Below are 63807 nucleotides of genomic sequence, written 5' to 3'. Positions count from 1 at the left end.
TATATTCCAGTCATGAAAGAGGAAAAGAAGAAGGTAGAAAGGAGTAGCTTCCAGCTTAATTAGATGTCTGTAGCCCCACCCACTAACTTCTGCTTACAAGTTACTGTCTACCCCTCATTGTAAAAGAGGATGGGAAAATTAATTTGTTTTTATCTCTACACTTTGCTGTGCCAAAATAAATTGAGGTTTTGTTAGCGAGGGTGAAAGAGGCTATGGGCAAGGATAGCACAGGCATCTAGCAATCTCTGCCACCCTGCTCTTAATCATTCTATCCTCTTGTTCCTATGAAATGCTTTTGGCCTTGAATTTGATATTAATATTGTCATTCCTGGTTTTGGATTTGCCTGACATATATCTACCCAATCATTTATTTTCAAACATTCCCTGTCACTTAATTTGAAGTGAATTTCTTTCTTTCTTTCTTTCTTTCTTTTTTTAAGATTTTGTTTATTTATTTGACATAGAGAGAGAGATCACAAGTAGGCAGAGAAGCAGGCAGAAGGAGAGGAGGAAGCAGGGTCCCCGCTGAGCAGAGCCCAATGCGGGACTCCATCCCAGGAGCCTGGGATCATGACCTGAGCCTAAGGCAGAGGCTTTAACCCACTGAGCCACCCAGGAGCCCCTTGAAGTGAATTTCGTATACAAGGCTTTGTTTTGTTTTTCAACCTATTCAGAAAATTTGTCTTTTGGAAGAGAAATTCAATTCTTAATTTTTATGGTAATGGATATATTTATTTTTATTCTTTTCTTTTTCTTATTATTCCTTATAATGTTTCATTGTTTTTTTTTTTCTCCCCCTTATCTCCCCTTTTTTTAGGTTTACTGGCTTGATTTTATTTTAAGAGTTATTTCCCTCCCCTCTGTTATGTTGAAAGTTTTCACATGAAGTGCTTAGTTCTCTTAAATAATTATTTTTTTTTTTCCTGACTGAATAACCATATCCCTGTATCTCAGAGATTCGTTGTGAACATACTAAGGAAGAAATGCAATTTATTTCTTCAAAAGTAGAGGAAGGTCATTGGCACCATGTAATAATTAAGGAAGTTTATGTTCCTCATTCCCTTCAATATCACACATAGACAGCAACGAACTCAAGCAGAGCTGGAAAGGAGCCCTGTTTCGACCAAACACCACTCCTGTGTGTAGCGCTTTCCAGATTCCTTTCAGAGTCTAATTATTGAAGGAAAAAGAAAAGCTATTATCCTGGATTTTGAAAGTCCACATGGGAACAAATTATAAGTATTCATCCTTACGTTTCTCTATGTCTTCACTGGATGCAAAACAAGTTCTCATGAGTGATAAAGCAAACAACAATAGTAAGACGGCAGTACAATCCGTGGCGGGAGATTCCCATCACACTGGTTTTAAAAGAAGTCTTAAAACCTTTTTCCATGGAAGGCTCGAGTTCTACAAAGTTTGTTATAGTTCTGTAAGGAACTTGCATACAAAATTTAGCTTTAGATTACTTGGCGAAATTATTAAGCCTTTTTTGATACTTTCACCTTTTCATGAATACATTACTTCTAAAAGGAGCTTTTTTCTCTAGTCTGGCTTCAAATTATACCTTCTGCTTCATGCCACAGCAGTATACTTTCTCCCAAGAGCAACTGAGCATGTTAAAATTAAGCAAATGGTGCAAGTATTACCATCTAGGTAGGAATTTTGCTGTTTTATCATGGGGAACAACGTAAAAGAAGAAACCAAAGTTTTGTTAAAGCCATATAACTTCTACCCAACTTCATCATTCCAACATATTTCTTTATTTTTTTATTATTTTTTAAAAAGGCTTTATTTATTTTTTTTTTTGAGAGAGAAAGAGTGAGCACAAGTAGACAGAGTAGTAGGCAAAGGGAAAGGGAGAAGCAGGCTCCCCACTGAGCAGAGAGCCCAATGTGGGGCTCAATTCCAGGACCTGGGATCATAACCTGAGTCAAAAGCAAATGCTTAACTGACTGAGCCACCCAATGCCCCTAACTTACTTCTTTAAAAAAATATATTATTATTTTAGATTGCCTAGGGGTATGATTTGGCCACAAATGGGTATGCATTTTGATGACTCTTAGCACATAATAATTCTATACAGCGAACTATTTGTACTCTGCAAAAATTTTTATATATATCTAATAAACAATGTATTACATACAAGAAATGCTCAGCCTTGAATGTGGTTTATAATATTTGTCTTGAGGCTCTCTCTCTCACTCTTTAGGATCAAGAATGGACTGACCCCTCATTCTGTCACTCACTATTATATCACTGGGGCAAAAGGACAAAGACTCAGTTCTGTTGCCAGAAGTGACTCCTTTCCCATTATCACTATTTTCCTGCAACACTTTAGTCAAAAGGGTCAAGGCACTATGTCACAGATAGAGAATAATTAATAAATTACTTATAAATTTATTTATTTAAATTTAAATTTAAATTTAGAATGTCCCACCTTCTCCTCTCGTTAAGTATTTTCCCTCTAGTATGGACTTTGTAAGGAACTAGCCCCCCTTCAGCCTCAAGAGAAGTGAGAGAGATACAAGAATAAGAAAGATGAGTGTCTGATGAAAATACAAGTATTTTAGGAAACTATAGATAAATAAACATGAGATTTGAATGTTAAAATGTATCTGCATGTAGTGTGAGTTTAATTTTATTGGCTACTAATATTGATTAAAAATGAGGATTTGCAAGATTGGCCTTATGTTGAAGCTGGATGACAGGTCCAATAAGGATAGGTTCCTTTTTACTACTCTTCTGCCTTTGGGTGTGCTTGAAACTTTCTGTAATGAGTTTTAAAAAGAAAAGAAATAAGGTTTCTGAAAACTGTTCTGGATCGATTAATTCTGAAACAGTTTCCTCTTTTTATGCCCCATAAAAAGGGCATCATAAATATGTTCATTAATGGAATTCACAATTGGCTTGGATTCAGTGTATTGACAAAATTCTTCAACCCCAAGTCTTAGGCCTGCAGTGGGTACTCTGTGATGGAATTTGGAAAACAGTGGGCTCATCCAACTTTCATGGGTTAAGTGGAAAAAAAAAATGTGACTAAATTTTATATCTTACAGAAGCATTTGAGGAATAACCATGTTTGAAAGGACAGTTTTCTCATGGACGGTATAGAATTCTGTCACTACAGAGAGACTGCCTTCTTTACTAAGAACAAGTAGAAAATAAAGACTATAAATAATGAACCATTCTGAGTCTGTTTCATAGTGTCATATCTTCGCAAAATTTCTCATATAAGGTGCTGCCTCTTCATTTTCTTCTTAGCTGACCTGGGCTTAGGGCAATGATCTGTCACTCTCATGCATCGAGGGAGAAACAAAACCCCTCAAGAACTAGATATAGGGAAGAAGGGGAGACAGTTTTTATCTTTACAAATTAATCAGATATTTACTAAATGCCTCTCCTGATGACTATTCTCACTTTAAAGCTAGCAAATCTTGGTTTACAAAATACCTTCACATGCATGGTCTTACCTAATCCTCCCAAAAAACAGTAAGGAAAGTAGGGGCACTCTTTAAGATCAAGAAATCGCATCTCAGAAACCTAAGTGCTTCCTGAAGGTCTTACACTATCTAGGTGGGGCAGGGGGCACAGAAACCACACAGGTCTCCAGACACCATCCTGTGGTCATTCCCTGTTGACCACCCAGTGTTATGCTTCTCTAGCCTGTGTGTTTGGTCCTGTGGGGGATTGAAAAGAAGTAAAGGCATGATCCCTGCCCTCAGCGAGTTTATGATCTAGATGGGAAAATATAAATTTTACATAAGAAAAGAAGCAAAGAATTATTAAGCATTAAACTATATGAAATGGGCTATACCTACAATAACATTTGGGTTGTTTTAAATGATAAAATCTACCCAAGCACCAAAACCTGCATTTGTAGGTGCCCAAGAACTCTGGTCAACCAAATGCTTCTCAAGTCTTCCAGCCAGGCAATACATGTTTTCCCGGAGAAGTCCCATGATTGATGCTGGACTGGGAGGAAAGCCTGTAGAAGAGAAAGAAGAAGAAAATATCTTCTCATACGCTATCCTGTACTTGCAGATACAATCTTGCCCAGCTCCCCAGTGACACATGGTTGCTCGTAAGAGCCAATTCTTAAATTGCTGAATTCCTATTAGCTTCTGTTGAGCCTCCAGTGAGAACCGGAAGCTTGTAGAAGCTTGGCCCAGGCACACCTTCATTAGATCCTCTAGGCCATCAACAGAGGCCACAAAGCAAAGTGCCTCTTTGCCTCCTCCTATTTACCTAACTGCAATGGGAAAAAAGTGGAAGAATTGAAATTTTTTAAGAAAACTGCCTAGAGGCAGGAGAATGGGCACATTTGTTCCACCTTCCGAGGAACCATTGACTTCAAAGATCTGCAGGGAATCTGTGAGCACTTTCATTTCCTGATGTTCTGATGCTCAAACCTAAAACTTTCCAAATGCATTTTTGCTTCAGAAGCAAAATTCTATGGGAAATATCTGTTCTTTCTTTTTCAGCAGAGTAAACCTGTCCTCAGGGACAGCTGTAGGCCAGTCATTGTCTGTGTCTCCCCCATTGAGTGGCGTATTCCCTGAGAGGCTCCTTGGGGACTTCCAAAACCAGCAATGAGTGTCTCATAGCCATCCTTTAAAAATAACGCTCATGGTTATCCAGATGGACTGGCATTATGGACTCTCCTGTGCAGTCTTCTTCAAAGTGCTAATTTGCTTAAGTGTCCTTTGGAGTCGGCCAGCATCGATGAATCTGGATGGCTCTCACATGGCACCGCAGTGCTGGGGTCACTCTTCAAGGCTTGATGCCTGCCCACCTGTAAGGAGGAGAGGGTGTGGGAGAGGGTGTGGGAGAGGGTGTGGGAGATACCAAATGCGAGTGAGAAATCAACCCTAATGTGCTTTGCGCAAATGTGAGGGTATGCATCGGAGCCACAGTCAACGCATCCAACCACACTGAGCACTGGAGAGCAAATGTGAACCCGTTCTGTCTGACTCTGAAGCCCAATCCCAGAGCAGCTAGTGCTGAACCACCCCTGCCCTTCACAGAAGCAGCCATTGAATTAGTTTTTCAGAAGTGGCATAGATTTTTGCTGAGTCATTCAGGCTTTCTTTTCACCCAGTGGTTATGAACATGGATTCTAGAACCAGCTCTGTCACATACTAGCTTTGTGACCTGATGGGCACATTAGTTAAAAACGCTGTGTGCCTTCAATCCCCCATGTTAGAACCTTGCCCAGCATATATCATGCCCTATATAAGCGTCTGCTGTTTTCATACATTTGGTCTTCTTCTTCTTTTTTTTTTTTAAGATTTTATTTATTTATGACAAAGAGAGATAGAGAGAGAGGGAACATAAGCAGGGGGAGCAGCAGGCAGAGGGAGAAGCAGCCTCCCTGCGGAAAGGGAGCCTGATGCGGGGCTTGATTCCAGGACGCTGGGATTATGACCTGAGCTGAAGGCAGACACTTAAAGACTGAGCCACCCAGGTGCCCCTGCATTCCGACTTCTAATTATTAACGTGAAACCTCTGCCCTAGACACGACTACATGTTGAGATGTAAAAACAAATACGATACGGTCTGTGCCCTCACTGGGCCTACACTCTCCATTAGAGCCTTGGGTTTTATTTCTCTTCTGCCCCTAGCATACAGAGGTACTCAATCAATGTGTTTGAATGTATGATTGGATCAGGAAAATGGGGAAGGATACCAATCATTTCAGTTACGTGACAATTTGACAGTCCCTGCCACAAAGGAAGCACCTGGCGTTATTAGCTATTTTCATTATTAATTTGGTAGAATAAATGCTGAGACTTTGCGCGTGGACTGGAGGTTGAGGGTGGCGCACTTAGGGAAGTCTTCCAAGAGGCAGTATCACTGAGATTCGTTTTGATCAGTGAGTGGGTGTTAGCCAGTAAGAGAAGAGGGCTAAGTGTGTTCTAGGCAGAAGGAACATTGTGTGCAGAACTAGAGAGCCGTGAAATAGCACAATACATTCAGGGAACTCCAAGTAGGCAAGTACGACCAGAGTCCCGTCCTTGTCGTATACAGCGTGCGTTTGTTAAATGAGTATTTGAGATTGGACGCTGGGAAATGAAACAAAACAAATGAGGCATGGCTTACGTCACCCTGGCCTTTAGCGTTGACTAGATAACCAGTCCCCGACTAAGTGGCTGGTGAATTTGACATTGTTCAGCATAGTGCTTGCCTTGGTACAAATGCTATTAGTCTCCATACAGCGGGCAGCTCCATAGTCAGCCCCTTCTTGTCTACCAGTGGAGGAAGGGAAGTGACTTCATTTTTCTGTTTTTCCAAAGTGATGGAGCTGAATTAACCACTAAGTTGTTGGGATCATTGTATAGATAAAACTGTTTTTGCAGAGTAACATAGATTCTCTAGATCAAGGGTTAGCAAACTATGGCCTGAGGGCCAAATCCTATTCACTGCTTGTTTTTGTAATTAAGTTTTTTTGGGAATACAACCATGCCCATTTGTTTACATGTTAGTCCACAGCCGCCTTAGCAGTATTTAACAGCAGCATTGTGACAGACACTGTACAGCCTGCACTGCGTAAAATATTTACTAGCTGGCTCTTTGCAAAAAACATTTGCTAATCTAGCTCTAGGGTCATCTCTTCTAATTGGATGTTAAGGAGAAATCAGCTGATATTTAAGACAGAAGATTGAGTTGGTTTAGAACCAACACAGCAAACAATAGGTTATTAAATTTTTAAAATTCTCTGCCAAGAAGAGAGAGCATTGCAAATATGTTAGCCATAAAGAGCTCCATAAATATGTGTACAAGAATAAACACAGATTCTGTGACTGGCCTTCAAGATTTGACTCTAAGCTCCTGGCAGTGAGGGGGTAAAAAAGAAGAAGAAGAAGAAGGGAATTGGACACCCTTATTGTTACCTGCTGTCTCTTCACAAACCACTTGAACATGTAGTGGCTTAAAACAGCTACAATGTACTATTTCTCGTGAGACTCTGAGTTGGTTGAGTGTTTTTGAGACTCTAGGCTGGGCCCAGCTGATCTTGGTGGGCTTCCTCATGCATTTGTGGTGAGTTGGTATGTTAGCTCTGGGCTGGCTGGGCTGGGATGGCCTCAGCTGGGATGGTTCATCTCTACTCCACATGATCTCTCATCCCCCAACAGGTTAGTGTAGGCTTAGAAGAGTAGCCATGGTGGGTTCCAAGAAGGAAAATGGAAGCTCACACTTGAGGCTTTAGCTCAGAAGAGGCACACTATTCCATCTGTTGCATTCTAGTGGCCGAAGCAAGTCAAACCCAGCCCAAATTTAAGGAGCCAGGGAATGGACTCTAACTCTTGGTGTAAATTGCAGAAAAGTCATGTTGTCAAGGGTAGAGAAACAGAAGGGAGATAACTGGGGCCATGATTGAAGTCAATCAAATAGCATCTAGACCAGCATATATTCCAACCATAATATATTTTTTTAAAGTCTTCTCTGTGGTCTAAAGTGGAAAAGAAAAGTCATCAGACAATAATTTAGCCCTTCCGACAGGTAGAAGTCATCAGTGTCTTCAACTAAGAGGACCAATATCTTCTAGTTAGTGACAAATGCGGAAGAGGAGTAGAAAGAAGTCTGTCAGAGCTATGGTACATATCATAGAAGACCCAGACCCATATTAAAATGCTACTTGACTGGGGGCGCCTGGGTGGCTCAGTTGGTTAAGCAACCGCCTTTGGCTCAGGTCACGGTCCCAGAGTCCCGGGATCGAGTCCCGGGATCGAGTCCCGCATCAGGCTTCCAGCTCCATGGGGAGTCTGCTTCTCCCTCTGACCTTCTTGCCTCTCATACTCTCTCTCACTGTATCACTCTCTAATAAATAAATAAAAATCTTTAAAATAAAATAAAATAAAATGCCACTTGACAAATTTCACCCAGGAATCAGACTCCATTTTAATGGATTAATGGAATAAGCAAAATCATTATTAGAGAAGTAACCAATGAGTAACCTAAATATTAGCTTTTAAACTAAAGCCTAAACAGACCTATAATATTGCCACTGACCATTCCCATTCCAGTCCACTTCTGATTTGGGTTGGCACTAAAATTGGTCACCGTATTCAAAGATGACATTGCTATCTATGGATACGGATGTGATAAAAAATACAGATAGGGAATAAATTTGTTTTTAACTCACTAGCCGTGTCACAACTTTTTTTTTTTTAATTGCTGGAATATCTACCTTACTACCAAACTTGCCTCAATAAATAATTAGCATAAATAGCAACAGTGGATGTCAGAAATCCTCCTTAACTCTTCTTTTCTTGGTACCATGGGTTGTAGGTAAGAAGAGCATAAACCTATGTAGCCCTTGGTCCTTACAGTCATTCAGAATCCCCTAAAAATCAAAAACAAATGACTAAAGACCAAAATCAAAATGGCCAACCCACCCAGAAAAGCCACACAACCTAGGTTTGAAAACGTCCTTTCTGACCTGGAGCCAGTCCTCAAGAAGCCAATGGCTTTACCCGTGGTCTTCCATGAAATTGCCACCATCAGACTTCTGTAGTAGCGGCAACAGGACATGGGGAGGAACAAAACAGGATTTAAGGAACTATGGGACGCCTGTTGACTGAGACTTCGGGATCAGCTGTGAATGGAAATACATGTCAATTTCAATAGAGTGAAAAGGAACTGGAGTGTTATTATTGAAGAGATGGAGAGGAGCCCGTCAGGATGCTTGTGGATGACTGGTTTCTGGGAGGGTTGGGGAGAGGTAGAGCTTCCCAAATGAAGCTTCCAAAATTTGGGTTCAGGAAATCAGAAGTTAACCTTCGGCAGATCACATAAAGGTTAAATGATATAACATATATAAAATAGTTGGCAGAGTGCTTAGGAGGGTAGACCTCCATAAATGTTGGTTTCTTTCCTCTCTTTGCATCTCCCACCCACCTTAGGATTTTCTTAAAAAACAAAAACAAAAACAAAAACAAAAAAAAGACCTTCCAGCCAGCTGCCATTGGAAAGTTGTCAAATATGATAAGCTGCTGATAGGTGGTAACGATCAACAAAATTCACACTCAGGTGGTTGGAGCAGGGCATGTCACCTCCCCCCGCTCCTTATTACAGCTTGGAGGCCACACAAAGACATTCCTTCCTTCCTGCAGAGGAAGTGTGTGTGTTCTCTCAAACCTACCTTGGCATTCCTTGATGTCTTAGAGAAGCAGATGACCCTGGCTGAGCAAGACAGTCAGCAGAACAGCAGCCCTTGATGCTGCAATTGGAAATTTCCATTCTTTGCTTGCAGCTCTGAAAAAAAAAAAAAAAAATCTAAAGAGCCCAGTAGCTGGGAAATTTCCACGATGGAAAATTTTAACATATTCTTTAGCTCTAAACTATGCAGGTTTATGGAGACTATTTTTTTTTCTTTTGGTAATTTCCTTCTTTAACAATAATTTATGAACATGGTAACACTCCAGCTGTGGGAATAAGGAGGGCAAGATGACTTGCAGGAGAATGGGTATAGTTGGCTAGTTGTAGGCTGGGCTGTATACACATTTGACCCGAACCATAGAAATGCAGATCAGTACAGTACCCACCGGGTGGGAACTCATCCAAAATAGAGATAGTTTGCTCTGGAGCACTGCAGAGAAGTCTGTGTAGAGACTGGAAGTGGAAAGTGTGGATGAATACAACTTTGGAACAGGAGATGGTGAGTTGTATTGCTGCAGAAAGAATCTCAGGCAGATTCCTCAGACCACTACTTCTTAAATGTAAACATGCATATAAATCACCTGGAAATCTTGTTAAGATGCAGATTCTGATTTGATAGCTCTGGGGTGGGGCCCAAGACTCCGTGTTTCTAACAGGCTCCCAGGTGGTGCTGATGCTGCCCTTCTGAGGACCACGCGGTGTATAGCCAGACCATAAACAAACCTCATTACAATGAGGTCAACTTGCCTTCCACAGCAAAACAGAATCAAAGGGCAGCCAGAGGTGAGCTCCCTTGGGGTCATTTTCTTAGGTTACAAAGCTAGGGTCTAAGAGTAGAACTGAATGCTTTCTGGAAAGATGCTTCATGCAAGTCAGAATAAAATGGATCTTTTGAAACGTTGGGATGCAAACAGTTACCAGAAGGCTGCCGACTCAGCAGGCTGGAGTTGGTGGTTTCTAGAATGCTACGCCTTTCCAGAGAAACCCCTATAACAAATAAGGTGGTGAGGACTCCTATGCTGGTCTGGTTTCCTCAGTGATTCCCTAGCATTGTGACATGTGGGGGTGAAACACCAGGGGACTAGCTCTAATTATTGAGGGAAGACTGTTGGCCACAGTGGTGTAAAGGGGAAAAGGAATCTGGGAAATAAATTACTTCCATCTCAGCCAGGTAATTGTTTCACGTTTACTGAAATAAAATAAAAAAGAAATAGGAAAAAATTTCCATTTCTTAACACCTAGCGCACCTCTGTGCTACCTATTTTACTGAGGGGGGGGGGGGGGGATTAAAAATCTGTGGCATCTCTATTCCCAGTGTTAACTCCAACTGATCTGCTGTATGTATCTTTAATGCTACATTTGTCCTATTTTTTGTTTTCCATTCAACTGAGCATTGAATGGGTTATTACTACGTTTCAAATTAAAGTATACAGAGGAACATACGGGAAAAAAGGAGCAGGGAGATTCCCAGCATGAAAATGTGATGTTGAAATAAGTATAAGAGTGAAATGAATTTGGTAATATAAGTATTAAAATATATATTAAAAGTAAATAATTATTCTAGTACCCTAGCATCTGCATAATATTTAGAAATGGCTTACATTTGGATTATTTAGGAACTTAGACTTCTAAAGGTTGGTTGACATCTTCTGTTTCAAAAATCTTCACTGTGGGGTTTAGGCGTGATTTGGCATTGAAATAAACTTCCTGATTCCTTAAACATAAGAGATCGGTTTGGGTTTTTTTTCCCCCCTATGTTTTAATGAGCAATTATTCACCGAAGAACCATCTTACAACCTATCGCCAACCAAATAGAATTTGATTGATTGACTTACAGTCACATCTATTTAGTAATAAACATAATACTTATAATAAAATTAAGCATAATTGAGTGCTTTCAACAGGTGAGGCATTTCACTTTTACAACAAGCTTATAGGATAGGTACCATTATTATAAACATGAGAAACTGGGATATAGAGAGCTTCAGTGAACTGCCTGGGATCCATATTTTATGGCCAAGCAGGGAAAGACGTCCTCTGGCCAGCCCCAGATATGCTAGTGCTTTCACCAAATATCACAGCCACATCTCAGCTTCATTCTCCTTATCACAGACAGATGGATAGAGGCTCCTTCTCAAGTTTAACAACTTCACAGAGCTTGATTCAAATACTGAATGTGTTGTTAGTTGCTTACAGCTGCTATTTCTCTAGCCGTGCAGTAAGTCCAAGCAAACTCTTTTGAAGAGCTCATTAAAACTGCTAAAATAAAGTCTTAGAAGCAGGTGCATTCATTAGCTGAAATGCAGACGATTATGTTAATATCGCCTTCAGGTGACAAATTTAAAGCCATCAAAATCATGGAGGATAAAAGGATTTTCAAAGCTAAAGTTAACTTCTTCCTTTGTAGGACTCTTTGCTCTGTTGAGCATGTGACTGCCTTTGCAGCTGCCAACATGGGGACCTCCAGTGTTACCTCACAAAAATAAAGCCATGTTTGCAGTATCATATTTCCCTTACAATGTCTTGGGTCTCTATTCAGGAAAATAAAGGTAAGGAATTGCCTACAGCCCTAGTGTTATTTTCTAAATAGGGAACTTGGCACCTTGTTTATAATCTATTGTCAGATTAGATCCAAGGGTAGGGACATGTTAAAGAAGATGGTTAAAAATACCTAGACACTGATTCCGGGCTTCGGTCAGATGGACCAACAGCTCTTCCACTTTGCCTTCTCTTTTTTTCTCAAAGAATATTGAACATGAAATACATATATGATGATACTTATGTATCATATATGTATACTTATGTAAACAATAGTTACCCCAGGATGATTTTTATTTTATCTGTGTGTGTATTTTTAATTCTCAAATTTTCTACAGTGAATATGTGTTATTGTATAAAGTTAAAAATTGTTTTAAAAAAACTCAGAGCAATTCAACACGTTCAGTTGTTTCACTTATAAAATTGGGTTATGATTTAATTACCCAGTATAAGGGAGCTGGAGGAGATGTTTCCTCAAAGTTCTTTCTTCTCAAATCTAGGATATCTGTGGAAACATTGATCCTTCCTTTTAGAAGAAAATATAAGGAAATAAGGGCTAGGTATCCAGCCACTTATTAAAAACAATTATATACATGCTTAAATATTTTTACATCATTCATCATCATCTCAATCAAGTGGACACACATCAAAGTGAATTCATCTGCTACTTAGAGAAAGACTGAGCAGCGTTTTAAGGAGGGATTAACTTTAATTTTGAATTTTCTTAGCTATAGATTCTATATAAATTCTAAGTTTCTTAGCTGTATATTCTGGAAAGCCTTTACAAGGTAATACTCACCACAAATTTTTTTTTTCAAATGGCGCGCTACAGTAACTGTATTACTGATTGCAAAATATAAATAATGAAGCTGCTATAGATCTGACCCCATCTACTGATAGAGCATGTTTACTGTGTGTGTGTGTGTGTGTGTGTGTGTATGTGTTTGGCTAAATAGTTCAAAATTAACAAACTGAAAGCCTGCTGGTACAATGTAATAGTCCTATGTTTGCCTTCTGTCCTCTTCAAATCTTCGACCTACCCCTTGTACTTTCTTCCCTACACAATTCAAAAGACTGTTGACCTTATTTTAAATCAAAAGCAATAGAGAAAACAGGAAAGATCTCCTTGGGATGAGGATGAATAAGCATATGCAATACTTCTGCTACAGGCATGCATGCATGTCCCTTTCGTGGTCAAAGGTGGCCTCGCCAAAGCCCTGCTCCAACCTGCCGTAAGTCTCATTGCTTGGTACCTAGAGTGTGGGCAATGCCTTCCACTGCTGGACAGCTCCAGCTCTCCTAGGACTGCTCTCCCACCCACTTCCTTTCCTTGAAGAAGCTTTGGTTGAAGGCAAAGTGAGGAAGGTAGTCAGAAAACACATATGTCCTTGATATGAAGCATCACCACAAGATCAGATCACTATAAGATCATCATCATAAGATCAGAAGGTAAACTTCAGAGCACAGTAGTTAAAGATGAAAGGAATTGAGAGGTCACATGAGTCAAGTTTTCTTTTAATGTCTTTTCTAAAGCATACCTGATAGTCATCCAGTCTGACCTTGAAACTTTGCAGTGACAAAAATGTCTGACTTTTTTACACTTCTGTACTGATCGATGGATAGCTAGAGCACAAACATTACACCACAATGCAAAATTTAAAAAGTTATTCTTCATCTGCTACCCTTTAAAAAATCCAACGATTTTCGAATTTCTGTTACTGATCCAGGACCCCCCAGTCTCAAGTAAAAATAACCCTTTAGAATCCATGAGAAATATGAAGAGGCTGAACCATTTGGCTTAAAGACATTTTGGAATTTTTATTAGTCCATGGTGTCCCATCACACCATGAGAATCAGACTCTAAAAAGGAAAATTGTATAAAGAATTTGTAAGCCTCGATTTCACAGTAGTTCCCAAGTCTCTCCCGAATCCATCCCCCCTCTTTGTCACTCTGACACGTGTACAACAAAGGAAAATTTCTGAGATTATTTTATCCGGGGATCTTTCCAACACTTACAAATACCATCTCCACTGAGCAATGTGTTCCCAAGTTACCTAAATTATACATATGGCAATACTCCTTTCAAAGGAAATTGAAGAGTTTAGCAGTATTATGAAACAACTAAATGTGACAACACAAAGAACAAAAATGACAAAAGAAAATCTCTCAAAGATAGTGTGTCCTCTGGAAACAGTTTGATATCCTGCCTTTTCACATTGGCTCTATGGGAGGTTATGAAAGTGGTATTTACCCAAATAATTCAAAGGGATACATGCCCTCCGTGCCACCTGTTTATAGCATCATTATTTACAATAGCCAAGATATGGAAGCAGTCCACTGTCCAACTGATGAATAGATAAAGAAGATGTGGCATATATATACATACACATACACAATGGAATATTATTCAGCCATAAAAAGAATGAAATCTTGCTATTTGTAACAACATGGATGTAGTTAGAGGATATTATGTTAATTAAGTACAATAAGTCAGAGGAAAACAAATACCATGTGATTTCATTCATGTATGGAATTTAAGAAACAAAACAAATGAGCAAAGGAAAAGGAGAGAGAGGGAGAGAGAAATCAAGAAACAGACTCCTAACTATAGAGAATATACTAAAGGCTACCAGAAGTGAAGGGTTGGATGAAATAGGTGCTGGGATTAAGAGGGGCACTTGTCATGATGAGCACCAGGTGATGTGTGGATGTGTTGAATCACTCTATTGCACACCTGAACTAATACAACACTATATGTTAACCAGCCAGAATTAAAATAAATCCATTAAAAATTTGGTCCTAAAAAAGTGAAAATCGTGTTGAGTTTGGGGAAGCAAATTCAGAAAATCAATTAGCTAATAGAATAGAAGACTCCAAACTATAATTTTGGCTAAATAAATAGAATAGAGAGACTTAAAATTGGTTATTTTTATTTATTCAATTATTTTAAAAAATCATTGAAAAAAATTTAAGCAACACAAAAGAAGGCAAGGAAGAAAAGAAAAAAATACTCTCCTCACATTTCTCGCAGATGCTAAAGGGTTCTATTTGTTTGAGAGTAGGGGATCCTGGATGAGTAACAGAGATTAAAAAATAGTTGATTTTGTAAAGGGTAGCAGATTAGGAATCACTTTTTCATCGTTGTGTAATCTGGGTTCCATCGACCCAACTATCACCCATTCACCATCTAAAAATAACCATCACAGATTTTATGGGAATATCATTCCAGACATGGAAATAAGAGATATTTTAGATTTTTTTTTTTTAGAATTTATTTGTTTATTTGACAGACAGAGATCACAGGTAGGCAGAGAGGCAGGCAGAGAGAGAGAGGAGGACTGAGGCTCCCCGCTCAGCAGAGAGCCCGATGCGGGATTCGATCCCAGGACCCTGGGATCATGACCTGAGCTGAAGGCAGTGGCTTAACCCACTGAGCCACCCAGGCGCCCCGAGATATTTTAGAATTTTTTTTTTAAAGATTTTATTTATTTATTTGACAGAGAGAAATCACAAGTAGGTGGAGAGGCAGGCAGAGAGAGAGAGAGGGAAGCAGGCTCCTTGCTGAGCAGAGAGCCCAATGCGGGACTCGATCCCAGGACCCTGAGATCATGACCTGAGCCAAAGGCAGCGGCTTAACCCACTGAGCCACCCAGGTGCCCTGAGATATTTTAGAATTTTAAAGATATTTGCATTCAGGCAATGAAGGGTGGTCTTACTGACGATGGTTAAAGAGACCCCAAACCTAATTTTTTATAGTGATGAAAAGAAGTGAAGGGAGTAAGACTTCTCAGTCCATAAGCAATTTTAAGAAGATGAGTTCAATAGAAATTAGCAGGTATTTAATCAACGTTCTACTGAGTTTCATGGCCATATAAAATACACAGGGTTGACATTTAGCTGGTACATACTAGTTTGGCCATTCCAGTCGTTTTTGACCAACTGTCCATTCTGCTTAATTGGACATCTATTTTGATTGGCCAGTGCCAGGGCTAGGTCGGTTGTTACATGTCACATCAAGATCTGTTTTCACTGGTGATGCCTTTTTCTGAGAATACTAAATATTCCCCTGAGCCAAAATTTATTCTTTAAATTTTCTAGCATTTGATGCTTTTAAAAAAATATGTCACTTTTAATTTTATTCATCCATTAGTTAATTTACCCCCATAAGATTCCTTCTCCTGCAGAGGTGAAATAATTTTTGTTTCTTTATGCAAAGTTGAGTTAAATTCCCCCTCCCTCACTCCTAAACATACCTCATTAAAGCCACTTTGGGAAAAAAGATTTAACTGGGAATTTTCAAACTTGAAGGAAATTTCGCTCCTTTTATGTTGCAAAAATCGAAGACATAGTGGCCTCCATTATCTCTGTTAAAGTCAGGGAACATTGATACTGATTATCCAAATGGCAGATTATCCCAGTTACGTCTATTTAAAATTTTAATGATAGCTCTTTCCTCCTACTTACATTTGACTAACGTTAAAACAAAATTAGATGCCATTTCCTGACTTACTCACCAATTTACGTTGAGAAGATACAGGTCGAATAGGTGGAAGAAGAAAGCCAATATTTCCTTGGTAACCCACATAATCACAATTGAAGATAATTAGTTAATCAAAAGTACAGATTTTCCGTGCAATAATGGCTCTGTTTATCTTATAAACACTAGAACATGAGACCACCTGATCATTTTTCTGTGAGGGGGGAAGTATAAACAAACTTAGAAAGTAAATCTTATATTTCTATGGACATATTCTAATTTAAAGATACAGCTTCATTTTTCTTGATCCTTCACTAAGAGAGGCACTTATCCATTCCCTTATTGTAGGCGTTTTATGCATATCAAGCAACAGTTGCAAAGTCCATGCCTCTGCTACTTGTTTTTACTTTTATTATATATAAGCAGCAGAACCCACATTCTATGTAAAGTTAAGGCCACACTTCAAAATACTTCTTCCATACTCTCGTTTCTCTTTAGATCATATCAATGTTTTGTCTCTTACAAAATACTTCCTCCTTCCCTACATTCAGTAAGTGACCACCTCAGTTATTTGATGTTTGACATGTCACACTTCCTTAACATTCACTAATTAGGTGCATTAGAGAAAGGACCAATTTGAATTAGTGACAATTTTGAATGCTATAATAGTATTAAAAATTCATAGTTTTATCCCTTTATGGTACAATATGCCACTCAAGTACTCTATAGTGAAGTATTTCCAGGAAGAAAGGCTACTGCCAAAACTGCTTTAAAGATAAGATCCTTCAATATTGTGCACCTTAAGCTTTAAGCAAATGAGTGTGGCAAGGTTATCTAAATATGTTCAGTTCACATTCACCGAGCAGTTACTATATGGTGGCATTATGCTAGAAAATTTTTGTCCTCTTGAGTTAACAATTCACTCTAAATTATCACTCATTTTGCCTACTGACACTTTGTCTCATGCTTTGTTTAATACCTGTCTAAATGTACTCATTTATTCAAAAGATTTCTAACAGTTATAATGGGGTAGGCACAGATGCAATTTTAAAATCACTGGCATGAAGGCCATTTACCAGGTGCACCAACACCAATTAATCCATCAACCAACAAGCCCTTTGTTCTAGGCACTGTCACTAGTTAAGGGTTTCTCAACCTTGGCACTAATGACATTTCAGACCAGGTAATTCTTTGTTGTGGGGGGCTGCCCTGTGCATTGTAGAATGTTGAGAATCATTTGCCTCTTTTCCTCAGATGCCAGTAGCACCACTACTTCTAGCTCTGATCACCAGAAATGTCTCCAGGTATTGCCAAAACTCCCTGAGGTGAGGGTGGTGGAGGGAAAATTGCCCCTATCTGAGAACCTCTGAGAGTGTGTATAACACACCTTCTTTACCAGAGTGTAAAGACTTTGAAGGAAGAGACCCAATCTGATCCATCACTGTATCGACCCCTCCCCACCAGCTAAATTTAGTTTCTGGCCCAGGAATGCTTCTTGATGAATGTTCTGGAAAGAACAAAATATCTCTGGAGTAAGTACCTATACCGCTGTCAGCCCCACATAGAGCATTTTGTAAACCCCAACGATGAGTCAGTTAACCAGAGTAAATTCTAACAAATTTTTATGATTTGAATAATCACTCCCTATTCGGATCGTATATCCCCCTTGGCCAAATGTATAGGGCTTTAATGTGTCTGAAGCGCATTTTACATAATGGCATTTTATCTAGGTACAGGGATAATCACTTTGGCCACTTCTGGTTATAATTTAAGCTCCCAAATCCCAGACTCCTATTCTCAGGCAGGAGTGGGAGGCATTTTGATGTCAGTGGCATTGCCTTTGGTCACTAAAAGGAACTCTTACGGTTGGTTTAATCATGTTAAATTTAAAGTTTGGGATTCTCTTTTGCGGTGTTAGAAGGAGAACCTCCAAAAGGCTCTCCAGTGATCTCAGAGATTCTGGTTTACTGGGATTCCTGGAAATTGCCAGAGGGTTCTAAGGGAGGAGGGAAATAAAGAGTGAGGAGATTTTCCCTGTGGGCAATTGGGGAAAACAAAAATATTTTTGTGCTGTGGAGGCTTCTCAGGAAAGGAGGGTTGGCCAGCAGACGCATCTGCACAAGGGGAATTTCCACATTTGGGAAAACAGGGTCATAATTAATGACTTAGGAAAGCCAAGGAAATGGACCATGTTGGAAAAATATGATTTTCAATGGCCAAGTTATTGTCAACTGATTGGGCCAGAAAATTGGATTGTTTTAGAAAGAGATTTTTATTTGTGAATATTTGCCTACAGGTCCTTCCTTCAGTAGATCTATTAAGTACCCAGCCCTTGCCTGAGGAACAAGCTTTCCATAGCCAGATCCACTCTCTCTGTCCCTCCCTCCCCTAAGGGAGTATTTGCGCTAGACTTCTGGCCTGGACATGGGGCCTTTTGCTTTGAATACGATGCCCTGGACCAGCCAGCGGGGCTATTAGCATCCATTAGAATAGCGATGATTATCCAGGATTCTTGGACAAGGACGGAAGGATGACATTGCATGATCCTGATGCGGCCATTGTTTATGGAGGACTCCATGTCCTAGGTCCTGTGCTAAGAACATTGAAAAACTATCTTTACTTAGACATGGGGAAACTGAGGCTCAGGAAATTTAAGTAGTTTGCCTACAATCGTATAGCTTTTAACTACCAAGTTCTATCTCTCACTCTGTATTTAAACTCTACTCCCTAAACTGGAATGTTCTCACCTTGTGTACAACCTCCCACTTACTTTACTTCCTTCCTCCCATTGTCCCCAGGTCACTCTGTTGAAGCCACATCTGGTCTTGGGCTTGTGCTCAACAGAGAGCTCCATGGTTACCCATCATTCTGAAGAGGAGAAATCTGGGTTAGCAGGCTTAGCACCATTCATATCTGTTTACCCAGGGAATTATTATGTGGTCAGAATGTTCTTGCCCCACTTTTTGGTTTTCTCTTATCTCAATGATCCATTTTATTAAAACAGGTACGATCGTCTTATGCTTTTTCTCTCATAATTTTCTCAATGTCAGAATACAGCTTGATGAATTTCAACAAATTTGCCGAGGTAAAGGTCAAGTTTTTCAGAGAGGGAAATACAGCTAAGAAAAAAAAAAAATTCCCCTAGTTGACCTGTAGATGTGGTATCCAGTAAAATATATATAAAATGCCAACATTGTTTTGTGAAATGAGGAAACTGCAGATTAAATCATGGCTCCCTGAAGCAAAAATTCCACACTCTAAACTCATCGGAGATGGCTTCTAAAGTTAGCCCTGTCCTGCCACTGCAATGAATATGAGAAACAGACCTAACTAGGATTAAGTCTAATTACCTGGCTTGAAACTCAATGCATGTTATAATTAATTTTAAAAATAATAGCATCTTGAAAATAATTTAACATATTTCTTTTCTGATTGAACTTAAATCATACCAATTAAATCTTACTAATATTTGTTTTCTGAGTGGTTCTAAGACATAGCCAGACATTATTACCTTTACTTAGAGATGTGAAAACCAAAGTGATTTATTAGTTTTCTCCTGCTGGGCAGCAAATTACCACCAACGTAGGGGGTTAGAACTACATCTCATTTATTAGCTGACACTTCTATAGTTCAGAGGTCTGGGTGGGTTTGGCTGGGTTCTCTGCGTAGGATGCCACAAGGCAGAAATCAAGGTATTAGTCAGGCTGACTCTTATCTGGAAGCTCTGGGGAAGAATCTGGTTCCAAGCTCGTTCAGATTGCTGGCAGAACCTAGTTCCTTGTGACCTGAGCACTGAAGTGCCTCTTCTCTTTCTGGCTGTCAGCCGAGAACCATTTTCTGTTCTTAGAGGCCACAAATATTCCATCTCACGTGGTCTTCTGTATCTTCAAAGCCAGCCATCACCCTCAAATCTTTCTCGGATTCAGAATCTCTTTGACTTCCTCTTCTGTAACCAACTGAGGAATCTATTCTTTGAAAGATCTCATCTGATTGACTCAGGCCAATCTGGATAATCCCTGTATCCTAAAGTAAACTCATTTGGGACTTCAATTGCATCAGCAAAATCCCTTCACCACAGTATTTAGATTAGTGACCGAAGCAGCACCTAGATTAGTATTTGAAATTCAGGAGATAGGATTCTTAGGGAGCTAGGTTTAGAATCCTGATAACCACGGGTGCCTGGTGGCTCAATCAGTTGAGCATCTGCCTTTGGCTCAGGTCATGATCTCAGGGTCCTGGGATGGAGTCCCCCATCAGGCTCCCTGCTCAGTGAAAATCTGTTTGTCTTTCTCACTCTCCCTCTGTGCTTGCTCTCTCTCAAATAAATAAATAAAATCTTAAAATTAAAAAAAAAAAGAATCCTGATAACCATAAGGAAAGAAAACTACCCAGTTAACTTGAGATATAATCTGGAAATAGACTCCCAACAGTATTGAATCAAATAATTTAGTTACTTATATTATTCCTGTTTTTTGTTTCTAAAAAAATATTGGTATATGGCTTATTTTTTTAATATATGTATTTTGGGGATATCCATACCCACATTTGTTTATGGATATGTGATCAGTAATGATGCCCTCGGCTATTTTGGGAAATGTTGTGTTTCAGGGGCCTATGAATGTCCAAGAGATAAGGTGTAGGCGGGAAGCTAGACACCAACCAGTTCACGGGGGCGGAGGGTGATGACAGGTGAAGACACGCGAGAGGCCGAGATCGTGTTAAGTGCAGAGGAACAGTTTTTCTTGCTTAGAATATATTCACGGAAGACCTCTGAGGGTGGGAATCCTTTTGCCATTTTCTATGGGCAAGTCCAGGGATTCTTTGCATGTAATTTATGAGCAGTATTTGGGGACGTTTCTAAACATAAGGACATATGGGAGTATGCTGGGTCACCATCACCAGAATACTGTGTCCCCAGTGTGGAGATGAACTTCTCAAAGCTTCTGTTGCACAATTTCAACGTGCCAATGCCTGCCAGATGCACGGGATGTCTACGATGCAGGCTGAACCCGTGGGCTGGCCAGCTGCTGATCCAGAAGCTGGTCCTTCAGAGGGTCGCCCTGGGTGGGACTGAGAAGGTATGGGAAGGACTTTAAGACTCATAGAAAGAGATGAATGAAGGCTGCATATTCTCCAATTTTAACATTTTACCTGAAGGACAGCCTGATGAAAAGTCTGGTTTTCTGGGGAAGGGAGTGCCAATGGTTTTAGCCTTTAGGAAGAACATACACAGAAAATGTGAAAACCTCACCAAAAGGCAGAAAATTTCAGATGCTAAGTATTTCTCTATTTTTCCAAGGACATTTTTGGTTTTCCCCTTCGTGAAATCCTGGACCTCCCCCCCCCCCCCCCCCAAAAAAAATGGAGGAAAGGAGGACATTGCCCAAATGTTTCTTTTAAATTGTCCCAGAACTTCAGAAAATGGTGAGAAAATGTAAACATATCATGAGGGCTAAAGGAGAGAAGGCAATCACTAATTACACTGATAGAGCACTAAGACTAAGAGTGCATGTGGTATGTTTAGCTTTGGAAAGTAGGACACAGGAGGAAAGAGGCTGTGTGGAAGAAATTAGTATTGCTTATTAATTGTGATGTCTTTAAAGCATAACGCATTTTATATCCTTTAACTAACAAAGTTATTTTGCTCGATGAAGGATAACACCAAGGATGCTGACAATAGGTTACAGATGTTCTTTTATTGCCAAAGTTTCCGCTTAAAATCTTTCCTCTCATGTACTCATTCCCTCAGAAATATTTGATGAGAACCTGCCACATGCCTTGATCTAGGTGCTAGGAAAACAGCAATGAACACAAGGTACAAGGTCTCTGCTGCCAAGGAGTTTATATTCTAGTGTGGAGGAGTTAGAAAATAAATAGTTACATTTCAGAACATGATACATAAAGAGATAAACAAGATAATGTGACCCAGTGATAGGTGCAATGCAGAGAAATAAATTGAAGTGTTGGATGACTGAACAAGTTGCCATTTTGGACTGGGTGGCCAGCAAAGACCTCTCTGAAGAGATGACATCTGAACAGTGATCTAAACAACAAGGAGGAGCTGGTCATGAAAAGATCAGAATGCGGGAAGCCTGGGTGGCTCAGTTGGTTAAGCAGCTGCCTTCGGCTCAGGTCATGATCCTGGCGTCCTGGGATCGAGTCCCATATCGGGCTCCTTGCTCCGCAGGGAGCCTGCGTCTCCGTCTGACTCTGCCTTCCACTCTGTCTGCCTGTGCTCGCTCTCACTCGCTCTCTCTAACAAATAAATAAAATCTTAAAAAAAAAAAAAAAAAAAGATCAGAATGCATAGCACTTTAAATGGAGAAAACAGGTGGTTTAAAGGACCCCAAGGTGGTAACAATTAGAGTCTGAGGACAAGAAAGAAGCTGGCAGGGCTGGAAGTCTGGAGCAAACAAGAAAGTGAAACAGGATAAAGTTGGAAAGAACCTAGATCTTTTAGGCATGGAAGGTCAAAGTTAGGAATTTAGATTTTACGTGAGGTGGAAAAACAATAGGAGGTCTGAAGCGAGGAAGTGATTTTTTCCTGTCTCTTTAGGAGGCAATTTTAGTAATTCAGGTGAACAATGGTGACTTGAATGAGGATAGCAATGGTGAAGACAGGGAGAATAGAGTGAATTAAGGGTATATGTGTGTGGGGTGGGGGAGCGCCCTGGTGGCTCAGTGGGTTAAAGCCTCTGCCTTCGGCTCAGGTAGTGATCCCAGGGTCCTGGGATGGAGCCTCGCATCAGCCTCTCTGCTCAGCAGGAAGCCCGCTTCCTCCTCTCTCTCTCTCTGCCTGCCTCTCTGACTACTTGTGATCTCTCTCTGTCAAAGAAATAAATAAAATCTTTTTAAAAATTAAAAAAATTTAGAAAAGGGTATATGTGGGAAGTAGAGTCAACAGAACTTTCTGGTCATCTATTATGGCAGACATAAGAGAAGTAAAGAGCCCAAAGTTCTCTCCTCTATTGTTGGCTTAGGCACTGGGCAGACAGTGATGCTATTTAGTGGGACAGGTAGGCTGGGAATAAGAAGTACAGCAGACTGTGTCAATTCCCTTTCCAACAGCTGTTCTTCTCTTCCTCCTTGCTAAAAGAGCCCCGACTTGGTTGAGGGTGACAGTATGTCCACTCTAAGTGATGAATTATGATTGCTATAAATTCAATCATAATAATCCCATTCTCTTTTGCTACTCTATATCCCCATCTCCTTTGCAGCCAAGAATGATTCATTTCTGGCTAATGAGACCTAAGTGAAAGCCTTCTTTGGATAGATATGGCTATCTTGAGCACCATTACAATGCCTGGAGTTATAGCAGCCATTTTATGACTACCAAACAAAAAACACCATAATTAAAAGCCAACGTGTTATGGATGGTAACATAAAAAAAGAGGGGAATACCATCAAAGGGCCCTTGATGGTATGTATAGTTGAGCGGCTGAACCAACACCAGAAATAATCTACTGACAGACATCTTGTTTATGAGAAAAGTAAAACTCTATTTAAGCCTCTTGATGTTGTTTGATACAAGAAGGTTAAAGGAAAGAATAAAACATTCTCTTTTGGTTGTATTCAGTTTGAAACGTCTATTAGATATCCATGTGGAAGTAACAGTCTAAATTATTCACTTCCACAATGGAAAAAACATTTCTAGATATTTTTATCTTTTAATATTACTATAATACAAGAAAATATGGGGGGGAAAAGTATAAAAGTGAATGAAGGTGCAATGACCACAAGTGAATGAAGGTACAATGGCCCAAATCAGAAGCTGATTATCAGTATATAAATAAAATCAACTCCCCTGGTATTGGCAGGTTAGCAAGGTTGAAGTAGTTAAAACGGGAAGGCTGGAACAATGAAGGGAGCTTAGTCTGAAGACAAGTTAGTTCCCTGCACTTCCAAGTACTTTCCATCACCTTGGTAGGGAAACATCCTAGACTAAAGAACTATTTCTATTAAGATAGCTTCTCACCTACATATCACAGTGTTTGTGTATTTCTTTATTTCCTCTTCTGACATATAACAGATAACCTAATGAAAACTCCCCCACTAACTTACCCAGGGAACCTAAAGTAGGCCAAATTGAGCTTTTAGCACAGTTTCTGGTTGCTGATAAAAATCAGCATCTACGAACGCAACTGCACCTATTTCCATTAGAGCTATCACCCAAAACTGGATCACCACTTTTGTAGATTAAAAGTTTGCCAACCCACATATTTTTTTTTCCCTTAAGCCCTTCATCGTACGCTGGATGGTTTAGACACCATCTACAGAAAGAACAGTAAATTTTTTTTGCCAGTGCCCCATCACAAACAGCTATTGATTGTGTGTGTGTGGACAAGTAACTGAGTCTGCAAAATTGACTTCTCAGGGTAAGTATCTTGCATTCTGTACATCCTGTGAAGTCCATGTCCTCCTGAGGTTAATTGGCTCATCATATTCTGTATTCATGTCCCCTGGTTCGTCACTATGCTCAGGATTTTTTGCCCCCACACCTTTCACTTTGTTTTCCCATAATTTATTACAACCAACATTTTTCTAACAGTTTTGGATCTGCATTAATTTTTAAGTCCCTGGAGGAACATTATGTTCCCAAACATTATGTTCTGCACTCTCATGCTCATACCACATCGCAAAGTGCCAGACACCTCCTGGGAGCTCAAAAAAAAAAAAAGAAAGAAAGAAAAGAAAAACTTTGTTTCTTAGGCGATTACTATGGGATGCTCAAAAAATATCTTTCTCAGTGGAGTTACTCTTCCTGTTTATATATCCCCAGTAGCTTAGGTAAAAATATTGGTTAATAGAAAGAACCTGAGTCTTTGGAAAGTTCTGTTAGTCTCTCTTCATCACTGTAAAAGGAGAGGCGAACATCAACTGGTCTCAGAGCAGTGTTGGGGGAAAATGATGAAAAGTGCTAGGAATGAGAAGGCTTTTCATTAAAAGTATGAAATGTTAGGGAGATGATAGTGTCGCTCCTACCAAGCAGGCTTAAGCTCAAGCGGAGCGCACGCCGTCAAGAGACGCTATTCATCAATATCACAAAGAATGGCTGTCCTGCAGGACCCCCTTCTGCTGGCGGGATCTGCTGCAGACAGTCAGAATTTCTTTTCGAATATTCAAAAGATCTGCTATACCCACAATATTTTGCCTTCTCTCAGCTTCGTAGCCCTAAATAGACCACTTCAATGTCTTTCTACATTGCAGATTTGAACCTTCCTCTGAATTCTTCTACGGTTGTTTGAAGCAGAGGAATAGGACCATGGACAGAGGTATAGCCTACCAATCACTGGTGCAGCAGGAAGGCAAACTCTTCCTGCCAAGAATCCCAGGAAGAGGGGTCTTTAAAAAAAAAAAAAAAAAAAAAAAAACACAACTCTCCTTTATGTGGGGGTCATTTTCTCCTTTTCTAGTGTCCCTGTGGTGTGGCACAGTTTCTTCTGGAAACACTGGTGCCCTCCATCGCCTCCATGCTCCTGAAACACAAACAGAATACTCATTCTAGCAGATGCAGCTCTTAAAATATTTTAAAATACTTTAACCATAAATATTTCAAACAGACCGAAAAATATAGAAAATAGTTAATGAGCATACTCAACACATCTTAATATCTGATTTATTTGCTTTTAGGGTTTTTTGTTTGTTTTTGTTTAAAAAAAAAAGTCTTACAAGTAGAGTTGAAACCTATTGTTTAATCCCGATCTCATTCATTTCTCTATTTTTCCTCCTTTCCTCATTTCCCAAAAATAATCACTATCTTGAAGTTCCTATAAATCATTACTGTGCATGTTTTTATACTTTTATATTATATGTACATATTCATAAACCATATATAGCATTGCTTTGTGTTTGTAAACTGTAAAGGAATAGTATCTGTCCATAACTTTCTGCAGTACACTTTTTAGTCATCATGACTTTTTTAGGTTTATTCATGTTGCAACCTGGAGAACTAATTCATTAATTACACCTGTTATATATTATTCCCTTGTTTGAAATACCAAGTTACTTATCCATTTTCCTGCATTATGGATATGTGGGTTGCTTTGAGTTTGGGATTGTTTGCTATTTAAATAACACTGCAATTAGCATTTAAATACCTGTCTCCTGGTGCACACCAAATGAGAGTTCTTCTAGGCCAGAAGTTCTTAACCTTGGTATTATTGACATTTTGGACTACATAACTCTTTGTTATGGGCTGATATTTATCCGCCTCCCTCACCTCTAAACTGAAGGGACCAGTAACACCCCCAATACACAGTGTGACAACCAGAAATGTCTTCAAACATTGCCAAATATTTTCTGGGGGGCAAAATCACCTTTGGTTGAAAACCACTAATCCAGGCAAGAGAACAACTGGTGGGTCTTAGAATTTATATAAGTATATATCACCATCTTGCTTTCTAAGAGTCCTGTTTCTCCTTTTCCTTTTTTTTTTTTTAAGATTTTATTTATTTATTTATATGTCAGGATGAGCACAGGCAGACAGAGTGGCAGGCAGAGGCAGATGGAGAAGCAGGCTCCCGCTGAGCAAGGAGCCCGATGTGGGACTCAATCCCAGGACGCCGGGATCATGACCCGAGCCGAAGGCAGCGGCTCAACCAACTGAGCCACCCAGGCGTCCTCAATTTTTGGCATTTTCAAATTTTAAAATGTTTGCCTATTTATAGTTATGAAATGGTAATTTTTTTATTATTTTATTTTGTCTTCCCTTCATTTCTAGTGAGATTGTACTTCTATTGGCCATTAGGGTTTCTATTCTGTAAATTGCCTGTTCATATCCTTTGTCAGCTTTTCCTTCTAGTTATATCTTTTTTTTTTTTTTTAAGATTTTACTTATTTATTTGGCAGAGAGAGAGAGATCACAAGTAGGCAGAGAGACAGGGGGAAGTAGGCTTCCTGCTGAGCAGAGAGCCTGATGTAGGGCCCAGTCCCAGGACCCTGAGATCATGACCTGAGCCGAAGGCAGAGGCTTAACCCAGTGAGTGACCCAGGCACCCCACTACCTCTGGTTTTAAATTTTGATTTTGGGGCACCTGGGTGGCTCAGTGGGTTAAGCCGCTGCCTTCGGCTCAGGTCATGATCTCAGGGTCCAGGGATCGAGTCCCGCATCGGGCTCTCTGCTCAGCAGGGAGCCTGCTTCCTCCTTTCTCTCTCTGCCTGCCTCTCTGCCTACTTGTGATTTCTCTCTGTCAAATAGATAAATAAAATCTTTGAATTTTGATTTTTTTTTTTTTTTTGGTAGGGCAAAACCCGTGACTTATTCTTTTTAAAATTGCCTTGGGTGTTATGGTTGATTATTTGTCCAAAGGGTATTGTCTCTTTCTCCTTTCTACCTGAACATAAATTGTTTTCAGGTGTACATGAACCCTACCCCACGGGGTGCTTAGTTTAAGCCCATTATAGTAATTAACATTCCATTGGGACTGGTTTGACCATAGGCATGTGTTGCATCTCTTGCCAATGAAACCTACATGGAACTGTGTTAGAGTGGAGATGGGATAGAATAGGGAAGTTTTCTTCTCCTTTAAAAAGATACAAAAGGAGACTTGTCCTTCCTCTCTTTGCACAGAGCTAAAAGAAAACATGATGGTTGAGACAATAACAACCATCTTTCCATTTTGAGAGGACAAGCTGGAGCCTAGCACACTGAGAATGGCAAGGCAAACAGATGAAAAGGTCCCAGATCTCAGTGATGTCATTGTGCTGCTGAATTAGCCAATCTTGAAGTGACCTACCACTGGACATCCCATGATGTGAAATAATAAACCTGTTATTATTTAAGCCACGTTAAGTTGTATATTCTTTCACTTGCAGCCAAAAACATCCCCACCTACTACAGTTAGTTTCAACCTTTTACTGTTCTGAATGAATTAAGTGATCATTGTTCCATTTTATGTAGTCAAGTTGGGATTTTTATTTTTTATTTATTTATTTTAAAAAAGATTTTATTTATTTATTTGACAGACAGAGATCACAAGTAGGCAGAGAGGCAGGCAAAGAGAGAGAGGGGGAAGCAGGCTCCCCATCAAGCAGAGAGCCTGACGTGGGGCTTGATCCCAGGACCCTGGGATCATGACCTGAGTCGAAGGCAGAGGCTTTAACCCACTGAGCCACCCAGGTGCCCCAGGTTGGGATTTTTAAAATTGGGTTTGCATTGAAATTAAACATTGACTTTAGAAGAAATGACATCTTTATTCATTTTAATGAATATTCCAATTCATGAATATGGTCTATGTCTCCACTTACTCAATCTTACTTTGCTCCACAAAAATATTTTATACATGAAAATCAACATTTTATTTATAGCTAAAAGTTCACTTTTGTGTTATATTTATTCCTAGCCAATTCATCACTTATAGCTGTTAAAAATGGTGTCTTTTGTTGCTATTAAGTATTGTACATGATAAATACTGAGATATAGGATTACAACTGAATCTTGTTTGTTGATCTTATACCCTGCTGCCTTGCTGAGTTGTCTTTTTAGTTCTAATATTTTTTCTAATATTTTTTCAGTATAGTGTGTTGGATTTTCTTTACAGACAATCATATTACCCAATTAAAGAGAGATTTTCTTTTCTTTTCCTTTACTGTGATAATAGAGATGCCATAGAGTCAATCATGGAAGACTGTGACCCAATTTCCTGTCATGTGCCCTTCCTTGCCTTCCTGCCTGATCATTCCCTAATGTAAGGCCCATCTTCAGGCAGTGGTGAGCGTTATTTTAGCCTTTTTAACAAGCTGCTTTGTGTGTGGGAGGGTGGAGGTTCTCAGTCTAGCCCCTGTTTTGAAACTACTAGTTTCAAACAGTGAACCTGGTTCTGGTTCCCACCTACTTCCCTTACTTTCAGTCTCCCTAACACTGCAGAAGCCCCGTTCCAGGATCCTCTGCCTCAGACCTGGACCCCAGCAGGCCCATGTCTTCAGTCTCTTGCTTTGCATTCCTGGTTCCTAGAAGAGTTCACATTTTGGTCCAACCGTTTCTTCTCATCCTTCTCTTTTATATTTTGAAGACCATTGCTTTGTGTTTGGAACTGATCAAGTCCCTCAAAGGTTCATGTACAACAACGTTTCCTTGACCAGAAATCACAATTCCGAATGTCTATTTTGTAGGAAGTTACACAACTAGCTTCTGCCCCTGCTGATACCACACATAGTAATTATCATCAAATGCAATTATACTCAGAATTTTCACTATGTTCTTTGGCTCTTCATACTTCATGAATGCTATAATGTCTGTGTTTGTCAACTGAGTGTGGGAAACAGAGGTAAACATTATTTTCAACACCTGAGAAAATAGGGGCTTCTTGTTTAATTGTGACCAAGAATAACTAGATAGAATTACAAGACTGTGAGTTCCTCCAGAGTATGGCTGTGCCTTGTCCATCCTGGAACTCATACAAAATGACCCTCCAATGAAAGTTTTTGAGCTGAGCAAACCAAATCCTGGGCCCATGTTAGCTTTATTCAACCAAATATCTCATGAATTGAGGAGACCTCCAAGAAGGTCCTTAATATCTAGGCAATGGTATGACTTGAAAAGGAAGGAACGGAAGGAGAAGAATAAGAGCAGCAAGAGCTGATTTTAAGCAAAGTGAATAAGAAGCTATTGTCAATGGCATTTCATCTAGAAAGTGATTTTGATTGAGATTTAGATTTTTATACTAATCCCCTTATATAAACTAGCTTAGTATGTAAATATAATCAAAATAGCATTCATTAAAATTGCAAAACTTATTTATTAAAATATGTAAAACAGCCAGCTGCAGCGGTAGAGATTAAGAAGTATAAAAATAAATTATTTTGCCAACAAATATTTATTGAGTTCCTACTATGTGCCAGCATTGGATAGGAAGTTGGAATACAAAGGTAAATAACACAGGTCCTCATGCAGCTAACCATCTAGTTAGGCCAAGTAATGGGCAAATAAATAATCCAAATATAATGGTTTAAGCTTCTTAAGAGTGTCAGTTCAAAGAGCTGTTGGTACAGTCATGTCCACAGTAGCATTATTCACAGTAGCCAAGAGGTAGAAGCAACCCAAGTGTCCATCAACAGATGAAGAGATAAACCAAATGTGGCGTATGTTTAGAGTGGAATATTATTTGGCCTGAAAAAGCAATAAAATCCTGACACAGGGTGTAACATGGATGAGCTCTGAGGATATACGGAGTGTAATAAGCCAGTAACAAAAACACAAATACTAGGGGCACCTGGGTGGCTCAGTTGGTTAAGCATCTGTCTTAGGCTCAGGGCATGATCCCAGGGTCCTAGGATTGAGCCCGGCATTGGGCTCCATGTTCAGCAGGGAGCCTGATTCTCCCTCTTTCCGCTGCGGCTCCCCCGGCTTATTCTCCCTCTCTGTCTCTCATTCTCTCAAGTAAATAAATAAACTCTTTTTAAAAAACAACAACCCACAAATACTATATGATTCTACTTACACAAGATACCTAGAATAATCAAGTTCATAAAAACAGAAAGTAAAATGGTGGTTGCCCAGGCCTTGGGAGGATGGGGGGAGTAAGGAGAGGTTTCTTTTTTCTTTTCTTTTTTTTTTTTTAAAGATTTTGTTTATTTATTTCACAGACAGAGATTACAAGTAGACAGAGAGGCAGACAGAGAGAGGAAGGGAAGCAGGCTCCCCGCTGAGCAGAGAGCCCGACGTAGGGCTCTATCCCAGGACCCTGGGGTCATGACCCGAGCCGAAGGCAGAGGCTTTAACCCACTGAGCCACCCAGGCGCCCTGGGAGAGGTTTCTTTAATGAGCATAGAGTTATGGTTTGGTCAGATGATAAAGTTCTAGAGAATGGATGCACAACAGTGTAAACATACTTAACACTATTAAACTATGCCCTTAAAATTGTTAAGGTGGTAAATATTATGTTATGTGCAATTTACTATAGTTTTTTTAAGAGTCAAAAAAAAAAAGGTGTCAGTTTCATGAGGGGAGGTGCCTGTTCCGTTCATGCTTAAGTTTCTACCATCTAACAGAATGCTTGGTGCATAGTAGGCCCTTGGCAAATATTTGACCTTCCTCTGGCTTCTCCTCCCCATCCAACATCCTACGCAACACAACAAAGGCCAGGTCCTCTGTGAGCCAATTCAGCAAAGAACAGCACTTCTACCCTTAGGACCTAGAAGGGGAAGAATTTCAAATATTTGTGATTTAATTTTTATCCTGGTCACACCAACTATTCTTTACTTCTCAATTAGGCTTATCTGAGCTTTTTTTGGCATTTAAATTTCCTAAAGATAGATACTGTTTCTACTTCCCAGAACAGAGTTGTGATGGACTTTGTTAAGGAAAAAAAAAAAAAAAAGTGGAAGGAAGACTGTGAGGTGAAATCATTATAAGGCCAGTGTACAAATGGGCTCTGGAGGGGCACCTGGTTGGCTCAGTGGGTTAAAGCCTCTGCCTTCGGCCCAGGTCATGATCCCAGGGTCCTGGGATCGAGCCCCACATCCGCTCTCTGATCAGTGGGGAGCCCGCTTCCCTCTCTCTCTCTGCCTGCCTCTCTGCCTACTTGTGACATCTGTCTGTCAAATAAATAAAGAAAATCTTTAAAAAAAAAAAGGGGGGGGGCTCTGGAGCCATGTTTGTGGGGCGCAGGAGGAAGGATGAAGTCATTAGCATATATTTGCAGTTCGACTGCCTGTTCCCTCCCTTCACTGGCTCAGTCTGATTCCAGTTGCTTAGTTTATTCTTTTGTTTGTTTTTTTCCCCTCTGGTCAAAAATAGAAAGACCAAAAAAAAAAAAAAAAAAGTTTCCTTGTACTTATTTCAGCTTTTTTACTTTTTTCCTCATGTCTTTGTTTTCTCATTTGCCATGATCCTTCTTCCTGCCACCTGCTCATTTCTCTGCTTTTCCTACCTTTTCCAATTAGGGCTTTTCCTTGTGTTCTATACATCTGGCTTTGTGCCTGGTATCCATGAAGGGCAGGTAAGTTTGGCATTTAGTTACAGCACAGACATGGAACCTGCCAAGGGCCTGAAGGATTAGCACTGAGGAATTTCCTGTTTCTGGCCCAGGCACTGGACAGTGCTCCCCATCGTTGGTTCTGACTACATCCTGGCCCTGGGCATGCTTGTTGCTAGGCTTCAGAGTAGCACAGAAGTGCATTGCCTAAAGTTGCCAAAGTCTGGAGGAGAAAGGCATCAGGGTATCCTTCTTCTTTCTCCTCAAGCTGGTCTGCTGGGAGGCTATGTGCAGACCAGAGCCAACCCAGGCCTTCTTGGAAACACGGTCAACCATAGAACCAAGCAAGGTTTCCAGGCCTGGAGATTTGATCATGTTCCCCTTTTTTTTTTTTTTTTAAAGATTTTATTTATTTATTTGATAGAGAGAGAGAGAGAGATCACAAGTAGGCAGAGAGAGAGGAGGAAGCAGGCTCCCTGCCAAGCAGAGAGCCAGATGTGGGGCTTGATTCCAGGACCCTGAGATCATGACCTGAACCGAAGGCAGAGGCTTAACCCACTGAGCCACCCAGGCGCCCCGATCATTCATGTTCCTTTTAAAATGTAATATTTACATAGTTCTTACTGTGACAGACACTATTCAAAGTGTCCCTTTTTTTTTTTTTTTTTTTTTAGATTTTATTGATTTATTTGACAGAGAGAGGAGACACAGCCAGAGAGGGAATATAAGCAGAGGGAATGGGAGAGGGAGAAGGAGAAGCAGGCTTCCCACTGAGCAAGGAGCCTGATTTGGGACTCGACTCCAGGACCCTGGGATCATGACCTGAGCCAAAGGCAGATGCTTAACAACTGGGCCACCCGGGGGTCCCCTGGAGTGCTTTTCATTAGTAACTCATGTAACCCTTTAAATATTCATTCACTTAAGCCTTACAACAACCCTTCCAACAATCCAGGAATATTGCCTGGATTTTGCGGAGGAGGAAACTGAGACCCAGAGAGGTTAAGTGATTGCTCAAGGTCCCTAAGCGATCTGAACCCAGAGAGACTGGCTCCTGAATCCATACTTTTAACCAACTTATGGGTATCACACCCTCGCTTTTTGAAAGTATACATGACACCCCTTCACTTTTACAAGAAACCTACGTTAGTACTTGGTTTTCTTAACCAAAAGAAATCCGAAGAGGATTTTTGCTTTTACCAAAAAAAAAAAAAAAAAAAAAAAGGCGAAAAGCAAAAGCAACATGTTCAGCGTTTGCTGTGCACAGAGCCCACATGTGCAGAGACCGGGGCGGGGGGTACCCTGAGCCGCAAGAGTGGCCCTGCCAAGCTCCTTCTCTGAGAACAACACCAAGCATCTTTGCTCCAAATACCCAGATCTTCGAACTGTGTCTGTGAGCATGTGTTTGATCTCGACCGTTAGCATCCGTTAGCAAGAGGTGTTCGAGTTATCAGCCTCAGAGAGGTGTTTTTTTGTTTGCTTTTTTTTTTAGTAAATTGATGGTAATAGCTTCTCTGCTTCAGGCCATTTCAGCTTATGGAAGGGTTTGTAGGCGTGCTCTACTTCCATATAGTGGGGGACACCAACACGACGCTGCCTCTCTGGCATATGTGGTCTCCCAGGATCTCATTTGGAGATCTCAGACCTTATTTTATCAGATATCTTCTCCCAGATATCACACCCTCTGATAGGAGCAGGGCGATGTGTGTATCCCTCTGAAATTTCTGGGTGGCTCTTGGGGTACCTGCCAGCAATCATGTGTTCACAAGCTCCGTCCTGCAGAAGACATAAGAACCAGGCCTTCTCTCTCTCTGGAGATCAGGGTACCAGAGAACAATTTCTACTCATACAAACTTTAAGAAATAAAATTTTAGCATACATTTGATAAAAATAAAATGTCACATTATGCCACACCTTGTATGAAGTGCTGTCCCTCACCCCCATGAGCAATGATGTTACCCTGGGATCTTCCCCCAGTCAGGGCGAGTCGGTAGGGAGCAGTCCCCAACTTCTCCACCCAGACCCTTGGGAACAGCATCATGAATTTTTTAGATGGTTGGCTGGACTTGGGAGCGCAGTTCAGAGCTATAGGACAGATCTTCCGGTGAGAGTAGCAAACGGGTCTGGAGAGGAGCCCGTGACTTTGGCCTCTTTGCCCTGGAAGATTATGCCACGGCCCTGCGTATCCGCAGATCCTCTGACCTTCCCTATCTCCCTCTGGCTGCGCCCCAAATGGCTTTCCTTGGTAAAAGCTGGGTTAGCAGAGAAAAAAGCTTCACAGGAAGTTAGGATGCGTTTGGCTTTCTGCTGTCCACACGAACTCTGACCTATGTTGAAGGACTGGGTCTCCTCATTGGACAGAGAGAGATTTGTCTCTGGACTCTTCATGACCTCTGCCAGCTTCCTGCTCATAAATCCAAGGCCTCTGCCCATTCTCCATCTCCAAATATGTGTTCTGGATCTGCCTCCTATTGAGCCCTAGTTCTAATCTGGCTGGCCCTGGGAGACAGTGAATTCCTGTTAAGAAATTAGCTGACAACATCTGAGTCATGGGCTCTCCTCTGTATAATACATTTGCATCTTAATAGGAATATTCAAAACCAAAAAGTTAAAAAAAATAAAAGACTGAGTATCTCAGGATGAAGTGTCAGGCTCCTTTACACAGAGATCTGGGAGCCGATGTTCTGTAGGTCTCCCCACATTTGTATATGCACCTAGACTGGCCATCAAGTCAATGTCGGGTCCACAGACATCCTCAAATCCAAAACAAAAACTTCACTTTGCAGCAACAGCTGTCTCTCTTTGAGTGTGTTCTTAGGACTCACCAAATCCTAGGACCCACAATAGGGCAGGCTAAAGAGTTCCGTTTACTGGCAATTTGGAGCATAGTCCTTTGTCAAGTGGGGTATTTCCTCTGACATCACTGAATTGCTCGTCAGCTCCAAAATGGGTCTTTGCCAGGAAAACCTGAACTGGAGAGGAGGCTGGGCCTTCGGGGAAGAGAGCCTGTGTCCTGGTGGGCTGGGTGTGTTTGTCCCAGGCATCTCTCAGAGGTGCTGACTCCCTGGGCTAATGCACTTTTGACCCAAGAGGGGAAAAATGGTGTAAACTGTGGAGCTGCCTGGGTGGGACTTTTGAACTGCCAGGATGGTGACAGACCCTGTTCCACCTACACCATCAGAAGCTTCGGTCTTCCTTCCGTGTCCACCCAGCCTGTCACCTCCCACCTCCCCTCCACGATCCCTTCCTCCCTCCTTGTTCTCACGAAGACGGGCCTAGGTGACACCTTCTGCTTCCAAAACCTCCTTTGTGCTCTTCTTTGACTCAATCTTTCCTCCTCTAAGGCCAGAATGTTGGCATCTGTCTCCCATCTTGTGCAGCCTGCCATCCCTGGCTAACCATGGTTTTATAATTGTCTCTGGTTAAAGTTTAAATAGATGGGTTTCAGCCCAAGAGAAGAATGTAAACAAGCCCTTTCTGCAGTCTTGCAGAACTGCTGACTTCCAGTGCTTTTGAATTCTGTGCTAGGAAATTCATTCAGCTCCTCCCTACCCAAGGAACTGAGAGCCGCCACTGGGCTTTCAGAGACGCGAGAGCCACTCTGAAACCATCGAGAGGCTTTTAGATAATCTACACTTTTCTTTTTAACTCAATTAAGCCATCAGGATCCAATTCCCACTCTAGGATGTTCGTCTGGGGTATCAGAGAGAGAACAGTTAAGCAATCTTCACGAGCCAGCCTCTGAAGAAAGGAAGGAAGTGAAAGGAATTGTCATTTCCTGGATGGAATTTTTTTGTGGGGGGCGGAGAGGATTGTATTTGTTGCCCCGGGTTTTTGGGTTGATGAGGCTGTCTTACGAATCGTGAGAATGGGATCGTTCTCAGCCAATGTGGAAGGAAGAAGAGCGGCTCGGGTTTGAGCTAGTGATTCAGGCATAATCCCCTCATTTGCTGTGTTTCCTCCAAAGTAAGCAGGACATTGTTTTGAGTCTTGATTAAAAATATTGATTTTCTATATTTTTCTATTTTGTGTACTTCGTGTGCTTGTGATCTGGTGTCAGGATGAATTCAGCAATAATTCTGGATGTTTTAGTCAAGGATTTGATTGGACCTTTGCCTTCTCTTACTCAAAAACCTTCAGTAATTGTCCCGTTGCAATTTCCGGCTCTTGTTCGGAGCCTTCCATGGACTGGCTCCAACCCGCTTTCACCTTCCACTAGTCCAGCCATGCGCTGACCTCACCGAACTTTCCACCCGGTCCTGGAACACATTCCCTCACTCTGCAGTATCCCAACGCCTGCTGACCCCTCCCCCCACCTCCTCAGAGTCTTCCCCAGATGCTATCTTCCTGTGTTCTGTGAACTTGCCCTGTTCTCCCGGTGCCATCCAACCAACCACTCCTGCCCTCGGTTCTCCAGCAGCCCATGACTGTCGCCGTCCCAGCAGCCCTTATTTCGCTGTTTGTTGGCCAGCCTGTGTCATGGGTCAGCTTCCTGCACTAGCTACTTGCTCCTTGAATAGAAGACAGTTCATTCATCCACCAAACAGCCCTGCCTCATACGTGGCCCATCGTCAGTGATCAAAAATATTCTTTTATTTTTAAACGTCTCCGAAAACTTGATGCCAATATTTTCAAAAGAGCTCTTGAGAGGATCCAAGAGGAGTGAAGAAAGGACTTTGGAGCCAGACAGATCTGAGTTCAAATCTAAGCTCTGTTGAGTATTAGTACCTGGACGGCTTCCTTTCCAAGCCTCGTCGTCTTCGTTGGTAAAATGAAGATAATCAGATTTCCTTTATGAATTTTTATGAGAATTAAGATGAGATCATGCAAGTAATGAACCTAACACAGTTCTATCTTGTCTTTACCATCCCTTGATGTTAAAACATTTTTTTTATATTTTTAATTTTTTTAATTTTTAATATTTTTTTAATTTTTATTATTTTTTTTTAAGTAGGCTCCATGCTGGGCATGGAGCAATGCAGAGCTCGATCCCATAAGCCTGAGATCAAGACCTGAGCTGAGATCAAGAGTGGGATGTTCAGGGGCGCCTGGGTGGCTCAGTGGGTTAAGCCACTGCCTTTGGCTCAGGTCATGATCTCAGGGTCCTGGGATCAAGTCCCGCATCGGGCTCTCTGCTCAGCAGGGAGCCTGCTTCCCCCTCCCTCTCTCCACCTGCCTCTCTGACTACTTGTAATCTCTCTCTGTCAAATAAATAAATAAAATCTTAAAAAAAAAAAAAAAAAAAAAGAGTGGGATGTTCAAATTGTGAGCCACCTGGCCCCCCGATGTCAAAACATTTTAAATGTTGAAACATTTTACTCTGGAACATGGATTGTATTAATCCGTTTATAGATATGTGCCACATCTTCCTGCTAGTAGTACAACCTTCCTAGATACAACAATTTCCTCTCACACTCATGAGTTTTTCAAAGGTTTATATTATAAATAGAGTCAGACTTACCTATTGGTCACCTGAAGAAATCTCACTAATGGGAAGATGATGAGCAGAGCTCTGTTTTCTGTTATTTTCACATGTGGAGTGTCATCCTCACATCACACTGATCTCTTCATGTCCCAGGTTAGCTTTAAAGAGAAAAAGACACACCGATTAGGACACTGTTCTTTTCCCCCTCCACCAAAAGTCAGTTGCTACTTTCTCCCATGGAGGGGAGCAGTGAATTCCATTCATCTATCCAACATTTATTGAATGCCTATCATGTGCCAAGATACTAAGATAAAAGATGAATCAGCTAAGGTCTGTGCCTTTAGAAGTCTGAATCTAATGAGTTTGGGGTAGCAGGCAGATAAGCAATTAAATGAGACCAGGATTGTACAGGGACAGATGAGATGGTCAGCCTGTCAGGAACAGCTTCCGGAAGGGGTTATATGTGAACTGAGTCTTGAAATATCAGTATGTGGCTGTCAACAATGGCAGCAAAACACTTCAGGTGGAGAAACTCCAAGTCCAGCTCCTTCCCCTCTGGTGGCTTCATGGAGCCTGAAGCATCAGGCTCTACCTTCTCTTCCCTGTTATGGTCTTCTCTGCAGCCCAAGCCACTCAAGTCCTTCCTTGGCAGCAGCAGCATTGTTAGTGCTGGTTCCAGTCAGAGAACTGACATGAGAGGCTCTGCTGCTGCTTCTGCTGCCAGGACCAGAAAACAGCTGGAGTTGTTTGAGCTCCCTGGGGGAGGATGGAGGAGCTGAACATGCATGTGCATCCATACCTGGGTCCGTGGGTAGAGTGCGTGTGTGTGGGGGGCGGGGGTTGTTCATCTGGGTGACGGGCTAAATGCTGATCTGCAGGTGTTGCCACAGAAAACAGAAGTGGATATTCAGAAAATGAAGTGACAGCTCAGGATCTCATGGACAAGCCAAAAGACAGCTCCGAGAAGGGGGAGGTGGAAATAACCTCAACCAAAACAGAATGAAACAGAGAAGGAAGTTGCATCAGAAGAGGAAGAATGCCAATGTCATGTTGAAGAGCCACAAATGTCACAAAACAAAAATAAAACGTGGGACTCTTGTTTTATCTAGTCAAATACAATTAACATATTTTCTTCCTCAGAGCATTATTAAAATCACTGAAAATTACTGAAATGAGTGTAGCAAACAGGGAGAACACAGAAAAACACAAACAAAAAATTGATTTTTTTTTTAATGTTACATACATCATACTTTGTTTATTTGGGTTAGTGAGGGATTATAATTTTGTCTTTTACCTCCATATACAAGTTTCTCTTCTCCAGTACTTAAAAAAATATATATTAGGGGCACCTGGGTGGCTCAGTGGGTTAAGCCGCTGCCTTTGGCTCGGGTCATGATCTCAGGGTCCTGGGATCGAGCCCCGCATCAGGCTCTCTACTCCGCAGGAAGCCTGCTTCTCTCTCTCTCTCTCTCCCTCTCTGCCTGCCTCTCTGCCTACTTGTGATCTCTGTCTGTCAAATAAATAAATAAAATCTTTAAAAATATATATATATATATATAAAACAAGTTCTGAGATGGACTTACTGAAGAACACTTAAAAGGTCTCATTATTAGTACAAATTGGGAAATTTTAATAAAATACTCTAATGATAATGAAGTGATTGAAGAGATCAGAACAATAAATATAGATCCCAAGGATGCTGTGTTTCTTTCTTTCTTTCTTTTTTTTTAAAGTTTTTTTACTTGTTTATTTTTAAGTAATCTCTGCCCCCAACGGCCCCCAACGTGAGGCTCAAACTCACAACCCGGAGACCAAGAGTCACATGCTCTTCCAAATCAGCCATCCAGATGTCCCCCCTCCCCTCCAGGGATATCAAGTTTTTCATTTCTGTTCACATATAAATGTTAGTGTCTTTACCAAAAAGGAATAAAAGAGGAGTCTTCCTTTTGATTACATTCTTGTAATCACAAAAATGAAAACTTTAGGGGATCGACTTTAGGTGAGGGGGTTTTATAAAAAGTTAATATAACCCTGGGGTAAGCATGGTATCAAGACTTGTATGAGGCTTTTGACTATTACTTTACAAATATAGTCACAGGAATTGGCTTTCCATCCCCTTCTTAGAATTGAAATGATTAACCAATTTACCCGTTTTACAAATAGCTAAATGTATACTGAGTTTGGAGAAGTGAATTAGAGAAGTTTTGTGCGCTTTAGTTAAAGTGCAAAATGGTAGCTCCCAACTGAATGGATTACTAGTCCATATGCTAGTTTACCAGGTAAGCAGTGAATGGGTTTGGAGTAGACAGAAAGGAGAGGAAATAATTAGGGAGCAGAGAAAGAGAGCAAGTAAGTCTGATGTGCCCTGTTTGCTTATGCTGGGTTTTCAGTAAATAATTGTGGAAGGAAGGAGAAAAGGAAGAAAGGAAAGAAATGAATTGATGAATGGTAAGGACAAAGAATGTGGCATAAATGCCTAATTCAAAATGAAGTTTAAATTTTCCTTCATGACAGCATTATAACAATATTCCCCTACACTATACCTGCCTTGGCAACTTAAAAAGATGTATAATTTTCAGAAGTTGTGAGACCCTTAAAAAAGGAAACATATAAAAATTAGATTTGGAGGAAATGGAAATCTATGCAAATTTAAATATTTAGATTTTTCTGAAGATATTTTTAAAAGTCTAAATTCAGTGTTACATTAAGAACCTTATAAAGGATTGAAATTGTTTTTTTATTTTTAAAACAAATTACTGATGGGGCTATACGCTGACATTAAATGTCATTTGGCTTTGGCCAACTGAGGAGAAAACAGCAAAAAGTTAGAAAGAAAAGATACCATAAACATCATAGTAAAAGCAAATGAAACTAGAAAATTGTATTTTTCTTTTCCCTAGACCCACTGCTTTTTATAAGGAATTTGTTTTTCAGAAGGTAATTTAAGTGTTTCGGGGAGAGGGAGAAAAAGTAAACCAAATGAATGGACTGTAACCTTTTTCCAAGAGCCTACCTTTTTGCCTGATAAGTGGATGTCCCCATTTTTGCCAGTTTCCCTGCTCTCTGGGCTCCCCCATCTCCAGAGACCCTCCATCTGGACATAGTTCCTGACTCAGCGCTTGGTGGGGATGCTGAGTTCCAATCCAGAGGAATCTAATAAACCCCCTACCTCAGCTCCTGTTCTGGGAAGCCTGTCCTTTCTGATGGTGTTCCCACGGGATGGGAGAGAGAAAAGAGGATGCACGGGTGAACTTAGGGATGCTGAGTTCTGTTTTACATTTTAAATCTGTAGATCTTTCCTTTAACAAGTGGCAGGCCACTCTTAATTCCTGCCCCTCTGTACCGATGAACTTAGCATTGCTTCTTCCCTTGGTGATCCAAGGAACTTTTTTCTCTTTGCCCAAAATACCTCTCTCTCCCAAAGCAATTTCCCCTCCTCTGAGAAATGCTTTGTGTCAGGCTGCACTGCCCTTGAACCAGACAACTTTCTCTGCTTGTCTTTATCTGTCTAAATAAAGCTAACCTACATTTGCTGTCTAATTCATTCGGATGCTTGCTGATGCTATTTAAAGCATCCCTTAAGGCTCTGTGGAAAACAAGATGCATTATCTCCAGTAGAGAACCTTTAGGTTTGTTGGTCATTTAAGGAATTCAAGAATCTAAAGAATCCATTCAGTCTTTAGTAGTTCTGATGTAAGGAGCAAAGGAACTCTTCCATTTTTTTTTTTTTTTTAAATTCCAGGCAGTCTTTCCCTGACTTGTATGTCTCTGGGTTCAGCTCAAAGAAAAAGAGGTAGCTAGAAAGTTAATCTCTCTCTCTCACACACTCTCTCTCCACCCCCAATGTGTGTGCGTGCGTGTGTCCCCATCCCCTCAAGACTTCATGAAACCCAGGATTGTTTGTTTGTTTGTTTGTTTAAGATTTTATTTATTTATTTGAGAGAGAGAAAGAGAGAGTGAGCAAGTGAGAGAGAGAGAGAGAAGAGTGCAGGAGCCAGGGGAGAGAGAGAAGCAGACTCCCCATTGAGCAGGGAGTCTGATGACGGGCTCCGTCCCATGACCTGAGCCAAAGGCAGATGCTGAATTGACTGAGCCACCCAGGCGCACGAAACCCAGCGTTTGAAGATTAATTTCACAGCAGAATGTATTTTTCATCCTGGGCTTTGATAATTGGTTAGTCCACTGTGAGTTTCCTGTCCCCTCTCAGGGAACAAATGTGAAAGATCAAAAAGAGCTGTGACCTCAGTAAACAGGCTTGATGGTGAGTTTTTGATTTGTCTCCACCTCCCGCTCTTCAGCCTCCTTCTGACATTTCATTAGAGAATCCTGGTACTTCCACATTCCAGGGGAAAAAAAGAAAAAAGGAAATTCTAAACAGGGAAAGGAATAAAATAATGGGGTGGCACATACGACTCCACTGTACACTTCTATATGACTGGGAGTTCAGAGAGGGTTTTAAATCTGTTGCTTGTTTTTCGTTTTGTTTTTTTGTTTTTTGTCTTTTTTTTTTTTCCCCAGATCTGGTATTTCTGTGTGTCTGTTGGCTTGCTGAGTGGGAGGGAGAGCTGGTACAATGGGGGGGTCTTAAACATTAGTGCCCTGCTGCTCTCCGAAGCACATGTTTTTATCAGCATCCACTTGTTCAGCCACGATTCTGTGACGTCCATTGCAGAGAGTGAGTCAGAAGCCACAAGCTAACAGGTCTATTCCTTCCACTGTCACCTAGGAAACCAACGCATCATCCACAGGAAATGCAGGCCCCAATGGGGGGTGTGCCGAGATCGGGTTATAAAGCTGGGAATGAGTTTTTCAAACGAGGTCAAATAATAATGCGTAGAATCTCAGTCTGGGTTGGCAAGTGGACACAGCCTCTTAGGCATGGATGGAGGACAGTCATGCAGAAATACCAGGAGAAATTAATCAGCTAAAATCACGGAATATGTCTGCTTTATAAGAAATTGACCAAGGGCAAGGGTTATCAAGACGGGGTTTGATTTCCCCTCACAGCAAATGCATTTATTTGCCCATTGGTTGAGTGTGGGGGGGGTTTTGTTCATTTTCTTTTCTTTCTATTTTTCTTTTTTTGGCACATTTGGATGGTGTGTGAAATCAGATGAGGAAATTGACAACATATCAAATCAGGCTTTCTGCTAAGTGAAATGTATATTCTCTTTTTCATAGCTATTCTCCCTTGGGTTAAAAAGTGATGGAGTGGTCCTTCAAAGAAACCACACCCTGATTCCCCCCATGACCTCACTGTTTTTTAATTTTATCATTTTTATTTTTTGCCTTTTTCCCTCCTCGACTACTACATTTTAACATAGTCAGTTGGCCTTTGTGTATATATACAATTTAACACACTATAGACATATCTATGAATGTAAACTGAGAAAAATTACCTGCCCAGTTTCATGTTGTTCGATGAGCTTAATGTTTCCAGGCAATTTATACTCTCGTACTGCTACGGGTGAAGGATTCTAAGTAAAAGTACAATGTGAGCCTTATTAGAACTTCCTATTTTAACTCAAAGAATATTAGAATGGGGCAGGGGGAAACAACTCAGAAATGATCTGGTCCAACCACTTCATTTTTCACATGAAAATTAGCCCTCGAGAGGTGAAGTGATTTGTCTAAGGTCATATAATAAATCATGGTCTAGTGGGAGGCAGAGGAGAGGAGAGAGAAGAGATAAGAAGCTGGGCCACAAGCTCAAAATGAGTCAACAGGTGATATGACCTCCTCTAAGACTGTTAAAATATTAAGCTGTATTAATTGAAGTATGAAGTCCTGACTGGGAGGGGCAGTTGGCTGGTCAATGTTACCAAGAGTATGATGTTCTGTTCTGAGTACCCACTGAATGGGGAATAATGACAAGCCCAACCAAAATTCCCAGAGGAGGGGAAAGATGGTGATAGGAGATTTAATAACTATAACATAATAAGAACAATGAAAAACATTAGACTATTTAGCTAGGAGACCAGAGGTTTGTCATGGAAGGAATGAGAAGAAGTATTATTAAATAATTGGAGGGCTGCATTGAAGAGGGTTCAGACTTATTTTGAGTGACTAGGGAGTGCAGTCACAAACGAGTACAAGTTAAAGATAATGGATTTTAGCTCCATATAAGTAATTTTCCAATAATTACAGCTGACTGAAATGTATTAAACTGATAGGGCAATGGATTAATTCTTTATCTCCACATTATTGAGGACCCTGCCATATGCCAGTCATTGAACTAGAGGGACTTTGAGGCTGTGGTCTATGTTAATTAAGGCAATACTAGCTGTAGTATTAAATCTGTATATCAAACCTGAGACATGATAAGAAATTTATTCCTCACTCATAAAACATCCAAAATGGGTGTTAATGGTGTGTGGCTCTCTTCCAAGCGGTCGTTCAAGAACAGGCCCTTCCATCTTGTAATTCTGCCACCTTCAACATGTGGCTTATGAGATTGCTGTCGGCATTAACATCCTGCTGACAGACAGGGAAAAAACAGGGAAGATTGTGTGGGGAGATTTTTATAGACTAGACCCAGAAGTGGTACACAGAAGCTCAGCTCACATTCTTTCTATTCAGTGGAATTCAGTCCCATGGCCACACTCAATTGCAAGGGAGGCTTAAAATGCAGTCCTGTGCCCAGGAAAAAGAGGAACAGATTTGATGACTGACCAGCAAAGGTTTTATCACACGATTCAACTCTAGGTTTCTATAATTATGGTGACAGAACTGACACAGGAATTTTAAAACTTTCTTGTTTAATGCCAATGTCATCATGTCTCTTGTCTACATTACATGTCTTCCTACTGAAGGTCTCCTGTTGGAAGATATATTGTTTAGTTTAAAAGAGCAGAGTACAGAATAATGTATATAGTATGCTACTCTTGTGAGTGAGAAGAAGAATGATAATGATAGTATTTATTTGTATCTGCTTACAAATATATGAAGCAGCACTGGAAGAATACAAAGAAACCATAGGGAGTATTGTGGAGGCAGATGGAGGAAGGACATATCCCTGCAAGCAAAACTTGTTCATGTATGCCTTTAAGTATTGTTTAACTACTTAAATCAATTAATTAATTAATTATTAAACTATGTAATTAAAAAAAAACCATTTCTTTCTGTTGGAGAAGAGTTTTTCATGCATGAATCTCTTTTTGTTTTCAAGTAAAGAAAAGCTTGAGAAAAAGACTACCTGGGCAGGTGAGCCTGGCATAACTTATGAGCCAGAAGTAACAATAGTGATGAATATGATGCCGTTCCTGTTATAATGCATCTGTATTGGATTAATTCGATTTTTCAAATGAAAGTTAAAAAAAAAAAAGAAATAATAGACTGTTTCATGTGGAATCATCTAAAAGTCTCAGAGTACATTAAATCTGACATCATGGGGCACCTGGTTGGCACCTCTGCCTTTGGCTCAGGTCATGATCCTGGGGTCCTGGGATTGAGCCCCACATCAGGCTCTCTGCTCAGCGGGGAGCCTGCTTCCCTTCTCTCTCTGCCTGCCTCTCTGCCTACTTGTGATCTCTGTCAAATAAATAAATAAATAAATCTTTAAATCTGACATCATTGTTTATTTTTATAGCATTCCTAGTAGCTACGATACAAAAGATTTAAATTAATTTCTTGTTTCATAAGGTACCGTCAGAGGCATGAAAAAAAGTTGAATTGCCTATAAATTCCTGTTAGACTCGTAGGCCAATGATCTTGATTTTTGGGTAGCATCAACACTGGCAGTATGTGATAAAAATCTTTTATGTTTTACAGCATTTTCACAAATAATTTCATATTTGGTTTATCCATTAACTGCGTAAATTGTGACTGATGTTATCTTTAGAAATGAAAAACAAAGATGGTCACTATAAATAAAGTTAAAAGTCTAATAAAAAATTGAGAGAAGAAGGATGCTTCCTTAATACACAGAGAGCTATTATAAATCAATAATTAAAAGGCAAATATTTCAATAGAAAAATTGGAAAAGACATGCATTAAAAATCATAGAAAGTAATCTTAGTAACAAATAAACATTTTTAAATATCCTCAAAATGACTGGAGGCAAAAGAAAAATAGTATTAGTGCTCTCAAAGGTATATGGAAATAGGAACATTGATAAATTTCTGGAAGAGTTATCAGATGGCAAAACCTTTCTGAAGGAAAATTTAGAAATATATGAAAACTCCAAAGATGCTCATAACATTATGACCTAATAACTTCATTCTGCTTGTATATCCTATTGAAATACTCAGAAAAACATAACAATCTACACCAAATGATAGGAATATCACCATTCTTATGAGTTCAACGAAGGGTGAATCAATGATACAGTAAGGAAATGGAATATCAAGCTACCACAGGAACCATGTTAAAGAATTAGCTAAAAGCTAAAGGAAAATTCTACAACCCAATGTCAAATAAAAAAGCATGATTAAAAAAAATACAGAGAAACACTTTTGCTTTTAGAGCAACTCATTTTTCATCTCAGTAAAAGTTCACAGGTAGGCTAACTGTCAAAGAACCCCTGTCTTTTCCACTGCCACAGCGCCATTCTGGGGAAGTACATTTGTGACTGTAGTCATCGAATCACATAAAAATGTGTAATTGACCAAAATTATTTTTAGACAGCTTAGTTGGTTTGCACTCTCTTAATGAGGCTGAGGTTGTAGGGTTAATATCTGTGTGGGTCACTTAGCCACAGGGAGACAAGCTTTGTCAGCCAAGTAGTTCACACCTAGAGCCAGCCGTCTCACAAATGCGTGCTCTCCAGAGGACCTGGATACGGTGTGTCATTTCAGTCCGTATGATTTCGGTACAGTCCGTATAGGACAATACAGCTACCAAACTTCATAACAACATGTGGCCTTAACATTTTCAAACTCAGAGACTCAGTTAGCCATTAATAAGAGAGAAGATGCTTTACTCATATACACAAATTTAAAAAAAAAAATCTATCTATAAGCACAGGTTGGATCACAATGTTCTCCAAATGTAAAACACTAAAGAAAGTTTAAAAAAAAAAAAAAGGCTTATTTTTCTAATTGTGGGCATTAGAAAAATCAAGGGTGGTTCATGGTTTACCTCTATTCCCCAGCGATCTGATGTCAATGAATTCCTATTGAGTTCATGTCCCAAGATTTGCCAAAGAGCAGGTCAATGTCACTAGAGAATTTACACATTTGTCAAAGCACAGAAGGCTACGGATTCACAACTCAGTTTCTGGCCTCAAGTGCAATTTTCTCTCTCTGTTTTCAGGATCGGCTCCTCCCTCCAACACCAGAGCTGCAGGCAGTTCTCTAAATAACACCGTGTCCCTGGTCTCCCAGGTCCCATTTGAACGTTTCGGCAGAGCTCCTTTGAGGTCTGCCCTGCGCCGCCCCCCATCTCCCAGGCTCGTCTTCGCTAGTCTGAGTCAGCCGTGAGTCACCTCACTCATTAGCGCAACTCAGAATGCTTCCCATTCTCTGGATCCCTTTTGTCTCCCTGCTTTTAACTGGTTTCCTGGCAGCCCAAGGTCTGTGGCCAGCCCTGAAGTTAAGGTTTGGGTCAGGACTAAGATGGTCGGCTCAGTAAAAAGGTTGGCAGAGAGCAAGCAGATAGACTAAAAGGGATGGTGAGGACAATGATTATAATAATGGTGGTGCAGTTTCTTGCTTCAGAAGCCCCCGAATGCCAGATTTAGCAACTGCCTATGGGCTCATAGGACAGCACAGAGGTCCTTAATCCTTGGTTTCTTTTTTTCTCTTCCTTCCCTCTTCACCATCACCACCTCCACATACACAAGCCCATACGGTACAGGGGGGAAGTGTACACACTGCGTGCTGTGAAAGTTAGGTAAAAGAGCTGCATCCTACACTACACTACCCTTTCCCCCAGCATTTTTTGTTATCCTTAATGTTTACTCATTTGATTTTACATTCTCAGTGCTTTCCAGAAAGGGCAATAAAGAAGGATTTGTGCCTTGTTGGTGCCTCCTGGGCATATAAAGAAGCCTAGTAAAATGATATTAATAAGAAACTCTAAATTCACTGTAGAAAACACCACCACCAGAATGCTGTTATTAATTCATTAATCTTATTAAGGCCCTTGGTAAGATGGTCAGTGCTTTACTCAGCATGGATAGTCGCTAGCTTTTGGTAGAGGATTTACTCTAGAAAGGGATCCCAGTGATACCCTGTCCAGTCTTTTATTCAATCCACAGACACTTAGGGAGGACCTACAATAAACTCTGCACCAGGCCCCAGGGCCATGTTTCTCATGCGCCACTGTGCATGCACATCAGCATCACCTGGGAAGCTTGCTAAAATGCAGATTCTGGACCAAGAAGCCTGGAGTGGCCACTACAGGTTCTACATTTCTGTGAGCTTCCTGGAGATGCTCATGGACCATACTTTGAGTACCTAGACCCTAAGGGCTCTGCACAGAACCAGACCAAGCTTGATTCCCTCTCCAAGGAATATCAGGGGGGTCTACAGGCTCTGTGAGGCTGCCCCAGGCTTTCCCCCTCCTTGGCTGTATTTATCCATAAAGCCCAGAAAATGCTCACCCATTCTTGGCAGTGCTCTTGGCTTTCCAATGTCTTCACTCCTGGTGGAAGATGTTAAAATTGCAAGACTCAGGTTTGGGATTCGGGCAAGGAAAAAGGCCCATTTATATTCTATCTTGGCTATGAGGTCTGGTCTGGGCCACTTAGCAGAGAACTCCAAACTCAAATTTTAGACAGTCTCTTTCTTTGATTGTTACAGAGATCTCCTCTTATGATTTGTTAGTTTGTATCCTTTGCCCATTTTTCCATTGGGATCTTAGTCTTTTAATTATTGGTTATAATCATTCTTTATTAAAACATTAAGGGCAATCTCTTTTCCTACCCTTCCCAAAAGTTGTTGTTGTTGTTGTTTAGTCTTTTACTTTTGTCTATTAATTTTGGAGTTAGGAATCTTAGACTCTAGGCTAATATTAATTTTCTTGCTACTCTGAGTATGCTCCTTCACCTGTTGTGACATAGTTCCTCTGCCTGTGAATGGAAGCAGTAAAGACTATGTATCTCAGGGAACTATGAGAGTACATGTGGGATAGTCCAGCACAAATATAGAATGTGGGTACTTTGTTTTTAAAGCTTATATTAACCTAAGAGTTTTACTGAACCTAGTGTGGGACATAGCTGGCAGGTGTTAACATGTACCAGTTTAGTTTGGGTTTATTTTGGTTTTTAGTTTGGTTTGGATTAAACAAACATTTACCGAGCGCTTACAAGTACTATGAGTGCTGGTCTAGATTTTGGTAGTATTAACATACATAAAACAGAATTAAAAGTATTAACATACATAAAAGAGAATTTAAATGCATAAAAGTGCTGGCGATTTCTGTTTTCCTTTGGCCTCAACTATCACCTTCTAAGCTGCCAACAGACAAGATCTTCTACCACTCCTTACATGTCTGATTAAGAAAGTGCCTCAGTATTGAGGCAAATGACCCAGCTGTTCCTTGGTTTCTACCTTACTGCCTCAGCTCTACAAGAACCTTATACATGTTAAAATAATTTCTCTAAATGGTAGAAGTTATGAGAGTATTAGTACTCCAGTACTCAGACTGACAGGTTTTTGTCTAGCTTTGAGAAATAGAAAATTTGTCCTTACCCCCATCTATGATGTTTATGTTCTTTCCACCACTGACTATAAGAAAATATGTAATGTGTGTGTGTGTGTGTGTATAATGTTTATCTATCTATATATAGCTTTCCAGATAATGTGTTTTATCTCTAAGTGGTGTTTGCTTTTAAATAGAGTCAAAGGAAAGAAACTCTAATGGCAAATTTTTCACTAAAATCCAAGTACAAATCCACTTCCTTACTCCCACTGGCTCCCCAGTTAGTCTTCCTACACACTAAACTATCTTATGGGTCCCTACACTGAGCATAGATAAAACAACAACAACAGTCAATATTATTGAATCCCATCTATTTGCCAAGCACTGTGCTAAGTGTTTTCACATACATTTTCTCATCTAATGGCTCTTTTGCATTCTTACTGCAGGGGAGAAAACGAGATTATGCCTTTGCTTTGCTACCTCCTCTAGTTAAGAGTCCTTACTCCTCCTCCCTGTCCATGTAAGCCTTTACTGGTAACAAGGGAACTCAGTTTAGGCAAAATCCATTCTTTTCTTCATCTTTTCTAGATCCACATCAAAAAGTTGGTTGTGTTTCTGATTTCTTGAGGATGAGAAGTGTTGGTTTAGGAATAAGTGAATGGAACAGAGCTGAGGGCTGAATGCTCTTTAACATCAAGTACCGACATCGGTGGGCATCCACCTCTGGTGAGAAGTCTCTCTTTTTCTGGCTTCTTTCTCAGATAAGCCATTGAAATCTCTGAGGGGAAGGTATCCATACACATTCAGCTCCTCCTCTGCTTTATTTCTTTATCTATGAACACAGGTCCTTTACTAATTTCCTCATCCTGCCATACCCCCCCCCCCCCGAATTCTCCTGGGAAACATAACAAATTGTATCTATTCTTGAGAATATCTGCTATTTTCTCCTCTTACCACAATTCCATGTCTTGGATTCCACTAAGGAAAACACAGCCTAGATGACATTGCATAACCAGGGAGAAAGGAATCTTCCCTGGGCAATAAAAGGAGGACTGACTCACTATCTCAGCTCTTAGGAATGGCTCTCCAGCTGCTGATGGGAGCCACACGGGTTCAGCCACGAGCCCAACAGGGACCTCCGTGTGACCGACAAAAAAGGAGCAACCAGGAGTAGCCAGAGCTGAGCTGAGGCAACTGACCCATTTGTAGAAGCATCCCCAAGGACAGTGGTCAGCAGTCCAAACTGCAATGTGCTGGCAGTGTATCAAATTTCTAGCTGATCCTATCTGGAGCATGAATGGTACCCATTAGCAAAAGACTCTGGAAGAGGATGTACTTATAATCAGCATGTGGTGATGTTTTTATTCCAGAGGCTTCATTCTCCATTCTTTCACTCACTCAACAGACATCTGAGTGAACATGCTAGGTGCTGAGACAGAGGTCTCTCTATCTCTCTCTATCCCCTTGTGAAGTTGAGAGTTCAGCAGAAAGGCAGAAAGGGAGTAAATACAGGAGCTCAAGGAGAACTTAGAAGAGGCACTTAAGATTCAAGAGTTGGGAAAACTTCCCCAAGATTATATGTGAAAGGCTTATACAGAAGGAAGGAGGGACACTCCAGGTGGAGGAGGCAGCAGTTCATCACAAATGCAAGAGAGACAAGGAATCATGCATGGCAAGAGGAGAAAATAGCAGATATTCTCAGGAATAGATACAATTTGTTATGTTTCCCAGGAGAATTTGGGGAGGGGCAAGGGCTCATCAGAGAAGTAAAGAGTTTTGGTGTGGCTAAAGTAAGAAGATGCAAGGGAGGGGGCAAGAGATGATCCTGGAGAGGTAAGTAGGGGTCAGATTACAAAGGTGTAATCTTGTGTTCTGTGCAAGTGGGTCTGAAATCCACCCTGAGGATAATGGGAAATGCTGACTGTCATGTCAGTTCTACTTTTTTAAGAAGTTTACTCACTGGTTGTAATGTAGAGATTGGATGCAAGGAAAGCAAACAAGGAAGTAGGAGGACCAGGTTCAGCATCTTGCAGTAACTGAAGAAGGAAACTACGTGGGCCTGAACCACAGCAAAAGCAATAGTGATGTAGAGAAAGATGAGTTTGAGAGATACAAAGCAGTTGTACCAACAAACCTTGATGATCAGCCATAGATAGGGTCTGAAATATTCAGAATGGCTCTCAGCTTTATGGATGGAGGAAGATGATAGGAGGAGACCTTGCTGGAAGGAGATGATGAGTTAGGTAGAAGCAGGAATCCCAGACAGAAACCCTACCACTCCCCTGAACAGCAATGGAGGAAGGTCAGGACAACACAGTGACACCAGGGCCTCCTCAGGTGTACCCTAAAGGAGGCTTAAGGACAGTTTCAAACCCTGCCAGCTAGAGAGATGAAGCTCCTAACACAAGGTCCTACTTAGAAGCCTGGCTTATTAAGACTAGATCTGTGCAGGACTGAGGCTGCAGATGAGAGGTCTTCAGAACTTGCACCAAGCAGGGCCTGACAAGCTGTTACCATGGAGACGTGGTGTGCGCAGGAGGGAGTGAGTAGGAAGGCTGATCCATTCCAAGCCTTGGGTCACAAGGCTGTGGCAGGCTAACAGATAAACAGGAAAAAGACATCGTCAATAGAAAAGGATGTTCAAAAACTATTGACAGTTAATTGGAGTTGTATCGTCATAATTCTAGATTAACTCTAACAATTTAGAGGATTAGGGTAAGCCACTTAATGATCCTAGTAGTTATTTCAGGTACCACTTAATGAGGACACAGGGAAGTGGATGCCAACTCAGGCTAATGCCAAATGTACATACACCCATCCTAAGCCCTTCTGTATCCCTGGGTTCTAAGTAGCTTCATATTATTTCCAAGTTTCTGGAGACATAGGCACAAGATATGGGAACCTAAAAATTTTTTTCCGTTTGGCATGCTGATGGCTGTAATATTTAAGCAACCTTTGGAGATCTTCAGGAAATTCAGGTGCCGGCAAAGCCTCAGATTCAATGTTATTATTAAACAATTTGAGGAACATTTTGGACAGGGAGCCAGCAACACTTGGGCTCCAGGTGGCTTTTTTTTTTTTTTTTTTGGTGGTAAAATATCATAACATGAATTTTATCAACTTGACCATTTCTAAATGTACAGTTCAGTGGCATTAAATACACTCATAATCTTATATAATCATCATGACTATCTCTTTTCAAACCATTAAGCAATAATTCTCTATTGGGCCCCCATTTTTTTTAAAGATTTATTTACTTATTAGAAAGAGAGACGGAGAGAGTTCGAGTGCATTAGTGGGGGTGGGGTAGGCAAAAGGAGAGAATCTTCAAGCAGACTCCCCACTGAGCGAGGAGCCTGACAAAGGGCTCAGTCTTATGACCCATGAGATCATGACCTGAGCCGAAACCAAGAGCCAGACACTTTAACAGACTGAGCCACCTAGGCACTCCAGGCCCTAAATTTTTAAAACAACTTTATGTACTGCAAAAACTCTGCCTGCCGGTGGGGATAATGGTTGTGCTGTCACAAGTAAGACAACTAGGCTGATCTTGGTTGGGTTATTTGCTCTTAACTCAGACCTAGGGTTTTTGGCCACCGTTCCCATCCTGTGGGTAATCTTGTTAAATGTAATCTCTGGAGGGAGACTGATTTTAACCAACTTAATGGCTGAGGGGACATATTAATCTTGATCTCCAAGGTATTCAAATACTTTGTGGTAGTGTTTTTTAAGAAGTCAGTAAAAATTAAGTCAGGGCCTTGGGCTTTGTAAATATTGTACTGGAGACCAACTTTGTTCCAAAGATAGTTGGGCATAATTGTGAGACAAATTGTCTAGGAATCAACTTCAATTTAAATAACCAGAAACACTAGTGCCTATGGAGGATGAGATGTAATTCTGGCTTGGAATGGGAGACCATAACCAGGCAATCAGAGCTGGAAATTCAAGATGTCCTACTTCCTTTTCTTTTATAAATCAAAATATTCAGTGAAGGCAAACGATAAACCTTTGTCACTTTTCTTCCTCATACAAGAAGTTCAAGGTGTTTAGAACAAGGTTGCTTATAGACCAAAGCTCAGTGGAGGGTTCACAGATCCAAGCCAGTGATAATTTCCAAAGCCCAGACAGATACTTCCCACATGCTTGATGTCAATCACAAGAGACAGGGAAAAGGAGTAGGAAAGATTTAGTGAAAGTCACTTCACCATTAATGGATCTAAACCACATGTCCTATTTGGGGGACCAGCCATGAGACAAATCCTTTAAAATAATATACTATTCATGGAAACCACAGCTCAGAGGAGGTGGACTAGGTGACCCAGGATCACCTGGAAAAGCCAGAAGAGAGCTAAGAATTAGAATATTTGTTTCCTGATACCTGATTTAGTGGTTCATTTTGATGAAATGTGTCTGCTGGTATTCTATGCTTAGAATGCACAAGGGTGATGGTTCTCTTTATAGAGCCTCTCTATAAATTTTTCATTGTTTCAGGGTGACCTAACAGTAACTTTATCTCCAAATTCACCTCCAGTTTAGTCTTCTAATATTCTACTTACTTTTCCTTAGAACTCAAATCCTGAGCAGGAGTTCAGAAAGGTGTTGTTGGCAGTCAAGAAAAGGTTTACTGCTATTAAGATCCTGTCAGGGGACAATCTCTAAAATGATGGTATGAGGAGATCCACAGACCCACTCCTGAACAAAACAACCATATGGAAAAAAATTAATCTTTATTAAAACAACCATTTAATATACATCTAGGGGTGCCTAACTGGTTTAGTCAGTAGGAAATGTGACTCTTGATCTCAGGGTCATGAATTCAGGCCCCACACTGGGTGTAGAGACTACTTAAAAAATAAAATCTTGGGGTACCTGAGTGATTCAGTGGGTTAAAGCCTCTGCCTTCGACTCAGGTCATGATCCCAGGGTCCTGGGATCAAGCCCCATGTCAGGCTCTCTGCTCAGCAGGGAGCCTGCTTTCCCTCCCCTCTATGCCTGCCTCTCTGCCTACTTGTGATCTATGTCTGTCAAATAAATAAATAAATTCTTTTTAAAAAATAATAAAATCTTAAAAAAATAATAATGGTAAAGTTGTTGTTCTACAAAGGGAGATGAGAGACAAGAAGACCAGAGGCTACTGCCCCTACCTTGCTTATAAACAGGGGTATCACTCCAAGAGAAGCAGGTCACTGTTCCTGCCCCCACCTCAAGAATAGAGTCTCTTGAGATTTTTCTCAGGAGAAATTGTAGGTAATAAGAAGAGAAGGCTCTGAAACTATCCACAGGTGAATTGATTTTGTTTAGAGTTTGGGGAACCTTAAGTTGGAAGGAGTTCTGGAAAACAATGGAGATTTGGTGAGAAGCAATGAAAGGGTACCCAGTAACTCTAAGAGCAACAAAAGCTAGATCATAGGCCTATCTAGCTTACCAGACAGAAACAGGGAAAAAGATGGCTAAGAAGAGTTCTCCTGGGGTCAGAACAAATCTCAAAGACTGGCCTCAAAAACTACCTCTGAAGGCTTAAATTTAATTGGATCAGACTATGGAGCAATTTGTGCCTCAGGGCATACTGAAAACAATAGAATGATTAGCTAGCAACTAATGGAGCCTACCAGCTAGGGATTATACCAACAGTGACAGACAACAGAGAGATCAGGGATAAAGACAGTTAAAGAGACCTGAGTTAAAAATCACTGTTGGGTGGCTGGGCCTTCAGCTCAGATCATGATCCCAGGACCCTGGAATCGAGCCCTGCATTGGGCTCCCTGCTTGGCACAAAGTCTGCTTCTCCCTCTCCCACTCCCCATGTTTGTGTACTCTCTCTCACTGTCTCTCTCTGTCAAATAAATAAATAAAATCGTTTTTAAAAAATCACTATCATCCCAGGATGACAATGCATATGTATGTCCAAGCTTGTACTTTCTGAGGAGCAACAGCAGAGTTTCTGCATTGCAGAGAAATAGACTTCACTAAAATAATCTAGGTAAGTCACCAAAGAAATAAAAAAGCAAACTACAATGATAAGCTCATAAGGTCAAGAATAAACAAAGTTGAAGGGATCAGTATCCAGAGTTGTTGTAATATATTATCTAAAATGTCCATTTTGGGGGTTATCTGGTGACTCAGTCCGTTGAGCAGCCAGCTCTTGGTTTCAGCTCAGTTCATGGTCTCAGGGTCATGGGATCAACCCCTGCAGCAGGCTCAGTGCTCAGTGGAGAGTCTGCCAGAGAATTCATTCTCTCTCTCCCTCTTCTTCCACCTCTCTGCCTGCTTATGCACACTTGTGGTCTCCTTCTCTCTAAAATAAACAAGTAAATCTTTAAAAACAAAATGTCCATTTTTCAGGATATTTGGCTGGCTGAGTTGGTAAAGCATAAAACTCTTGATCTCATGATCATGAGCCCTACTTTAGGCCTAGTGCTTACATAAAATAAAATAAAATGTCCAGTTTTCAACAACCAAAAAAAATTATGAGACATGCAATGAAACAGGAAAGTACAATGTGACCCATACACAGGAGAAAAACAACAATCAATAGAAACTCCCTGTAAGAGGGCCCAGATATCCAACTTAGCAAAGACTTCATAGCAGCTATTACAAGTATATTCAAAGAACTAAAGGAAACCATGGTTAAGAAAGCAAAAGACGGTATGACAATGTCTCATAAGATAATCAATAAAGAAATATAATTTTTTTTAAAAAGAACCTAGTAGATTTTATAAACTTGAAAAGTGTAAGAATAGAAAAGAAAAATCCAGTAGAGGCTCAATAGTACATTTGCACTGGCAGAAGAAAGAATCAGCAAATTTGAAGATAGATATATACATGCATACAAGAATAAAAAGAAAGAAAAATAAACAGAACTTCAGAACTAAATGGGATACCATTTAGCATATCAACATATACATAATGGGACTAACCAGAAGGAGAGGAAAGAGAAAACAGAGCAGAAAAAAATATTTGAAGAAATAATGGGTAAAAATTCTGAAATCTGATTCAAAAAACAGTAATCTACATATCCAAGAAACTCAACTAACCCTAAGTAGAATAAACACAGAGATCCACATCCAGATACAGCATAGTAAAAATGCTGAAAGAGAAAGAAAGAGAAAATCTTGAAATCAGCAAAGAAAAAACAACTCGTCATATACAGAACACAAATAAGAATAACAGCTGACTTCTTACCTGATACAATGGAAGGCAGAAGACAGTGAAATGGCATATTCAACAGAGTAACAAGAAAAACATACAAAATGGGAGAAAATATTTGCAAACACATATCTGATAAGGGATTACAATCCAGAATATATAGAGAATTCCTAAAACTCAGTAACAAAAAAGCCAAAACAAAACAAAACAAAACCAAAACAAAACCAATTTAAAAATGGGTGAAAGACTTGAATAGATGTTTCTCTAAAGAAGATACATGGATAACCAATAAGCACATGACAAGATGCTCGACATCTCTAGTCATTAGGAAAATGCAAATCCAAACTATAATGGGATACCATGTCATACCCATGAGGCTGGCTAGTCTCAGAAAAAAAACAGAAAACAATTGTTGATGAGAATGTAGAGAAACTGAAACTTTTCTGCACTGTTAATGGGAATGTAAAATGGTACCGATGCTATGGAAAACAGTATGGCAGTACCTAAAAAAATTAAGAATAGAACTACCATATGATCCAGCAATATAGACCCCAAAGAATTGAAAATAGAGTCTCAAAGAGATATTTGTATACCCATATTCACACTGGCATTATTCACAGTAGCTAAAACATGAAAGCAACTCTAGTGTTCATCAATGGACGAATGGATAAGCAAAATGTGGTATCCACATACAATTGAATATTTGGCTTTAAAAAAGAAGGAAATTATGCAATATACTACAACATGGATAAACCTTGAAGATATTATGCTAAGTGAAATAAACCAGTTACAAGAAGGCACATGCTGATTTCACTTACATGAGGTTCCTAAAGTGGTGAGAATTATAGAGACAAGGTAGGATGGTGGTTGCCTGGGGATGGGAAAAAAAAAATGAGGAGGTATTGTTTAATAGATAGAGAGTTTCAGTTTTGCAAGATGAGTAGAGTTAAGGTGCTGGGTGGTGGTGGTGGTTGCACAACATTATGCATAAATTTAATATCACTGAACTGTGTACCAAAAAATGTTTAAGATAGTAAATTTTATGTTATGTGTATTTTACTACAATATTTTTAAAAATTGAAGAAAAAAGTCTTTGCACAATGATCAGATGGGAATTGTCCCAGAAATGCAAAGTTGGCTTTACATCCTAAAGTCAATTAATGTAACATACCATTTTGTTTTTTTGTAAAAAACAAAAACCACATGATTATTTCAATAAATGCAGGAAAAAAGCATCTGACAAAATCAGTATCCATTAATGATAAAAAATCAACAAAACTAGAATAGAAGGGAAATTTCCTAGCCTGATAAAGGGTATCTATAAGATACCTGTAGCTAATATACTTAACAGTGAAAAACTATACGCTTTCCCATTAAAATCAAGAACAAGAGAAAACTGCGCTTGCTACTTTTATTTAACGTTGTACTAGAAGTTTTACCCAGGTTATTTAAGCAAGAAATTGAAATAAAAGGCATCTGGATTGGAAAGGAAGAAGTAAAAGTATCTACTTGTAGATGACATGATCCTGTATATGTAAAATCCCAAAGAATCCACTGAAAAACTCTTATGACTAATAAAAAAGCTCAGCACAGTTTCAGGGTATAAGATCAATATATAAAAATCAATTTTATTTCTATTCACTAGCTATGAACAATCTCCTCCCAAAATCAAGAAAACAATTTCATTTACAATAGCATCAAAGAGAATAAAACACTTAGGAATAAATTTAATAAAAGAAGTGTAAAACTTTTACAATGAAAACTACAAAGTGTTGAAAGAAATTAAAGAAGACCTAAGGAAATGGTAAGACTGTCCCCATTCATGGATCAGAATATTTAATATTGTTAACACGGCAATACCAGCAAAATTGATTTACAAATTCACCCCAACTCCTATCAAAATCTAAGCTAAATTTTTTCCCAGAAATTGACAAGCTTATCTTAAAATTCATATGGAAATGCAACCCAAAATAGCCAAAAAAAAAAAAATTGAAAAAAGAACAAAACTGGAGGACAGTAATTAACATAGTGTAGTACCGCATAAGGATACACATATAGATTAGTGGAAGGGAATAAGGAGTTCAGGAATAGCCCTCACATTTATGGTCAATTGATTTTTGGACAAGGGTGTCAAGGCAATTCAGTGGGGCAAGAATTGTCTTTTCAACAAATGATGCTTGGGTCAAGTGGATATCCACATGCAAAACAATGAGTTAACAAAAATTAATTCAAGATGGACCTGACTTAATATGAGGTAAAGTTATGAAAATTTATCAAAATTTAAACTTGTGGGGAGCCTGGGTGGCTCAATGGGTTAAAACCTCTGCCTTTGGCTCAGGTCATGATCCCAGGGTCCTGGGATGGAGCCCTGCATCAGGCTCTCTGCTCAGTGGGAAGCCTGCTTCTCCCCACCCCTGCCTGCCTCTCTGCCTACTTGTGATCTCTCTCTGTCAAATAAATAAATAAAATCTTTAAAAAAAAATAATAAACTTGCATGTTTTAAAGGATATCACTAAGAAAGCGAAAAGACAACTTATCGAATAGGGAAAAATATTTGCGAATCCTATACCTGAGAAGAAACTTGTCTTCAGAATATATAAATAATACTTACGAGTCAATTTAAAATTTTAATCCAATTTAAAAATGGACAAAGAATTTTGGGGGGATGCACAAAAGTTTTTTTTTTTTTTTTTAATTTCCTGCTTTAAAATAGAAAATGTATTCATAGAAACAGGTGGGGAGAATATTTTCTGTAGACTCAATATATTTTTTACTAATGTTACTTTGCATTTCTAACACCATCATACTTCTACATCCCAGAAGTACATTCTTCAGGTTTGTAGTCTACCTGGAACCTCAGCATCTAACCAATTCTATGTGGATTTTATTAGCATATTAATTTCATTCTCATTTTTATTTTAATATTGTACTATATGGCAAATATATCAAATAATCCAAATGTGCCCAATGATGTGCTTCTCTTGCGCATAATTACACTGTTTGGGAAGAGTACCTCGCCCATTTCTCTCCCCCAAATATATGATATGTATCATCCTAAAATGATAATTATCTAGATTAGCTAGCATATGTGCTGCCAAAGCGAATACAATTATCTAGATTAGCTAGTCTGTTCTTTTGTACTGTCTGTATATCATCTTAAAATAATGTGTTCCATTTTTAAGACAATGTTGGTAGAAAAAATACTGTCTACATTAAGTACCTATAATTCCTTTAGTTTGGTCTCCATTTTCTAATTTTTAGTTTTTATGGGAAACACTTTCCCATTAGACAAAGAACTTGTATAGACATTCCTTTGAGGGAGATATACAAAAGGCCAATAAACCTATGAGAAGACACTTAGCGTCTTTAGCCATGAGAGAAATGCACATCAAAACCAAAATGAGATACTCAGTGAAACCTCTTAGAAGGGCTATAATCAAAGAGATAGATAATAATAAAGGTTGGAGATACGTGAAGAAGTTGGAATCTTCATGCATTGCTAGTGGGAATGCAAAATGGTATACCACTTTGGAAATCTGTCTGCAAGTTCCTCAAAGGATTAAACGTAAAGTTACCATATAAACCAGCAATTCTACTAGATATACAACAAAGAGGAATGAAAACATAGGTCTCCACAAAATGGTACATGAATGAATGGTCATAGTGGCATTACTCATGGTAGTCAAAAATAGAAACAACCCAGGTGTGCCTGACTAGCTCAGTCTGAAGAGCATGCAAATCTTAATCTTGGGATCATTAGTTATAGCCCCACATTGAGGGTAGAGATCCTTAAATGAATGAATGGATGGATGGATGGATGGATGGATGGACAAAAAACTTTAAAAAAATAATTAGAAACAACCAAAATGTCTATTAACAAATGAATGGTTGAATAAAATATGGTATATCCATACAATGGATATTATTTATCAATAAAAAGGAGTAAAGAACTACAATGGGGATAAACCTTGAAAAACACTATGCCTCTTAAAAGAAGCCAGTCACAAAAGACTAATTCCATTTATATGAAATGTCCAGAAAAGCAAATCTATAGAGACAGAAAATAGAGTAGTGATTGTCTAATTACTGAAGTTTGAAGGAAGAAGTTAGGAGGAAATAGGTTCTGATGGCTAATGGGTACAAGTATTCTCTATTGGAGTGATAAAATATTCTAAAATTGGCTGTGGTTATGTTTGCACAACTCTGAATATACTAAAAAAACAGTGAGCTATATAGTTTAAATGGGTGAATTGCATGGTATGTGATGTAAAGCTCAATAAAGCTGTTTTATAGTGTGTGTGTGTATGTGTGTGTGTGTGTGTCTGTGTGTGTGTGTCTGTGTGTGTCTGTGTGTGTAGAGAGAGAGAGAGAACTCCATTAAGCCAAGGGATCTATGGACATCTAAACCCAGTTTAGCCCAAGTACCACCCTAATCCCTCAGGGTATAGAATCAATTGTAATATAACATTTCATTAATCAGGTTGTGCCTAAAATGCTAAGGCAGAGCTCTCTAGTAAACTGAGCCAAGATAGAAGATTTAAGGTGCATTTTTTCCTTACCCTAAGCCCAAACTTGAATCTTGCAATTTTATCTCCCTGTGCTGGGTGTGATGATAAGAGAGCAATCAAAGCATCTGGGAAAATCCAAAAGAAGCAGCTGCCTGAACTTCAGTGCATGAAAGGGAAATGCCCTCCTAATACTGAGGCCCCCTCAAAGAAGGAACAGAAGAAAAGAGAGGGAAGGGAAGAGGGAGGGGAGAGGAGGGAAAAGGCAGGGAGGGGAGGGGATAGGGAAGGAGACATCTAGTGACTCTACTCACTTGTAAATGCGGCTCTATGCCTACAGAGTACTGACGGTCTCCTTTTGTAGAATAGGAAGGAGAGGATGAGAAAATGTGAATGGATGTTCCTCTTCAAGATGATCTTTAGTGGGAAGATTTCTAGCAGAGATACAGAGAGATGCAACTAGTGGAGAAGACAGGGTCAAAGCAAATCTGAGCAGAATGCCTTGGTGAATAACAATGCCTCACCGTTCCTTGCAAACCAAAGACCCATTAGAGGAAGCTGCTCATGTCAAGATTTCCGAGTAAAATTTTAACCCGGAAGGAAATTGCGGAATTATTAAAGCAATTTGTGTTTTATAGCAAGGTTACAATTGTTGGTATAAATGAAGTGTTTTGCAGATGTTATCAGATATTCTGTGCAGAGGAAGCCATCCATTTACATTCCTAGGGCTTTACTTTATTAGTGCTTTGCGGTTTTTTTGTTTTGTTTTGTTTTATTTTGTTTTTTCCCAAGCCTTCCCTTCTCTTCTTCATGCACTTTTAGTTAAGGTACACTAAGTTCTATTCATAAAGAAGAATAAGGATGGCAATGAACTTCATGATAATCTGGAAGAAACACAACCAAGTGACATGTTCTCTGGTGCATCGATTTGTAAAAGGGAAATGAACTATGGGGTGCCTTTGATGAAAACAGTCCTTTACCTTTCTGTAGCTCCCAGAAATGAACCAGTCTGCCTTTCAGTGCAATTAAGCAGCCCAAACCCCCAAGGGAGGATATAGGCAGTAGTTGGGGAGCAGTTATGGCTGAGGCAATGATTCTCTATGCAGACTTCTTGCACTCTGGTTTGGGGTTGGCACGTTCTCTTCATCCCTTCAAACTTTCTTTCTGACACTTTCTTATACTTGGCATCTCTGCTAAACTTACATGATTATGACCACGAACTCTCATCCTGGCTCACCCATCTTCTTTTTTTTTTTAAGGCTGTATGTCAGTCCCCCCCTTTTTTTTTAAGAAGGCAAATTTGTTTATTTATTTATTTATTTATTTATTAAAGGATTTTATTTATTTATTTGACAGACAGAGATCACAAGTAGGCAGAGAGGCAAGCAGAGAGAGAGAGGAGGAAGCAGGCTCCCTGGTGAGCAGAGAGCCCGATGTGGGACTTGATCTCAGGACCCTGGGATCATGACCTGAGCCAAAGGTGGAGGCTTTAACCTGCTGAGCCACCCAGGCACCCCCACCCATCTTCTTACCTCCAGAAAGTGTGGGCTTCCAGAGAGCATCACCTCTGGGTAACTCACATTTCTAATTCAGAACTACAATCAGAGTTTGTTTTGTTGTACAGAGAAGTGATTTGTTCATGATCCCCTTCTCTTTTGCAAATTCTAGTACATACAGAAAAGGAATCAGAACAGTATAATGAACATCCATTATCTATAACCTAGATCAAACAGTTGCTAGAATTGTGTCATATATTCTTCATTTTCCTCTTGCCTTTTTTTTCTGAAGTAATTCAAAACAAGCTATAGAAATATGTATTTCACCCTTAAATACTTCAACATTCATCTTTAAATAATAAGCACAACTTTGCTTGGTAAACTCAATTCTATTACCACACTTAATAAGATTCAGATAATTTTTCAATAGCAGTGAATACTCATACTCCCTACCTGTCCCCAAAATATCTTTTTAAAAAATGTGTGGGAAAATGTACATAATTTGAAATTTACCATTTTTTAAAAAAATTATTTATTTATTTTTAAAGTTTTGTTTTGTTTTTTAATTTATTTGACACAGAGAAAGAGAGCACAAGTAGGCAGAGAGGCAGGCAGAGAGAGAGGGGGAAGCAGGCTCCCAGCTGAACAGAGAGCCTGATGCGGGGCTTGATCCCAGGACCCTGAGATCATGACCTGAGCCAAAGACAGAGGCTTAACCCACTGAGCCACCTGGGTGCCCTATTTATTTATTTTTTTTAATAAACATATAATATATTTTTATCCCCAGGGGTACAGGTCTGTGAATCGCCAGGTTTACACATTTCACAGCACTGAAATTTACCATTTTTAAGTGCACAATTCAGTGGCATTAAGTACATTCACAATGTTGTACTACTGCCACCACTACTTCCAGAGCTTTTTCATTATCATAAACAGATACTACACCCTTAAGAACAACTCCCTGTTTCTCCCTCCCCCAAATGTCTCTTAAAGATGATGAATTCAAACAGGATCCACATATTTCATTTGGTTGTTATGTTTCTTACAGATCTGAATTCTAGAGCTGGCTCTTTGCAACCCACCCACACACATTTTATTTTCAAGACATCGACTTCTTAACAACTTTGCATTAATTATTCTACAGAATGTTCCATCTTCTGGATTTGTCTGATTGTTTTCTCATGGTGTTGTTAAACTTGTGCTTCTGTTCTCTGTTTTTTTGGGTTTTGGGGGGGTTTTGGTTGTTGGTTGTTGGTTTTTGGTTGTTGTTGTTGTTGTTTTGTTTTTGTTTTTGTTTTTTGTAAGCTCAGAGTTGAATCTAAAGGTTTGATAAGATTCAGGTTAAACATTTTGGTAAGAATTCATCTTGGGTAATGCTGAGTACTTCCTTCTACAGCACTATTAGGTTGTACATAATGTCTGGGTGTCCCACTATTGTTAACCCTGATACTGATCACTAGGTCAGAGTGATGACACCTTACTAAAAAATGGGTTTTTAAAAATGGGACTTGACCACTTACGCTGTTTTAAAATGATTATCCCTACTTTGGAGGTTCAGATAAAGGG

At 40.0% G+C, this 63807-nt stretch overlaps 1 long non-coding RNA gene across 1 annotated transcript; it reads left to right on the top strand.

Moving 5' to 3' along the window:
* Window positions 1-9443: 9443 nt before the first annotated feature.
* Window positions 9444-39016, top strand: LOC132015702 (uncharacterized). The gene is made up of 3 exons (XR_009403748.1): window positions 9444-9658; window positions 11567-11708; window positions 38390-39016. It is a non-coding gene; the product is annotated as an uncharacterized LOC132015702 (long non-coding RNA).
* The last annotated feature ends 24791 nt before the right edge of the window (window positions 39017-63807 follow it).

This window comes from Mustela nigripes, chromosome 4, assembly GCF_022355385.1.
Source record: "Mustela nigripes isolate SB6536 chromosome 4, MUSNIG.SB6536, whole genome shotgun sequence".
Classification (NCBI taxonomy): domain Eukaryota; kingdom Metazoa; phylum Chordata; class Mammalia; order Carnivora; family Mustelidae; genus Mustela; species Mustela nigripes.
Note: the sequence above shows the minus strand (reverse complement) of the source record. Positions and strands in the feature narration are given on the sequence as shown.